General features: G+C 37.5%; 4 protein-coding genes and 1 pseudogene across 4 annotated transcripts in view; all 5 read right to left on the reverse strand.

Annotated features, from left to right (window-relative positions):
• Positions 1-222: 222 nt before the first annotated feature.
• Positions 223-5,837, reverse strand: LOC116118908 (kinesin-like protein KIN-7B; the record flags this gene model as incomplete). Its single annotated transcript, XM_031404858.1, has 12 exons — positions 5,498-5,837; positions 5,190-5,279; positions 4,963-5,063; positions 4,578-4,691; positions 4,395-4,476; positions 3,991-4,058; positions 3,292-3,351; positions 3,090-3,214; positions 2,236-2,434; positions 1,811-1,948; positions 1,230-1,319; positions 223-1,155 (listed from the first exon to the last, which is right to left on the reverse strand). Coding segments are annotated over exons 1-12 (2,229 nt in total), but the record flags the coding sequence as incomplete, so codon positions are not given.
• Positions 5,838-30,104: 24,267 nt separating this feature from the next.
• Positions 30,105-31,601, reverse strand: LOC116118905 (annotated as a pseudogene).
• A 7,865-nt stretch (positions 31,602-39,466) lies between these two features.
• Positions 39,467-49,190, reverse strand: LOC116118906 (stearoyl-[acyl-carrier-protein] 9-desaturase, chloroplastic-like). The gene is made up of 4 exons (XM_031404856.1): positions 49,118-49,190; positions 47,204-47,325; positions 41,620-41,946; positions 39,467-40,018 (listed from the first exon to the last, which is right to left on the reverse strand). The coding sequence occupies exons 1-4, from the start codon at positions 49,188-49,190 to the stop codon at positions 39,467-39,469; spliced, it is 1,074 nt and encodes a 357-aa protein (XP_031260716.1).
• A 3,662-nt stretch (positions 49,191-52,852) lies between these two features.
• Positions 52,853-54,861, reverse strand: LOC116118903 (stearoyl-[acyl-carrier-protein] 9-desaturase, chloroplastic-like). The gene is made up of 3 exons (XM_031404855.1): positions 54,754-54,861; positions 53,822-54,299; positions 52,853-53,407 (listed from the first exon to the last, which is right to left on the reverse strand). The coding sequence occupies exons 1-3, from the start codon at positions 54,819-54,821 to the stop codon at positions 52,853-52,855; spliced, it is 1,101 nt and encodes a 366-aa protein (XP_031260715.1). The 5' UTR covers positions 54,822-54,861.
• A 14,552-nt stretch (positions 54,862-69,413) lies between these two features.
• LOC116118899 (stearoyl-[acyl-carrier-protein] 9-desaturase, chloroplastic-like) overlaps positions 69,414-72,089 on the reverse strand; it is a 5,324-nt gene continuing 2,648 nt past the window's right edge. The window contains exons 2-3 of the mRNA XM_031404851.1: positions 71,216-71,720; positions 69,414-70,541 (exon numbers count right to left, since the gene is read on the reverse strand). Coding sequence (XP_031260711.1) covers positions 69,981-70,541; positions 71,216-71,720 — 1,066 coding nt within the window. The 3' untranslated portion in view covers positions 69,414-69,980. The remainder of the gene's footprint in view (positions 70,542-71,215; positions 71,721-72,089) is intronic.

Raw genomic sequence — 72,089 nt, forward strand, 5'->3', positions numbered from 1 at the left:
ATATCTTGACAAGCGATCATCAATATTCAGGCCAGGGAAAAATAAATCCTTTTTGGAACAACAATATATCTGAAGAAGTAGAAACTATTTGCCAGATTGTTTTCACTTATAATGCACAGTGATTCTACTCCCTGACTTAACAAAACTTAGGCATATCTTCTTGAGATCGAATAGTGAATTATGATATCAGAAAACCACACATGATATACATATGGTTCTAACCTGGCAAACAAGAAGCTGCTTCTGGTATTGTAGCTTTGCCACCCGTTCTTTTAACTCTGTAACATAAGCTCTAATGCTGCGTATGTTTTCCTCAGCTGCATTCTTGAACATCCTCTGCACTTTCTTCACATCAACAGAATTTGCTTGCCGCACTGGAGTTCCCTCCCTTGATGAGATAGAGTTATTATTCCCATGACCCTTGATAGGGGTATCTACAAATGACTGAGGCAATGTATTGCTACAAGGCACCATATTGTTATTGTCAGGTGCCTTATTCTCAGTCTCATGTTCCATTATCTTCCGAGAAGAGGATAGCGGCGAGCACGGAGACCGTATTATATTTTGCATGTTTGCACTGTTATTCAAGGAGAAAGGACGCATTTTCTTCTTCTTGCATTGAGTCTTGAACTCTGGGGTCTTAGACTCTAGAATCTCCTCACTGTTCTGAAAAGATGAAACGAGAATGTCCATAGATTTCTGAACATTCTCAAGCTTCCTTTCTAAAGAAGCAATCACACTCCCTTGAGAGTTCAATCGAGTGAGTTCTTCCTTCAGGTTAGCTTTATCTCCAATGACTATATCTTCAGGAATAGAGCCAACTGCTTGTATGTCCTTAATATCAGACAACAGCCTCATTATGCTTTCAGCCGTTTCTTTGCTCCCCAGTCGATGGGAAGCGACCTCATTATGAAGTACTTCAAGTGCTCGATTTGCTTCCTCACCAAGCTGCCTTTGCCGTTGCTCAAGCTTCCGGATTTCATGCACAAGCATGGATGGATCTGTTGAATTAACTGACTGTCTCACCATTGCCTGTCTTCCAACAGCATTTCTAGGTCGAGTTTCTGAAATAGGTTTATTTAAAACTGTTTCATTTTCCACTGGAAAGGAAAGACACCTGGCTGTTTGAGAGGAAGGCCCACACTGGTTCGAACCCTGAAATTGTGATAGCCATAAGTTGACTGCGAACAGTGGAATTGAATTTATATACTTCAGTCACACTAAAGTACCTTATGCTCTTTATGTGCCTTTCTTTCTAGTTCCAGTTGGGATTGTGCGAGGTCTCTTTGACGCTTAAGCTCTTTCATTTCTCTCTCCATCTGCAATTTTATTTATTTCACAGAGAGCAAACAACAAGAAAAAGTTAAACAGAGAAAGAGGATGGTTCTTCTCATCACATATCTAGCTTTCTCTTTTTAAGCTAAAAAACAGAAACATTTCCGTATCAAGCAAAATAAGGAAAAATATATACATTGATGGCAGAGAGTGAAAGATATAATTATAGTAAGTGGTTTGTTCTTGTGTATATTCCAAGAAAATAAAAAAATGATGCCAGACCTACATGGCCGTAGAAGCAACCTTGCTATTTAACATCTAAAATGAGCAAACAAATTTAAGAAAACGTGTGCAATAGCAAACATAGATTTGTTGAAATTCCTAGATACGTAAAATAAACTGAAAAATGTCGCACAAAGGGGTGTCTAGACCCAAGTTGTCAATTGTTCCAAAGCCACAATTGTCTCTTGAGGTAAAGAAGTGACTTTTTTTTTTTTTTTTTTTTTTGGTATGATTAATAACAAAACAAACTTACCTGTTGAATTTTCTGCTCCTTTTTCATTAACAGAGACCTGAAGCATGAGGAGGAAGAAGGGTCTGGACTTCGTAACTCAGCTTCAAGTCTGGCCACTTCCTTCTGCAAATGCTTTACCAGTCTCTTGTCTGAAACAACCTGAAAGAAAAATATCGTCCCAACTTAGAGAGGCATCAACAGTGTAAGGTTTGTATATTTAGTGACAACCATGGAGAACCAGCCATGCAAAAACTAGTGTTTTGTTACATGACATTACCAGAATTGCTGTTAAAAGTTAAAAGGTTAATGGGAAACACCAAGTATATTTTAAATGAGAATACAGAGGGCTCACCATTAGTCCCATACATAAAAGTGCAAAATAGTAAAATATTTCCAAATCATTAAAATAAAATAAAACTAACTTGTGATGGATTGAAGTACTATACCATGTTCACTTTGGCATTGTTGGTAACTTCCTTTGCACTACTTGCAAATGAGAGTGTATTCCTTGTTTGCTCCACATGACTCAAAGAGGGACTGATAGTACATATAATTGCTGTTCGAGCATTTCCACCAAGTGAATGCTGCAATATTCGAGTAAGTTTTGAATCTCTATAAGGTATGTGACTGCTCCTTTTTCCACCACTGCAAACAGAAAAAACAAACAAGACAATGAATCCTAGACAGTAAAATTTGGACCAAAATACCGTCAACCTAAGGCATTGGCTATATGCTGGTTGTCAACTTGTCATGGCTAAGGTAAAGTACAATATACAGAATCTATATCAGAATGAAACAACAGTACAGAAAATTACAAACATCATTTTCCAACCCCTATGCACACGTGAAATTTGCTCCATATCTCATAATCAAAATTTGACTAAATTTCTTTATAGCATAATCCAGATTGATAATATTTCAACATTCCATTTGATCATCACAAACACACTAGTAGGCAGATCCTATATCATTCAATATTTTTGTTCATTTAGATAATCCAATATCAAGTTCACAGAAGATCTTTGCAACAAACCAGCCATTAAAGAACTCACCAGACCACTGCAAGAAAACTTAAATAAATATTATGTGACAATTCAAGTTTTTACTAGATCTTCTGCTCTTTGGCAAACTGAACTTTCAAATTTTATGGCTCTTGCAAAATAAAAAAAGTAGACAACACAATACTAGGACACAAGCCATGCAGACAGTATATATGACTGAATGGCATCCTAGGGGAGCTTCAAGCCCCTAATGCAACCAAAACAAGGAGTTTCACTATCATCCTTTTGCTCTAGCTCACCTCAGCTTTCTGATAACTGTTGTAAGTGTCAACAAACTACGGTTAATGTGACTGCCTTCCTTAAGTCTTATTCCATCCGCATTTGTTTGAGAGGCACGTTCACTTCCCGCAAGGTCCACAAGATTCTGTAAATTTTATAGCGCTTCAACCAACATAACTAAACTCTTGCTGACACAAGAATCTTATATAAGATGAGACATACCAAACTTGCTAGGAATGACTTTACACGGCCTGAATTTTCCCGAAGACTGCTCTCGATGGTCTGAAATAGGCGTGATCCATCAATAGAACGTGTTAGCACTATGCTTGCATATAAACCAAAAATGTAATACATGGCCAAACCAGAAAAGTAACATGTGATTACAATTAAAAAGAACTCCACCTCCACGATGATTGCCAGTAAACTGTAAAATGAAGGAAACGAAAGAACTAGTTCATGCTTGCATTGACATAAAGAGTTAGCGAAAGAAAATTACTAACTCAACAGAAATCTTATTAGCTGTGATTTCAGCAATAATTTGATTAATCAAATTGATTTAGTGAAAATTTCAAAGAAAGAGGAGGTCTAAATGAACCAAGAAGTATGTAAACATGGTTGGTCCCCGCCAATTGACCATTAAAAGATGGTTCCAAAGAGGCATTAAGGTCTACAGATTACCAACAAATTGAAAATTCCTCGTTCTTACCCCTGATTAAATGTTTAATAAGACCAAATGATAGAAACTAGCTCAGACCTAAAGCAGCCATAATTAAAAAGCTGAATGAAAATTATGTCTTGCAAATGATAGATGCTGTTACAGCTTATTGCAAACACTAAAGCAGCCATACTAAAATGCTGAATGAAGTTTATGCACCATGTGAGAAAAATTAAGAAAATTTTATCTAAACATATTAAGCTTACCAGTCTGATTATCTGATGTGATCTTGAGCTATTATCATTTAAAGCAGTTTCTCCCACTTGCCTTTGAGCTGCAAAGGAAAACATTTTCGATTTGCAGGTTACACTAGTCAAAACAGTGAAGTTGATTGTAGAGTTATGTAATTAAACCAAAATGAGTTTAATTTTATCAACAATTGGAGTAGACATAAAACATAGCATCACCATAAATACTTGAAAGAAAAAATTACAGCTCACATGACAGCATTGGACATTCAATAGCTAACCAAGCTCACTCAACTGAATGCTATACTTCTTTAGAATTTCTTTCTATTAGGAAAAAGAAAAGCATAAAAATCAACAGCCTACATTCTATAATCCTCTTTATTAGCAAGAAAGCTATTATGAAGACATGATTCTTTCAATACCTTCACAAATGCCAATTAAGTGCCTTAAATGTTGGCTGTCTTGAACAACTTCTTCAACTAGCTTTTCCACAATGGTCCCTTTCTGCATATGGAAACAATATTAAGAACAAGAGTTAATATTGAAATGTAAAAGAACCACTAGGAAATTACTGGTCAGTTGAGAAAAAAAATACCCTTATGTACCTCAGGATCATCCAAAAGCCGCAAGGAACTAGACTCATGATTCAAAAGGTCTACTACAGTCTCATTGTAGATCTCCAAAGCAGAAATTTTCAAAACAAAATCCCTCTCCTGATTCTGTAAGAGTAATACACAACAAGAGCAAGTATAGACTCAGCTAAAATTTTACTTAATCCAAACTATTTGATCTCAAGCCATTGTTCTATGCTAAGATTTGAATTATGAAGAAGTTCACCTAATATATATCAGGTAATATGGTGAAAATTTAGCTGTCCATGCATGGAAATTTCTCCAGTATCTTAACTTAACATGATATCATGTAATTCAACTTGTACAGCATCTTGCAAATCTGACTACAATAACCTAAAATGATGTGAAATATACTTACATTTTTTATGTGTTCATAGATGTCCTTAATTGCATTTTCGGATATTCCTCTCATGGTGAATGTCTTACCACTACCAGTCTGGCCATATGCAAAGATTGTTGCTGCAAATTGTATTCATAACAGAAAAAAAACTTTTAATTTTTTCCCAAAATAATATAAAAAATCTTAAAAAGAAATCATTACAAGGTGCATAATTATCAGAACAGTAAATAATTATGCATAGTTACCATTAATTCCCGTTAGAGCAGATAAGGCAACATCCTTAGCTCCTTCTTCATAAACCTTTTGAGTTGAACAGGCAGGCTCAAAAACTTTATCTGTCACGTATACATAACAGTAAACTAAAAATTCAACTAACTAATTAAATTGCACAAGAAACTAGAAATCAAAACCAGTATTCTCTAAAAGCACACTCCAGATTCCACTCTCCTAAATCTATTCAGTTACATCAAACCAAATGTTATTCTTTAAACCTCCTCTAGTTAATAGTCATTGACACTGAAGGTGGGACTAGTTAAACACAGGGGAAACATACCAAAGGTGTAGGGGATCGTGGGCCGTTCATGGTTTGGATTCTTGAAAACAATCTTCTGGTCGTCTATGCAATCCCAAGCGATGAGATCATACATGGCTTGTTCTTTCCGGTTCAATGGCCTCATACGAACAGTAACTAATATCTTCTCCTCGCTAACTTTTGGACCACCTGGAGTACATGAAGGGGTCCTTTGTATCTTACATAAAGGTGTGGCTGGTGTCCCAACCATGTTTATCCCTAAGTATCCCCTGAAGTCCAAAATCAAAATGGTATATGTTATTGGTAATTAGAACTCAGATTGAAAACCATGACTAACAATTTTGTCATTACCAAGGAAACCATCCCTTATTATGGCTAAAAGAATTTGGTTTTTTCATTCAAATTTTAGCAGTTCGCTTGCATTGTAGTATAAAAAAGGATTTGATTAGAGCAAATCTAATAAAAAGTTTATAATTACAGGAGATAAATTATGGCCGTGCTTTATGCTTAATAAGCATCATTAAATCCTTCATAAAAAATATACTCTAAGATTATCAATATAAAATCAAAATGAATTTAATATATTCTATTTTTGTCTTTCCTTTCTTATAAATAACAAATTAAGCTAGAGTAGACACAAAACATCATAAATTATACTATGTCAGCATTATTAAGTCCTTTAAAAAAAAAGAAAAAAAAAGAAAAAAAAATGCATCAAGAAACTTATAAACGGAGAACTAGATCAATTCTTGCACATTCAACAAATTTCGCCTAAAGAAACAGAAAAATTAAAAATGAAAGAGATAAATATTTAACTAAACTAAAATCACAGAAACTTCTTCAACTTGCAAGAAGTACATTTCTCTCTCTCTCTCTCTCTCTCTCTCTTTTCCTTTGTATTTTTGAACAATCCAGCAAAAATCACCTGAAAAAAGACAGTAAATAAACAACGAAAATGCATCACTTACAGTCAAATCGAAGTGTTAAAAGATTCAAAAAGAGAGACGAGGCGCGTGAGTTCTTGAAAACCGGCCGCCCTGAAATCAAGAAGTCAGTGAAAGGAAGGTGTAAGGACACCAATTCCGTCTTTCACATGAGAAGTTGAGTGAAGGTGAAGATGAAAATTACTGCACTGTTCTCTGAGGTTTTTGAGTTGAAAGTGATTGACAGAGAGAGAGAGAGAGAGAGAGAGCGGGCATTGAAGAGAAGTAACGGATATGTTTTCGTTTTGTTTTTATTATTATTTTTCTGTTACTTTTCCCGTTCTGTGCGCGCACCAGAAGAGAGAGGCGTCTGACATTTTGAATTTAAAGGTTCGATCGCCAGGCACGTGTGCCAATCAAATGCTACAAGGTTTTATGGGCTTATTGGGCTCAAAAGATAATTTAATAGGCCCAACTGAGCTCCTGGACCTTGATTTTTGTTTTTCGTAAAAGATATTTAATGATTTATGAGTTTCATATCTTCTCTATTTTTCATACCAATAACTATTTGCAATGAGAGGTTTAGCTAGAATATTTACATTTAAAATATTTTTTTTAATTGTATAATGGTTTTGAAATAACTTGTTTCTTAATAATGAACCTAAATAATCTTCTACATGCAATGCATGAAGTATAAAAACTGTTACATGTAACTGGAAAAAAAAAAAAATATATATATATATATATATATATATATTCAAGAGTCATATTTTGATAGCATTTAACCTAAAAGGAAAAAAAAATCTTCAAGCAACATACGAATATAATTAAAGAAAAAGAGTTCTAATGTTAGAGGAAGTGGATGTGGAGCCCATTCCCAATAGGAAAAGGTCCAATTCAAATAAAAGCCCAAGGAAAATGTGAGAAATCCATGAAAAAAAGCAGGTGAGATAAGAAACAAAATGTCAAATGAAAATAACCCAATGGGTTGATCTGACAATCAAAGAGATTTATTCTATTTGTTGAGCTTTTGGATTCAAACTTTAGGGTTATTGTGGTTTACCTAATTCTTTAGATTTGTAAAGTATTCAAAGGACCTCGAAAATTAGTTGAGGTACGCACAAATTAAATCGAACAACCCGATTACCCAAAAAAAAAAAAAAAAAAAAAAAGATGTCTGATGAAAAAGTAACCAAAGTTCCCTCCCAAAATATCTTGTGTATGAAGTTTTAACTTTGTGGGAAGTCTCCATTTTTTCATAACACATTTACGACTCTTTGTATTTTCCTGCTCAACACACACAAATCACGAATCTATTCTGAAAAATCATTGACAGAGTTCAAAACTCTTTCAAATTACAACTACTTTTGCTTCTTTTGATTGTATGAAGAGTTTTCAGAAATAAAAAAATAACTAAAAATTGTTTTTAGAAAAAACATGTGATAGATGATTTTAACAAAGAAGTGTTTTGGCATTTCCAGAAGCATGTAACCAGAAACTAAAACCAAATTTCTTTCGACTTCTTGAAGCCTGCAATGGTGTTGGTATTGACGAATGTGAGAAGATGTATCCATCTTACACTCTGTTTAGTTGGTGGATGGTCATTGGTTTGGTAGGGACTTCGTCATTTACTATAAGCACTTTCTCAATATTAAAATAAACAGAAGACCTTTTCTTTCATTTTCAAATTTTTACCTTTATCATTTTTTATAATTAATAAAACTTGTTTTCTCGTAATTACAGTATCATTATTATAAAGAATTCTTAAAGTTATATAACTAAATAATTTACTGATTTTAAAAGTGTTCTTTTTACTAACAATTTAAAGGACAACAATATATATTTTGTTAGGGACTAAACTTTAATTATGATCTCATTTCTCAACTTTATTATAAATTCTATTTTTTTCAAATTTTTTTTAGATATTATTATGTACTTCAAAATTTCGGAAACTATTAAAAATCCCCTTATAATTATTGAAAACCCTATGACAAGGGAGAATTTTTAATAATTAAAGGGTGTTTAAAAATCAACGAGGATTAATGGTTTCGGAAAATTTTGGGTATGCTTCATATTAAACAATCTCACAAAAGGTATATAAAATAAACCTCTACATGAAATTTCAATTCTAAGTTTTATAGGTGTTGTGTGTGATTTTTCCGCCAAGCTCGGGCCAACTCGAAGATATAGCTCGATCCAGAATGAGCTCGACAACTATGATTGATCGACCAAGCATAAGCTTGTCGAGCTATAGCTCGACTCAGCATAAGCTAGTCGCGAACAATTCAATGAGTCATTCAATCAATCCCCAGATTACTTCAAATCCCAGATATTGCGGGAAAGACTGGATCAATGGTGATCACTGCATAATCACAGCGCCCGATCGTGAGGATATCGGAATTATGATTCAAATAAGTTGTAATCCCCTAAATTTCGTTTTTTCCTTTGTATCAATCTTGTATATAAACTCTCTCAGACAATGAGGAGGGGGTTTACGAATTTTAGATAAAAATCGCATTGTAAGCTCTCACAACAAATACAAATACACAGTGGATATAGGCTGTTAACCCGGCCGAACCACTTTAAAAATCTCTTTGTTCTTAGTTCATTTCATTCATATTCATTGTTGATTTTCACTAATCATGCAAACATCAGTTCCTATCTCGACAAGGTCGATCGGATCACACTGGTTGGTACATAATTTTGTATCAACATTTTGGCACTAGAAGGAGGACCTCCGCCAATATTTCAAATATTTTGGCAAACGTTCACCGCAATTTACATGTTCCAAGGCCACAGTGGTGTACACCAGATCGAAAACTACCACCGGAAATCATGAGAACGTGGAAACAACCCACCAAAAGGTGCAACAAGAGAACGTTGGACGTCGACCACCTGTGTCACCAACTTAGCACACCGCAAACAACCAAGGGGCAGGGACGTCAACCCCTTAGAACAACCAGCTAATGGAGATGATTAGGACAATGGTTGCACAGGCGGTGCAACAAAACGTGGCTGAGCTGAGGAACCAACAACCCCTTGCCCAAAACCACGACCAGCCGCATTTCGCCAACGCAATCCCAACAGGTATGAATTCTGCAGGTGGACAGTCTATTTCTTCACCGCCAAGGGCCGATCAACACCTCCAACCTCGCAAGCAGTACTCCACACACAAGCATGAGTCTCGCGGGAAAACAAACCCTGGGAGGCGGCCGAGGAAACAGCCGTTAAGGAAAGTGAAGGGGACGAATACCACGGAGAAGCTGGACGATATCCCCAACATCAGCGTGTCGGTTTTAACCCACGCCCAAGACAAGATCGATCTTCTCATGCTCGCAAAGTGGGTCTTGTGCGTCAATCTAGCAATGACCGACGTTCCAGTTATGACCGACGTAGCGAGCAACGCACTAACGAGCATGATAGCACATATCAACCCAGCCATCATGACTCGACCTCGCGCATCAATACACATGCCAGAGGAGCTTCGCAAGCAACAAACTTGCGGACTCATTTGCTTGAGGTGAGACTTAACAGAGCCAGCCAGGGCAACCAAAATGAAGACTTAGATCACATGCAGTAGATGCTTGATGATCTAAAAGCTCGCTAGAACAACCTGGCGGAGGAATTAATAAGTTTTTCCTTTACGGAGGAAGTTCGTCAGGCCCCGCTCCCACAAGGGTTCAGAGTGCCCGAAAGCAAGTTTAACAGGAGAAAGAATCCCAGAGACCACCTCGACAACTTCAATGACCTAATGGAGTTACACCAGGTTAGTGACTTAGCGAAATGTTGGTGCTTTGCAGTCACATTAATCAAAGATGCCAAGAGGTGATACAAAAGGCTCAAGGCGAACTCCATCAACTCCTAGCAACAATTCTCCTCGCTGTACTTACAATAATTTCAGGCGAAGAGGCAGTTCGCGATGCCGCTTAGCTACTTGAGCAACATTCGCCAAGAGCGAGATGAATCATTGACCTAGTATTTAATAAGGTTTCAGAACAAGCAAGCAAAAGTCGCTGACGCCCTCAAAGAATCCATTCGAACTTTGCTAATTGCAGAGATCAGACCTAACACAGAGCTGTGGAAAGAGCTCCAAAGTGAAGATCATGTGAGTCTAGCCAAATTCTACCAGATGGCCGCGAAATACCAGCGAGTGGAGAGCTCGCTGGCAGCGCTACCTAGAAGCTCAACGTGAGGGGTCTTGGACAGGAGACAAGATCACTCCTCAGATAAGTGTGAGGGTCAAGATCGCAACGACAGGGATCGAAACATGTCCCAGAAGAAACAAAGGATAGATAACCGCAATGACAGGCAACCTTTCCCACAGTATGCAGAATACACCTTTCTCACTCAAGACATCGCCCACATCTATGAAGTGTCCTGAGAGGGGAAGAGATTGCTCACTCTAGAAAGGATGAGGGGAGCTCTAGGCAGAAAAGACCAATGCCGGTACCACAGAGATGTCGAGCACAACACGAATGATTGTCGAGCTCTAGAAGACGTCATCGAAGACCTAATAAGAAGAGGTCACCTGAAAGAATTTGTTAAGGCAGAACCGGCTTGCGAAAACCTTGGTGAGCAAAGAAGTCAGGCCTTAGGACAAGTTCAGGTTCCAGCTCAACATGCTCAACCAAATCCCAATGAAGTCTTCATAAAAATGAGCTACAGCGGGCCTGACATAGTAGGGAGCTCGAGATAGGCTTGCTAGCAGTATGCTCGGGAAGCGAGGACGGACTCGGTCCCCCAAATAATGAGTTGCGAGAGAAAGTCACCCAAACGACCCAAACAGGAAAGTGAGGACGGACTCGGTTCACAGTTGATGAGTGCGAAACATCCCTACGTCATAATCATGACGCGATTGTAATCGCGGCCAGGATCGACAATGCAAGAGTGTTAAGGGTTATGGTTGATAATGGGAGCGCAACAAACATCATATTCTTGGGAGCATTCCGAGGAATGGGATTCATAGAAAGGAACCTGCGAGCGTGCCCCTCGCCGCTTTATGGGTTCACTAGGGACAACTTGGTTCCTAAAGGTACTATCGACCTTCTTGTAACTCTGAGGACAAAACCAAAGGTTAAAACAGTGATGGTCGAATTCTTAGTGGCGGACTGCTCAACCACGTACAACGTCATTCTTGGAAGGCCAATCCTAGATGATTTAAGCGTAGTCACATCGGTGTGCTGTCAAGCGATGAGATTTTCGACTTCCGGGAGAGTCGCGACGATCAAAAACTGCACCAAGGAATCTCAAGAATGCTATAATCAGGCTATAAACGCTACACAAAAATGGCCGCACCCAAAGACAATGATCATCTCTGAATCCAAGTCGAACCCAGGCCGCTAGAGGACACTATAGATCCTCACATTCACAAAGAAGAGCCCGCAGCAGGACCGACCGAAGAGCTGCTAGAAATAAGTGTTAGCAAGTAAGATCCAACTCGTATGCTGAAAATCGACAGCAGCTTGACTAAAGAAATGGTCGATAATCTGGTTGGGTTCCTAAAGAGGAACCTCACGTATTCACGTGGGTGCATGTAGATGTGGTTGGGATTAGTCCCGAGGTGATGTGCCACAAGTTGAACCTCGACCCATAGGCTCGGCCCATAAGGTAGAAAAAAATGGTCATGAATGCAAAGCACTCTCAAGCACTCAAGGATGAAGTCGACAAACTCTTGGAAATCAACTTCATCAGGGAAGTCAAGTACCCCGACTGGCTTGCTAATCTAGTCCTAGTCAAGAAGTCGAATGACAAGTGGCGGACTTGCATTGACTTCACGAATTTGAATAATGCCTATACAAAAGATAGTTTTTCGCTACCACGGATCGACCAACTAGTAGATGCGATAGCAAAAAAGAAACTACTTAGCTTTACGGATGCATACTCGAGATATAACCAGATGCCGATGTACCAGCCTGATGAAGAACATACTTCTTTTATTACTGACTATGGAATCTATTGTTACAGGGTTATGCTGTTTGGCATCAAGAATGCTGAAGTGACCTACCAATGCTTGGTGAACAAAATGTTCGCCAACCAAATTGGCTGATCCATGGAAGTATACATCGACGACATGCTCGTTAAGTCAAAGGTCGCCGAAATTCACATTGAGCACTTGGGGGAAATGTTCGAAATCCTCATAAAGTATCAAATGAAGCTCAATCCACTGAAATGTGCTTTGGGGTAAGCTCCAAAAAATTCATAGGCTTCCTCGTGAACCAACGAGGTATAGAAACTAACCCAAAGAAGATTCAAGCTCTGCTTTACATGAAAGGCCCGACTGGTATAAAGAAAGTACAAAGCTTGACTGGACGTGTGGTCGTGCTCAGTCGGTTCGTTTCCCAAGCCACTAATAGATGTTTACCATTTTTTGAGACCCTAAAGGGGAAGAAGGTTTCAAATGGACAGAGGAGTGTGAAAGAGCCTTCCAGGAGCTGAAGAAACACCTCGTATAGCCTCCTCTACTGTCAAAACCCATCTAGGACGAGCCTCTACTACTGTACTTGTTGGTATCAAAATCCATTGTTAGCTCGACGTTGATACGCGAAGAGGAAGAAGTACAATAGCCAGTGTATTATATGAGCAAGAGACTACTCCACACGGAGACAAGGTACCCGGAGATGGAGAAGCTCGCCTACGCCCTTGTTGTTGTCGCCAGAAAGTTGTGACCCTATTTTCAGGTACACTCTATCCATGTGCTGACAAACTTCCCCTTGAAGAAGATAATGTAGAAACCCGAGGCATTGGGTAGACTAATCCAGTGGATGATGAAGATAAGTTAGCACGATATCAAGTATATCCCAAGGACATTGATCAAAGGCCAAGCCGTGGCGGATTTTATATCTGAGCTTTCCTATCAATTAGAGCAAGCTTGCCAAAGGTAGATACCTCAGGAGAGATCGCGCAATAGAAACAAAAGATTGATGACTTGTGGCTGTGGACTCTGTACGTAGATGAATCCTAGATAGAAAATGGTGCAGGAACGGGCCTCTTGCTCGAAAGTCCAGAGGGAGACCTAATCAAAGCTGCAGTAAGGTTCGGGTTCAACGCCTCCAATAATGAAGCTGAGTATGAGACATTGCTCGTAGGTATCCGACTTGCTAGGGAAATGGGGCAGAGTCCATCAAGATCTATAGTGACTCACAGCTCGTGGTCCATCAAGTTACCGGAGAATACCAAGCAAAAGAAGATAGGATGACATTCTACCTCCAGCAAGTAGAGACCGAGTTCGAACAGTTTAAATCCTTTACCATTCACCAAATCCCAAGGGAGAAAAACTCATAGGCAGATGCATTGGCTTGCCTGGCTAACAATGAATAATGAGAAGGCCGATTCAATCCTAGTTAAATTCCTCCCAAAACCAAGCATCTCCACTCCACAAGTCAAATATACAACTGGATAAATGCAATCACCACCTACTTGAAGGATGAGACGCTACCAGAGGACAGAACCGAAGCTAGAGCACTTAGCACGAAGGCAACTTGGTACATGCTCATCAACGATAGACTGTATAAACGTGAATTCAATGTATTATGGCTAAGATATATTGAACACGAGGATGTAAATTATGTTCTGAAAGAAATATACGAAGGAATTTGCGAGAACCACGCAAAAGGCAAATCTCTAGCTTCCAAGGTGCTCCGCCAGAGATATTATCATATTACTGGCCAACAATTTATGATGATGTAGCAGATTATGTCTGCAGATTTGACAAATGCTAGAGATTTGTAGATATTCCATGGGTTCTACCGTAAAAATTGACCACTCTAACAAGCCCATGGCCATTCGTAATCTGGGGCATCGACCTTATCAACTCATTGCCTTATGGAAAATAGGGCGTCTAAGAGCCCTCACAGCCCAGGCACAACGACGCAATTATTAGGGGTGCGCTTTACCACTGAGCTAATAGCCTGTCGTGCGGGCCTCCAGCTGGGGGCTCACTATGCCAAAAGCAAGAGCAACCCCATCTTTCTCTTTCCTTTTTACGCCCCCAGGCTGGGATGAGCTAGGTTTACTCCCTCTTGAAGCACTTGCCTCGCCAACAGGAGCGGATTTCTTCTTGGCTAAGCCTTTAACCGCTTCTTTTCGAAGGCCGCTGGCTTGTGTCGTGACCTTTTTGCCCGAGCCAATTTGCTACTCAGGTGCTTTATTTTTTCCCGAGCCTCCAAATGGCTTAGATGCGTTCTTCGCTGGCCCCTTTCGAGGCTCTGTAACGCTTTTCCCGCCAACTGTCTTAGTGGCAGTCGCAGGCTTCTTCGTGCTTGGGCCTCCTCCAAGCTCGCCACCAGCACGCTTCGAGTCGGTAATGTCTGTAGGCTGCTTCGTCCCTAAAGTAGCCAGAGCCTTCGTGATGGCTGTAGAGGTAGCCGTTTTCTTCTTTTTTGGCTTTTCAACCCACATTTCTTCAAGAAAAAAGGCAAACGAGTTAGCAATCTATTTACGCGGGAAAGCAAGGCGAGTAAGTAGCAATTTAACCTTTCTCTAAAAGCGCTAGAAAATTGGCCTCGTCCCAACAAAAGCCGTACGCTTTCAGGTGAGGAAGCGTAAGAAGCTCATTAACGTTGCGCAGATTGTCTGAAAAATCGCTAAAACGCTGCAGCCTCTGTAAGCTCGTAGCTGGAAGATAACTCTGCTCGACGTTAACTGCAAAAAAAAAGATAGTGCGATCAATTAGAATGTCCAGCTCGAGAAAAATCCTTGCGTACACGGGAAGCCCGAGCTTTACTCACTTCTGCAATGAAGACATCGGTCTCCCGTGCTTCGTAGAAAAAGAAGTGAGAATCCCAGTGTGAAACTTTCTTCGGGATGTCGACCAGTCCATTGAAACGTACTCTCTTCTCACTTTGGAAAGATAGTACGTATGGTCTTGCCCTTTTTTGAGCGTGTACAAGTGGACGAGCTCTTCAATGGATGACTCGCCCAAGTCAGCGATCATGTACGCGATGTACATCGCGATAATGATAATGTAAGAATTGGCCGTCAGTTGAAGAGGAATAATGTCAAATTGCCTCAACACGTTATCAATGAAGTAGTGTGGGGGAATGGATATCCCACACCTAAGGAGAGTCTCAGAGGTTCCTACCCATCCATGTGGGGGGTCATTCTAAGAATATCTCCCCAGAACCATTAAGTTAAGTTGCGGGCCGTAGACTACTCTTATGCATTCAAGATCCCCAAGAGTGATCGAGGATTGTAGTTCTCTTCGTAGCCTATGGGATAGAGACAGTGGGGATTGGGTTAGCTGAATCAAAGCATGATTGGATAAGCCCGTAGCGTCGGGCTACGAGCTTTGAGCGACGAATTCTTCAAAAACCTCGGGGGACACATCCCTAAGGGTTGCCAAGCCTATCGGCGAATCAAACATTCAGTCTATAGTGTGACTACTGGAGGAAGACATGGTTGTAGCTTGTTTCTGTGTACCTGAAAAAATAAGCGAACATGTGTCAGAGCTCGAACAAATCAACGACCATTCCACACTCGCTTCTATTTCAGGCACCCGAGATAGCCCGTGCAATACAACGAAGAGACGCGACCTACCCGAGATACCTGCGACCACCACGTTAAACCCTTTTAAAACCTAAGACCTTCGAAGACGCAATCAAAAACCCTACTAAAACCTTAAAACATCCAATGTGGCCACTACAGTAGCCACCCTTTGACGCAAAAAAATAAAAAAATAATAATAAATAAAAAAATAAAGAAGAAGAAGAAGAAAATAAGGAAAAAAGCCTTACCAGAATAAGAAAAGTGTTGGGACTCGGAGAAAAACTACAGGGATGACGTAAGAACAACGGAAAAGGAGAACCAGAGTCAGAATAACTTTCAGAGTGACTATTCTGAGGTTTTTCGCTACCTTTTATAGTGGTTTGCATGGGAGACAAAGGGGCGGGGTTTAATCATGGTCGTTGACTTACAATCGATCCTGACCCTTCATTAATCGAGCAATCTCAGCCTATAGTCGTGGCCACATGTCGACCATCTACAAAGAGCAACGAACCGTCAGATTGCTATAATGATGATCGTCACTGCATGTCGCCTCAACTTCGCGCATGAATAGCTGACTTCACCCATACGCAACGAAACGTAACTAATAGAGACTGCCGCATTTAATGCGGCATGACCACGCAGAAATTACTTGTATACCCTGATTGTTCATATCTTGAGTTTTGACAAGTACCATGGGGAATAAAGATCCAAGTGTGAGGTATGTCGGCCAAGCAAAAGGTCAATCACGGGGGCCCAGTCAGACACGCACTCGGAGACTCATTGTTGAAGCCAAGCTTAGCATTAGATCGAGCAGTAGTCTTCGAAGCCTGAAACAAGCATCGAACACTAGGGGGTAAATGTTGTGTGTGATTTTTCTGCCAAGCTCAGGCTAACTCGAGGATATAGTTCAATCCAAAATGAGTTCGACAACTATGATTGATCAACCCAGCATAAGCTTGTCACGAACAATTCAAGGAGTCATTCAACCAATCCCTAGATTACTTCAGATCCCAGATATTGCAAGAAAAAATGGATCAATGGTGATCACTGCGCAATCACATCGCCCAATCACGAGGATATTGAAATTATGATTCGAATCGGTTGTAATCTCCTAAATTTCGTTTTTTCCTTTGTATCAATCTTGTATATAAACCCTCTCAGACAATAAAGAGAGGGTTACGAATTTCAGATAAGAATCGCATTGTAAGCTCTCACAACAAATACAAAAACACAGTGGATGTAGGCTGTTAACCTAGCCGAACCACTTTAAAAATCTTTTTGTTCTTAGTTCATTTCATTCATATTCATCACTAATTTTCACTAATCACGTACATATCGGTTGCGATCCTAACAAGGTCGATCAGATCACGCTGGTTGGTATAGAATTCTGTAACAACAATAGGTTGGTGACATTATGTGGTTCATGATATAACATTTAAAATAAATTACAATAGGGTTAAGTAATTGACAAAAAGGGGTTATGGAAGTTAGTGATGGCAATGGGCCGGGCTGGGACCGGGTACCCCTTGGCCCAGACCCAAGCCCGGCCTCATGACACAGGCCCGAGCCCGCTACGGGTATGATAGGCAAAGCCCAAGCCCGGCCCGACGGGTTTTTTATAACCGCAGGCCCGGCCCAAGCCCGCCTTTTTTAATAATGTTTATTTTTAAATATTAATAAATTTCAAATTTTTTTATATTTTTAATTTTAGAAATGGTTTTTAAATATTAATTGAAGCTATTTCCACAAATAATTTAAGCAATAAGTGAGCAATTAAAACTCCATAATAATTGATTATACTAACTTTTCAGCTGTGCATAATATGTTATGGTGAAATCCACTTTAATAAGTTGAACTAAACCCATCTAACTCATTTAAAGGCAATTTTAACATGTTAAACCTTTAATATGGGATGAAAATTGAGGTTAGGGTTTGGGAAAAATGGATATATATATAAGATAATATTGTAATTAAATATATAGTATAAGGGTAAATTAGTAAAATTAATACTAAAATTTTCGGGCCGGGCCTAAAGATATACCCATGCCCGGCCCGTACCTGAGGTCGGGCCTTAAAATCAAGCCCAGGCCCAAGCCCAAGCCCGCCAACCTCGGGTAAAGCCCGCCCCTTTCGGGCCGGGCCAGGCCGGGTACCCGAAAATGTCGGGCCCATTGCCATCTCTAATGGAAGTAGGCAAATGCTTCCGATTATGGTATAAGGTTGATCTCTACATAAATGCAATCTTTCCATAAGTTATACATATCAGGTACTAGAACGTAAATTCAAAGGGTTTCGGTAAATTTTGATAGGCTAAAATAGTAAATTAGAAAAATATAGGGAATTTTATGGTATAAGAGTTAAAACGAAGAGTAAAATTAATTCTTAAGACCATTTGGTAATGGATATCGAGCAATTAAAATCGATCCATTAATGCTTATTCCTCGTTTATGAGCACAACTAATTGTGATTGCTTAGAAGTCACAATAATATCAAATTGGTCGTAATAACATCAATTGATTACAATTATTCAAGAAGTTACAGCAATATCAAACTGATTGTAGTAATATCAACCTAATTTTTAACCTTGACCAATCTTGTATATCGATTTTCTTGCTTTTAATTTTAAATTAATTTCTTAAAAAACACATAAACATATAAATTTTACTTAATCAAGCATATATAATTTTTTATAATCACACGCATATATTTATTTTATTTACCCTCCTTGGGATTATTAAAAAATCTGCAAATCAAAGATTTGAGTAATTGGCATTGTGATACACGCATTTTAAATTCTAATTTGAATATATAATAAAAGAATTGGGGAAACGACTTACACCTACCCAAGGTTTGGAGAAACGACATATTGCTACCCAAAAGGTTTCAAAAAGATAAACAGGTACCTTTCAGTAGGGAAAAGACTAGAATGCCCTTTGAGAAATATTAGTCTATTTTTTTAATTACTTTTAGTCCCCTTAAGTTTATTAATTCCATCAAATACCCCTAGAAAAAAGTTTAAAAATTAACAAAAACACCCCCACTCACCCATACTTGCCAGATTCCAGTGGCCACCACCATAAATGGCAAGTAATTCACCGATCTGGCCTTTTCCGACCAGATCTACAGTGGATCTGGACGGAAAAGGCCAGATCTGGCCTTCTCACTTCAAATCTGGCCTTTTTCAGCCGGTGAACTATCGGCCATTTTCGGTGGTGGGGCAGACTGTTGTGACAGATTCCAGCTACCACCGGTGGTGGCCGCGAGAATCTGACAAGTATGGGTGGGTGGGGGTGTTTTTATTAATTTTTAAACTTTTTTCTAGGGGTATTTGTGGAATTAATAAACTTAAGGGGTCTAAAAATAATTAAAAAAATAAACTAATATTTCTCAAAGGGCATTCTAGTCTTTTTCCCATCAAAATGTACCTATTTATCTTTTTGAAACCTTTTAAGTACCAATCTGTTATTTTTTTAAATCTTGGATAGGTGTAAGTCGTTCCGCCTAAAAGAATTTTAACATTTTCACGAAACACGTTTGTGTAAAGGGGTTTATTTCACTCACTCTATGAGGTTGTGTGGGACTACGGGTGATAGTCCAATCCCATGTTTGGATGCATTTTTAGGAGATTGGGATTGGATATTTAAACACTCTTTAAGATTTAATTATTATTAAATGCATCCATAATTATCAGAAAATATTATTACATACCTCCCTTAAAATTATTAAAATCCTGTAAAAACATAAAAAAAAAAAAAAAAATACTTTATAAGATTTTTTTATACTTGCTAACCCATGTGTTTAATATTAATTCGACTCCAACAAAAAGATCAAAAACCCTCTTTTTAAAATATCAAAAGATAGCTGTACACTACTGGTACAGCTATCTATTGTGATTTTCTTTGTATTTTCAAATAGCATATCAAACTTGCTTATTCCCAATATAGATCATTCTATTCCTTGATATCCATTTTCTTGCTTTAATTTAATTTAATGATAAATTAATTTCTTAAAGAACTTATGAATCGCTTCTGAATTAATAAATATTTCTTGATTATTAAGATAATGATCTTACTTTAATTATTTATTTTAAACTTATCTATTGCTTGCTTAATACTTCACATATTTTAGAAGTCTGATGGATATCATGCCCAATAGTAAACAATTTTCTAAATTTATTTTAAACGTGTCTATTGCTTGCTTAACAGTATATAAATTCATTCGTAAATCTCACTTGCATGGATGCTAAGTTTCATTAAAAAAAGAAAAAAGAAAAAAAAAAGAAATATTATCAATTTAGCGACAACTTTTTGATGAAATACTCGAAAACTGATACAAGTATTAATTTGTTTAATTTAAAGACACTAAATAATATCTTTGTTCAATTTAAGGACACAATCAATAGAGGCCAGGGTCGATGGCCATGATTTGGCCCAACCTATCCAAATTAAGGTCGCACCAGGTCCCTGCTTTGGTGTGGCCTCGATTTGGCCATGGCAAGATCGAGGCCACGCCAAAACGGTAGCTTGGCCCCTGTCAGCTACATGCTGGCCTCTAAGAAAGCCAACGACTTTTCCTTTTTCTTTTTAAATATTTATTTTCTTTTTAAAACTTTTAGACACGTGTCAGTATTTTATTAGATAAAATTATATGACTATGTTTTTTTTTATTTGCTTTTAATTTTCTTATAATTTATACAATTATTAATTTGCCCTCGTTTCCTAGTAAATGTAACTTCAATTAATAGCAATATAATCTACACGTTTAAAAAACTTCAAACCTTTCTTTCTAAATATTGATTTTTATATATAGATGGTAAAATCTATGGTTAATTTGGAAGGGACAGATCTTATGAGAAGCGAGTCATTGACAATCTGATGGACCTGCACATAAAAAGAGAATGAACGTGAAGGTTTGGGTGACACTAGTGTAGTGTCTGTCATAGGCATTCTGACGCTCAAGTCAACACTCTGATGCTCGTCTTCACTTCATTCTCTGTTTCTTTCAAAAAAATTCTTCGGTTGCCATCAAGGCTTTTTCAGGAGTTTCTAGTGATTTTTTCATGGTAATTTTCTTTTCCTTCACAAAAATCGATTTCTTTTCATTACTTCTACTTTCTTTCAATTTTCCAAGCAGTTTAGACGCGTTTTAGGATTGTTTTTCTTCAGGTGGTTTGAAGTACCCATTTTTCCTTTTGGTTTCTTTGGGATTTTGTGGAATTCCCGGAGGTTTAGGGTGATATCTTTAGATCTGGCTAGATTTCGAGGCTAGGCTCAGTTTTTCAGGACAATTTTGTTAAGTTTTTAGAAATTTTGGAGGAAAAGCTTTGAAGGATTTGGATTTAGGGGCGTAGGTGTTGCTAGGAAATTTTCTAGAAATCTTGAGAGTTTGGTTTATGGGAGAAGGAAGAGTCGATTTATTCATTTTCACCATTCGGTACGCTTGGGGTGCCTGACCGAGCCGAGTGGAAACTTTTGGGGTAAGGTACAGTTTCATCTTTTAAGCTGAAAGTTTATTTGATCATTCAATCGGTCTGTCGGATCGAGTCAATCGCGGTGAGGGAGGTTTGACCCCTAAGTGCACGATGTTGAGTTCCAAGTGCGAGTGGGAACAGTCAAGGAGAGACGGAGGGGAGAGGAGAGTATGAGAGTGCTCCTACTATGGTGGTCTTGCCAGAAGAGGGTAACGTGCCCGTGGGAATCCTCAAAGGTTTAAGCATAGCCATGATCGATCCAACTACCACCAAGTCGAGTGGTGACGACTCTGAAGGGCAAGGGGAGAGTGGGGAAGATAGTGATGAAGAGCCAAACAGTAGTCCCAAGGGCGAACCTTCTACAAGTGGGACTGCAAGGGATGCAACCAGCCAACTGGATGGAGGGATCTTGGCATTGGACTATTGGACTATCCCCTAGAGCTTACTTCGGATGATGAATGGAGGATAAAGACTATGTACCATATCCCTAACTCGGTCGAGATACGTCTGCCAAGAGATCGTGAGCAGGTCAAATGGGACGTTCCAAGATGGATCGCTATGTACGACATCTACTTCTACAACGGGCTAAGGTTGCCAATTCATTGCTTGGTTTGGGAAGTGCTGAACCACTTCATGATAACGCCGATTCAGATTATGCCAAATGACTGGAGGCTGTTGATAGCATTTGAACTTCTCTACACTATGTATCTAGTGGGATTCAGCCTGCATGAGTTCCTTTACTCTTACTATTTGAAAGAGCACGACATCGATAAAGGTAGATACTCAGGCACCCTAAGGCATGACTGAATCCACTTGCTGACGTTCCTGTGATCGAGTGATAAGAGCTGGAAAGGAAAGTTCTTCTTCGTGAAGAGTGATGCAGTCTTTAGAGAGAAAGGGTAGGGCAACATACCCTTTACAAAGGGGGCTATTGGTTAGTAACTTTTACTTGTTTTTGGTTTTGAGTACTGAGCCTTATCTTTCATTATTCTGTAGATCCGAGCTTCAACAAGGCCGAGCAGAGTGGTGACGGATTGGACATGCCCACCCAAGAATTATTTGCCATACCATAGAAGTAGAGAGACTAGAGGGTCCATCTATAAGAGGCAAACCTTAAGGCGAGTCTTCTTTGGAGCGGGGTTGCTATAATATAGAAAGATACTCATTTCCCTTCTCTAAAGCAGACATGGAGCGTTTTGTTGATACTCTACTATAATCATATCTATTTCGGACTTTCGTTTTTACATCTTCTAACTCCTGGAGAGTTTCCCTTACAAAGAGACTAATGAAGAATATCAACATCGACATCCCAAATATGAATGAGGTAATCGCCCAGCGCCGAGCCAAGAGAAAGAGGGAGTTAGGGGCTAGGTTGAGTGAAAATGTGCAGATGGAACGTACTGAGTCAGTCCTACCAACTGCACCACGTATGATTGGAACCGGGTCGTCGAAGAGTGTTTAGATCGACGAGGATACTGAGAAGATGACTGTCACGCTCCCGACAACTGTTTCGTCTACTCTAATGCAGCTGAGATAGGGAACCTAGCTGAGTCTTTCTTGCTGTCCGCAAATGAGAGCTGGATGCATTAGATGGGGATGAGTGTGGCTACTGAATGAGTAGCGACTCAACAATTTTAGGTAACTTTTATCTTCAAACACTCTGTTTCGTAAGAAAAACTTTTTCTAAATATTCGATTTTTTGCAGACTTTGACTGGAAGTCTGTATCTGAAGAAGGCCATGGTCGCCTAGGACACAAAGATTCAAGTCTTAACCAAGTCCAACATAGGCCTCTACACTCAAGAGGCTTCGGCCTTGAAATCTTCAAAGGAGAGTGCTGCCAAACTACGACAGGCCAAGTTAGAGTTGGGAGAGTTGAAGAAAATGTTGGCAAAGAAGGAAAAGGCGTAGGCCAAGAGGGACGCGACGCTTACGGAGAAAGTGGAAGAGTCCATCTCCCTTAGGGAGCGCTGCCAATCGATAGTCGCTGATGCCATGATCAAGGGCCGTACTGAACTGATGAAGGAATACGAAGCGGGCAACACTTCCCATTGCAATCCTGATAAGGATATTGAATTGTGAGAAGAGATCGAGGCAAAGTCGGCTGGAGGGGACAGTAGGTCAGAAAAAGATTAGGTTAAGACCGATTGCAAGGATGGGGTGGGCGACTTTGCTGGAGACTTGGAAGGATTGCTTATTGAGTCAATTAAGACTCTTCCTCGGCATGACTCAGCGAGGAGGCTTCGACGAGCAAGGGAAAGGAGGTCAAGCCAACCATAGGGCATTCGACTCAGGAAGATGACCCGAAACATGTTGCTTCTTGAATGTATTTGTTTTTTGTTTGAACAGATTTATGTTTTTGACACTGTATGCCCATAGTTTTGTACTTGAACCAACCCTATGAGGCCTTAGTAAAGTATGATATTTTGTTGAAGCTATAAGTTTCTTGAACTGGCTGAGTGATTATTCATTTGTTGTCCCCCGGGTGCTTTTGGCGTGATCGACTGACTATGGTTTGATGCTGCTACATACTTCGTTGTAGTGACAAACTGAATAATTTAGTTGCTCAAATTGAATGACTATGAGTTATTTAATTGACAAATTTTCTAAGTGTTGGAGCGTATTTTGAACATGTTGAACCTATATCACACATGAATCAAGTTGGCATGACCGACTTTGTAGTTGAAACATTCGAGGGCTATGTGTCCCAATCAGCATGATCAACTTTGTAGTTGAAAATATTCAAGGGCTATGTGGCCCAGTCGATATGACTAACTTTGTAGTTGAAAACATGTCTCAGTGAGGCGTGGGACTAGTCGGCGTGACTGATTGTGTAGTTGAAACTTTGTACCAAAATAATTGAACATAATTTTCTCTGAATAGTTCTTCTTATTGATTCAAGGCTTTGGGGCCGACTGTCGTTGAAGGAGGTGGACACACCCACTCATCCCATTGAAAAAACAAAAAACAAAAAGAAGCTATAGAAAGGAAGCCAAGTTATGGTTTGTCATAAGTGATACCGTTTGAGGTGAATGACATTCCAATTGTGGCTAATATCCTTGCCCTCAAGTGATTGAAGCTTGTAGGCACCCTTGCCGACTGATAGGGTGATCTTATACGAGCCTTCCCAAGTAGGACCGAGCTTTCCAATGTTTATCTTCTTTGTGTTTTGAAAGACTTTTTGGAGGACCCCAATTAGCTTCTTTGAATGACCTCACTCGAACGTTGCGCTTGTAGTGTCGAGCGACATACTACTGGTAGATAGTGTTTCTAATCTGTGTGCGTAACTTATCAATGGTGTCCAAGTTGTGGCATAAGTTCTGGTTGTTTGATTCATCGTTCATCCATTGAAGCTTGGGAGACGAGGCTGACACTTCTGTTAGGATGACTGCCTCCAAGCCATATATTAGTGAGAAATGAGTTTCATCTGTGGATAAGTGGGCAGTTGTTCTGTAAGACCATAATACTCCTGATAGTTCATCTGCCTATGCTCATTTTGCTTTCTGAAGGTGGTTATTCACAGTTTGCATGGCCGTCTTGTTAGATGACTCGGCTTGACAATCTGACTGGGGATTTCAGGGAGTTGAGAAGCTGAGCTTGATTCCCCATGTTTCATAGAATCTATAAAGCCAGAGCTAATGAATTGGGACCCGTTGTTTGTGACTATCTCCGTTGAAATCCCAAATCTACAGATTACATTCTTCCAAATGAATCCTTTTACCTCATAGCCTCGCACTTGGGCTAATGTTTCTACCTTTATCCACTTTGTAAAGTAGTATATCATAGCCAACATGTATATTCCTTGCCCGGGTGCGGTTGGAAGTTTGCACACTATGTCCATTTCCCATTTCATAAATGGCCAAAGGGTCAAGACAGAGTTGAGTTGTTTGGGGGGAAAGTGCGAGACGTTAGCGAATCTTTGGCAATTGTTGCACTTCTTGACATATGCAGCTGAGTCCAAGTGCATGGTGGTCCAATAAAAACTAGAGGTAATCACCCGGTGTGTCAGGCTATGTCCCACAACGTGGTTTCCACATTCACCTTCATGAAACTCTGCTAGTACATACGGGGCTTCTTCTGGAGTTATGCATTTGAGGTATGGGTCAAAGAATGACTTCTTTAGGAGTTATCTTTCATAGATTGTGAATCGAACGACCTTAGCCCTCAGACGGCATGCTTCATTCTTGTCTGCAGGGAGCTCATCTTTCTCTAAATACTTTAGGATCGAAGTCATCCATGATTCAATTGGCTTGATGTTCATGACCTCTGAAGGTTCTTTGGGGACCAATACTACCTTAGATGGAGGCTTTTTCCAATTGGTTGGCCATTGTTGGAAAAGAATGGGATAAAAGAGTCAGACATACCTTGAAGGGCTAAGCCAAGACTAGTGAGTGCATCAGCATGTGTATTTTCTGTTCTTGGTACTTGAGTGATCATAAATTCTTCGAAGGCAAACTGCAGCTCCTTTACCAGGTTCAAGTAGGTTGTCAACTTCGAGTCTCTAGCTTGGTAAGTCCCTTAAAGTTGATTGACTGAGAATCATACTTGACTTCTAACCTTATTACCCCTATCTCCTTTGCGAGTAAGAGATCGACTATCAAAGCCTCATACTCAGCCTCATTATTTTGCATTTGAAGCTGCATCAGATGGCCTGCTGGATAATGTCCCCATCTAAAGTAATTATCACGATTCCCAAGCTGTTGCCATTTACATTGCTTGATTTGTCAACTGAGAGTGTCTACTTCAAAGGCATCTCACTTGATAGGCATAATACCTCTTTCTCTACCTAAGTGAATGTGCTAGGGGTGAAGTCTGTTATGAAATTTGCTAACACATGGGACTTTACAGCTGTGTGCGGTTGGAATAAGATGTGAATTCACTTAGCTCAACCATCCATTGAGTGAGTCACCCAGAGAGCTCAGGCTTATGTAAAATCTTTTTGAGCATATATGTAATGAGCACAGTTACGGAATGACACTGAAAAAATGGCCAAAGCTTCCTAGAGGTGTGAATGAGTGCTAAGGCTAGCTTTTCCAACTGACTATACTGGGTCTTTGCGTCAAGGAGCAACTTGCTCACATAATAGACTGGTAGTTGCTTCCCATTGTCTTCTCTAATCCAAATGGCTGAAACCACCGACTCCGAGACTACTAGGTATGTATACAATTTTTCTCCAGTTAGTGGTTTAGAAATTAAAGGTAGAGACGTCAAGTACCTTTTGAGTTGTTGTAGAGTTTCTTCGCAGGCTAGGGTCCATTCAAACTGTTTTAACTTTTGAAGTACTGCAAAAAAGGGTTGACACTTGTCTGCCAAATGAGAGATGAATCTGTTTAGTGTAGCCTCTCTTCTAGAGAGATGCTGAACATTTTTTATGCATGTCGGTGATGGGGTATTTAGAACAGCTCGGATCTGATCAGGGTTAACTTCTATCCCGCGTTGAGTCATTATATCCCAGAAACTTACTAGAAGAGACCTCGAATGAGCACTTGATTGGGTTGAGCTTCATGTTGTACTTCCTTAGAACTGCAAAGGCCTAATTGAGGTGGTCTAAGCGCTGCTCAGCTGGAAGTGACTTGACGAGCATGTCGTCGATATATATTTCCATGGTAGTCTCTAAGTGCTTTGCGAACATCTTGTTGACAAGTCATTGATAAGTAGCCTCAGCATTCTTAAGTCCAAACGGCATCACTTTATAACAATAAATGCCCCTCTTTGTGATAAATGAAGTTTTCTTTTGGTCATCCAGTTGCATGAGTATCTGATTATACCCTAAGAAAGCATCCATGAAACTAAGCAATCCGTGACTGGTTGTAGCGTCAACCAGCATATCGATGTACGGTAGAGGGAGGAGTCCTTGAGGCAGGCTGTCATGACCCAATCTAACCGTGGGCCCGGCTGGGGATCACAAAGCACCCACTGTCGTGACCATTCTACTTAGTACTGTCCCCCCCCCCCCCCCCCCCTTTAAGGGATTTATTCGCCTCCCTCATCACTCGAACTGGTCTGATGGTACTCACCATGCTTCCCAATTGACTATACCCCCTTGGTCTTGGGTTCGAGTGATGGGGGAGGCGAATAAATCCCTTAAAGGGGGGGGGGGGAGGAGGGACAGTACTGAGTAGAATGGTCACGAGAGTGGGTGCTTTGTGATCCCCAGCCGGGCCCACGATTAGATTAGGTCGTGACACAAGCTCTATTTAGGTCCACGAAGTCTACAGATTCGCCACTTCTCATTCTTGTTTCGGACGACCACCACGTTAGCTAGCCAATCGGGGTAGTAGACCTCTCGCATGAGCCCATTATTTAGGAGTATTTTTAACTTCTTCATTGATCACCTGGTTTCACTCTGTAGCGAACTTTCCTTTTTCTATCTTACTAGGGGACAGTCTGGGTCAACTGGAGATTGTGCATGATTGCGTCAAGGTTGATCCTTGTCATATCTGCATGGAACAAGCGATACAATCGCTATTCTCTTGTAGGAAATTGATCAGCCACTCTCTGATTTCAAGACTCAACCTCAATCCTATCTAAGTCCTTCGGTTGGGATGATCGGGGTCAATTTATACTTCATCCAGTTCTTCCATTAAGGTTGATCTGGCTTGGTTGGGTGAGTCAGACTCGTCTATAGTTGCTATAAGGTATTGGGCTTTCCTTTAAAGACATTTTTGTAACATTCTCTAGAGGACTTCGGGTCACCCTTGATCTCTCTTACTCCCCATTTAGTAAAGAATCTGATTGTCTAGTGGAAAGTTGAAGGGACAACTCTCATTAGGACTATAAACGAGTCGAGCTTTTGGTTTATCGAGCTTGGCTCATTTACTACAGTGTCGAGCTTGAGCTCAAGTTCGAGCTCAAGCCTGGCGAGCCTCAGAATTAAGACTCAAACTAGAGCTCGGTCGAGTTTGAGGCAAGCTCAAGCTGGCTTGAACTCCAGCTTGTGAGCCCGATATCGAGCTCGTGCTCGTTAAGGCTCGCGAGCTCATTAAGGAATGAGAGCAATGATGTGAGGGAGAGTTTTGAGTTGTTGAGCTTCAGAAGAAGTGAGTCTAGCGGAGAAGTCATGAAAGACAGTGTCGTAAGTGTGGATGAGAGAGGTGGAGGAGGAAAGGGAGGACTCGTATCAGTGTTTATGAGTTGGGAAAATTGAGGGTTTGGCATCATAGTGGACTTTGACGATGTAAGTTTTGAGGGTGTGATCATTATCAACATTAGCTGAAAGTGAAAAAGAAGAAGAAAAGAGAAGTACAATGAAGAAGATAAGAAGAAGAAGAAGAAAGGTTGAAGAAGAAGACGTGGTTGAGTTGAGAGAGAAGAGGAGTGAATGAAAGCATTAAAAGGAGAGAAGAGAGTATGCGGAATTGTGGATACAGTGAGAGTTGGTGATTGTGTATGTCAGTATGCGGTGCCCAACGCTTACTCCTATTTTATTTTTCAAAGTTTTTTCACTGAAAAATATCAGTTTAATACCTCATAGTTTAAAAAATCACCAAAGCACCCTGCATAAGTGCACAGTGTTTATACGAGTCGGACCAGGCTTGCGAGCCCACGAGCCAAGCTTCACTGTGTTCGAACTCGACTTGGTAAACAAATCGAGTTTGAGCCAAGTCGACTCGATAATTACAGAGCCAAGCTCCAAACGAGCTCTAACAGAGTCGAGCAAAGCCGGCTCACGAGCCGCTTGGCTCGATTGACAGTCCTAGCTCTCATGTCATGGATCCAGAGTCTGTCTAGAGTGACTTTGTAAGGTGAGGGGCAATCCATCACAAGGAAGATGGTATGTCGGTTTACTCCACTTGTGTAGACAGGCAAGGTTATCTCTCTGATAGTATACTTCTGCTCAGAGTTAAATCCAACCAGGATGGTGGGACACCTATTGATATTTGATTCGTCCAGGCCCATTGTCTTAAGTGCCTCTAAGAAGAGAATGTTGGGCGAAAGATCCTCTATCTACAAACACTCTTCGTACAAGAATATTTGTTATTTGTAGCGAGATAACAAGGGCATCATGGTGCGGGGCTGCCAGTGTATCCTGATAAGACTCTAAATCCTTAAGGGAAGAGGTCTTGTGAATAGGAAAGATCCTAATTCACTTGACTTAATAGTAACCGGAGTCCTAATCTGCCTAAGATACGGAATCTTGGCGAATTAGGATAAAGTAAAATAGGAAAAATGCTACTTACCTTGGTCTAGAAGACCTAGCCTTAGGTGGGCCGCTAGAGTCATCCATTTTGGAAGAAAGTTGGATCTAAAGGTCGTGGTTCGGCCCAAGTCACGAGCTCTGATGCTGATCCAACTGAAATTGGATCACAGGCTTGAGCCGATTTAGTAGAACATTTCTGTTTGACCTTAATAAGGCCTCATATGATTTTAGACCCCCACAAGTCCATAAAAAAAAAAAAATGAATTTTAATTGAAACATATCTTATGGGGGGGGGGGGGGGGGGGGGGGGGCGGGGGAGGGGGGGGGGGGGGGGGGGGGGGGGGGGGGGGGGGGGGGGGGGGGGGGGGGGGGGGGGGGACTTTTGAAATAAGTGATCTTATGGGCTTGATAATTAATTACGAAATTATTAGAATTTAATAATTAGGGTTTCAAGGTAGTATCATTATACATAATATCATAATATATAACATTAATCAGGACAAAGTTTATGTTGATAACGATTTGATAAAATAATCATATAGATATTATTAGACCAACATTTATTATTATATTATAGATCATAAAAAATAACATTAATAAAGACAAAGTTTACATTTAATAACAATATAATGTTTTCAGTAAAACTTATATCACATTCTTCGGATTGTAAAACTCTCTATAGGGAGTACACACACGAGCATTATTATAGTGATTTCATTGACCTTCATCCCACTCTTAAGTAACTAGCTACACTTCTCTATTAAAAACCCAGCTGAATGGAATTGCAGGTGCTTTGATAGCCCTCGCTCGAGCTCTCTCTCTATTTTCTAACCTTTCAGGCAACTCACAAACATAATTTTGAGCAATTTTTCCTTCGCTCGAAAGCCCCTCAAGTTTGACATTCCAAATACCACCAAATGTTCCAAAACACTAATGTAATCGAGGTTGGGTATACCCCAATTCGCATGGTGACATTAGAGAAGTGATCGAATAGATGCACATCCTGACCGTCGTACATCAATTGGCTGGCATCGTGATTTTAATTTTCAACATGTCGGCAAATGCAACATATGCTTCGCTAGGATCGAGCTCAAATAGCTTCCCAACTATAAGCGGTTTCTTGGCGCTTCTCATCGGAAGCAATTGTGCCACAAATTTGAGCTAGCTTGAGTCTCCATGTTTCATGGCAAGCTTGGCTGTGTTGCCATGAGAAATGAATGTTGCTCTCTCTTGAAATGATGTGTAAATTGTCCAATGGTAAGGGTTGTCTCCAGTGCCAAAATCCTGTTAGAAAGAAACATTAAAAATGAGAATTCTTGTAAGACAATAACATATTGAAACTCTTATTTATTAATTAAAATTCTGAAATTATTTATGCACTACTTAAAAGACGATTTTCAACTATATTTCTAGTAAAAATAAAAGTTAATAAAGAGCTTTTAATTAAGATGCTTTATTTCAAACGTATTCTTTATGTGATTTTGTGATAGTGATTGAATGCACTAAGCGTTTTCAAGTACGAAAAAAAACTGAATCAAGTTCCTTACATGAGAAACTATTTTTACAAAAAAAAAAATTTATGACATCTGTACGAGAGTACAATATCTTACATTGAAACTCTTATAGTCTTATGTATTTAATTAAAATTCTGAAAGTTCGTATAAACTTTTCTATAGTTATATACAATACTACTCGAATTACAATTAAGAATGTTAAACAATATTTTTAGAAAAATGAAAGTTAATGAAGACATTTTTTTAAAGTATTTTTACACAAAAATTCTCTTAAGTAAAGAATACCTAGATCAAGTTTCTTACACGAGAAAACTATTTAAAAATAATAACAATAATAATAATCATGATGTCTGCACTAGAGAATGACTAATGTCTTTGCATGACTGATGGTTTGCATGGATCTCTTACCATTCCTGAAGCAATCAAATGCTGAATAGTTTTCTCAACTTGTTTGATGTCAATTATTCCTGAAACATAAAGATATTTATTGAGAAGATCTCCATGGCGATTCTCTTCAGCACTCCAACCTCTACTCCAAATCGCCCATGGAGTGTTGTCGGTTCCTGTTTCATCATGATAAATTTCAATGGCATTGATTCACTTCTCTTACTCACCTTTGTTAAAATGACATATGGTACCCGTACTATGCTTATGATACCCTTACTATGCTTTATATTTACAAATGTGAGTAAGAGAAGTAAGTAGGGGGAGTGAGTAAGACTAGTATTACTCTTAGTTTAAATGTCATGTTAGAAAATATCACATCGATACAAGATTTGAGTTGATTTAAACGTAAAATTAACATTTAATTCTAACTGTATTATGTTAATTAAGACTGATTCATTGTATGTACTTTTGTTTAGGTGTGGGTTAACCCTCAGATACACTTAATTCCATCGATACTTAACATCTCAACATTGAAAACATAAGTATTAATTAACCACCACAGGATAACCTGATGGTAAAAGAGCAAAATGAGGTTCCATGAGTTTCTATGTTCATAACTCTCTAGACGCTAATAAGGGTAGCTATTAGGGTTTTTACTTGACCGACAACTCCAGGTCCATAGAGGATTAGTTGAGATACATACAAGCTGGTCCAGGCACTCTCGTTGATTAAAAAAAATATTAGTTTATGACACAACTGTTACTCATCCATGATACAATTTTTCAATAATTCATAAGTTGTAATTTGATTTTATGTGAATAGATTGAATGCATTGTATCAAGAAATTAAACAGATTACGTGTGTTCATAAACATGTTAAAACGTGCAGTATTTTTTCCACGGCAGGTGTAATACAGCACGCCAATCCAAATACATATTCACGCTCACTTTGACTTGCAAAAAATAAAAAAGAAAAAAGAAGAAGAAAAAATCGGTATTGATCCAAATTTTCTTGGTGATCGTTAATTAGAGTAGATATATTTGTAGGACAATTTAATTCATGAAAATCGTTTTTTTTTTTTTTTTCTCTAATTTAATTTATCAAGTTGCTGTCACGACTCATTTCCTTATATTTTGGTTCCATGCACGAAGCATGAAGCTTTACAGGAAAGAACTTATTTGGTTGATTAAACTTCTTCACAAAATGTATTTACTTTCAATGGGTTTAATTTCATACTTTTAGGTCCTCAATTTTTCTAAAGCAAAAGCAGTTTTGAATTGTTTATTAGATGGTTAATAATGCTACATAGTATTTGGTTGAAATGTTTTTGAAATCAATTATCAGAAAAAAAAAAAAATATATTGTGGTTGTATTACGAAAGATGCGAGCGACAAGACAAAAACTAATTATTTTTCCAGAAGTTTTGTTATATACTCTAATTAAGGATTCGAATCATGTTTGATTCACTTCATGTATCATTATTTTTAATTCTGTAGGATATTTATATTATGTGGATAGTTACTGCTAAAGACAAAAGAAAATTTTTACAGTAGCATCATTACTACATAAAAATATATAACTTCATGCAAATTAATTAGCAAAAACCCTAATCTAACCATACAATTTAAGATCACATTGCTAGCTTTAAATGATATCTTTGATAAAAATTGCCAAAGTTATTCTTCACATGATATAAACACAAACCTTAAGGATATAGTTTTCATGTAACCTTCAAGCACTTTTAAAATAATATAATTTTAGGTGTTAAAATATTAAACACTTGCAAGGAATAAGTTTCACAAATATATATAAACCAAAGATGAACTCACTTAGAACCAGAATAGAGCTGGGTGGAAGCCATGAAAAACTTGGAAAAGCTTGGAGTATTTGTGGTCATTTTTGGGAAAGTTGCAAGTGAAGGAATAAATTGAAAGCTACACATGATGAATTGCTTTGTGGTTTGTTGGCAAAAGTAAGATTGTGATCGATGTGCAGGTTCTTCTTTTCTCTCTTCTCTGTTTATAAATTAGGTTAAGTTACTCAATAATGTTACTGGTGGTTGAGCGATTCTTGGATCATGATCCCACGGTAACGAAAATATTATCCATATCTAGAAAAGAAAAAATAATATTCGGTATTTAGAATTAGAGGTTTTAGTTTAAATATCATGTTAGAAAACATCACACCGATACAAGATTTGAGTTGATTTAAACATAACATTAATATTTAATTCTAACGGTGTTATGTTAATTAAGACTAATTCATTGTAAGTATTTTTGCTTAGGTGTGAATTAACCCTCATATACGGTTAATTCCATCAATACTTAACATCTCACCATTGAAAATATAAGAATTAATTAACTACCACAGGATAACTTGATGATAAAAGAGCAAAAAGAGATTCCATCAGTTTATGTGTTTATGTCTCCCTAAGCACTAATAGGAGTAGTTATTAGGGTTTTTATTTGATCGACAGTTCTAAAACCATAAAAGATTAGTTGAGATGCACACAAGCTGGCCTAGACACTTTCGATAATTTAAAAATATATATATATTAGTTTATGACACAACTGTTGATACAATTTTTCAATAATTCATAAGTTGTAATTTGAATTTATGTGAATAGATTGAACGCATATTATCAAGAAATTAAATAGATCACATGTGTTCATAAACATGTTAAAACTGTTCATCTCGTTATATGTGTGTACTCACAAATCACAATCCTTCTCAAGAGAGATTAATTATCAGTATCTCATTTCTTTTCAACATCTTAAAACGTGCAGTATATTTTACACGGCAGGAGTGCACGCCGCCAATCCAAATATATATTAACGCTCACTTTGACTTACAAAAATAAAAAAGAAAAAATCGGTATTGATCAAAATTTTCTTGGTGATCGTTAATTAGAGTAGATATATTTGTAGGACAATTTAATTCATGAAAATAGTTTTTATTTTTATTTTTCTCTAATTTAATTTGTTAAGTTACTGTCACCACTCATTTCCTTATATTTTGGTTCCATGCATGAATCTTTTACAAAAAGGAAAATGATAGAGTTATCAAAAATTACACACCGAGTTCATACACCGAATGACGTGGTAAAATTCTGACCGTTGATTAATATTAACTTATAATGAATCAATGTTCAGGATTTCATTAAGTTATTTGATGTATGAATTCGGTATACATCCTTCGATAACTGTAACATTACTCTTACAAAAAAGAACTTATTTGGTTGATTAAACTTCTTCACAAAATGTATGTACTTTCAATGGGTTTAATTTCATACTTTTAGGTCTTTAATTTTTCTTAAGCAAAAGCAGTATTGAACTGTTAATTGGATGGTTAATTATGCTACATAGAGTTTGATTGAAACGTTTATGAAATCCTTTTCAAAAAAAAAATTGTAGTTGTGTTACAAAACATGCAACCGACAAAATTACCCTTGAATTCAAAACAAATTGTAGCCCACCCAAGCCGCCACCCCACCCACCTGCCACTAGTAACCGCCGCCGTTGTCGGAATAGCGCACGAAAGGCCGAAAATGGCCACCGTGCTCCGATATGGTCATTTTCGGCCAAATCTAACCTGGCCAACAATGGCCAGATCGATGACCATTAATGACTATGTCTATGACCGTTAATAGCCAGATCTGTCACATTTAGCCATTTCCAACCAGAGATCAATTTCCTGCCTTTCGTGCGTAGTTAGGTTGTCAACTGGCGCATAATAAAAGTTTAAAAAATCAAAAAAGCACCCCCATCAACCCAGCTATTGCTGGTTGGCACCGCCTACGGTGGTTGCTGGCAGCCAGCAATGGCTGGGTTGATGGGGGTGCTTTGTTGATTTTTCAAACTTTTATTATAGGGTTGTTTTTACTAAAATTTTAAATGCAAGGGTTATAATAATCCAACTACTAATCAATATTAAAAAATAATAGAATAATAATATTTAATTAGAGGGCAATTCAGTAATTTAAATAACATATCCAATAATTTATTCCTCCCAACCAAACATATTAATATAACATACCCACCAATTAACTAAACACATTTTCCTAAAGATTCTTAGTAATCTTCAAGGTAATCTAACTTTCCAATAATCCAATATTTCCTAAACCAAACGCCCCCTAAGGGATATCTTTGATAAAAATTGCCAAAGTTATTCTTCACATGATAGAAACACAAACCTTAAGGCAGCTTATGATAATATCCCTATCTTTATATCACAAGATAATTAATGTTAGACAACAATCAAATCATTTATGAAAAAACAAATAAATATTTCTCTAGAATTCAGGGGTGGCCCATAGAGTGGGCTAGACCGGGCTTTAGGTTTTTGAAAACCTTTTGCAAATAAAAAATGCCCCTTGAAATTGTATATTGTCAATATACCCAAATATTTTTAAAGTCACAATGAAATCCTTAACTTTTCTTCCTCTTTTCTTTTATTGTTATTTTAAAGAAATAATTAATTTCACTCCCTGCTTTTGTTATGTGGGTATTACTTATTTTCTAACTCTAAAACAAAAATATTTCACATAAAAGTCAATTTTGATATGTGGGTATTACTTATTTTCTTTGGAAAAGACCAAACTAGCTTGGATGCTGAGGACAATTGGATTATCAGTAGGCGAACTTTACCTACAATTAAACCTAGCAAAACACTACTTGTACCCGCGGATAAACGGGCACCCACATCCAACGGCGGATACGGGTAGACCATCATTCAACCCATATAAATGGACCCGTACCCGGTCTGCCCGTGAAAATAACGGGCGGACCGGGTGATATCCGCGGCCACCCGCATTTTACTTTTAAAAAAATTCAAAAACCGAAAAACATTTCTCTCTCATGCTGCTCAGCCATCACCCATCGTTACTCATTAAACCCCACGCCACCCTTCTTTTTCTCTCTCTTTCTTCATCAATGCCTCTGTGAGTTCTGTCATCTTCCATTAAACTCCACCAGTCCACACCTCTTTTTGTCTCTCTTTCTTCATCAATCTTCCTTCTTTCTTACAGCTCCTAGCCCACGCACAATTTTTCAGCCATCTCTGATCTTTGTCACGCAGACATGCAGCCATCTCTCCAGTCGGCAGTCGCCCATTTCGCCATTTCTCCTTCACGCAGCCATCCTGCACGCCGACGCCCAGCCATTTCTCTCAATCACAAAATTTCGAGTTCTCTTGCTGCAGTCTCTGATCTCTCTCACGCAGCCACCTCACCCAAAACCAGAACCCTCACGCCCAATCTAAAACCTGCAAAACCCAATATTTGTCACCAAACCAAAATTTATGGCAGTGAGTTCTAGGGTTTTGTTTGTTTTTGTTTCGGTTAGTTCAATTTTGTTTATTGAAATGTGAGAGACCATTCAGAATTGGATGAGTTTTACTATTATGAGATTATCGCTTGTGGGATGCTTTTATTATTTGTTGATTTGAAGTTTTTTCTTATCGCTTATGTATATATCTATTGCTCATTTAGGAACAATTTATTAAATTATTGTATATTTTAGTTGGTCTTGTCTTGTTGAATTAATGTTTATGCTGCTAAAATTTGATAATTGGGAAAAAACAAAAATCATTTTATGCGGGTGACCCGCGGGTTGACCCATGCTCATATGGGCGGGGTGCGGGTCATGCATATGGCTACCCGTACAAAAAAAAAAAATTATCCATGGACCCGTGCCCGTTTCACCCGTGACCCGTTGCTATCCGACCTGTACCCGTCTGTTTGCCAGGTTTACCTATAGTGTTAGGAGTTCAAATTTCACTGGTAGCAACTTGTGGCCAGGGCATTTACCCAAGCCCCAATCACAAATTAGTCTCATACCTTCGAGTGTAGAGACATCTCGAGGCTTTCACCAGCAAAAAAAATTATTTTGAGTAATGATTTAAGTTTCATATATAATTGGTTTAGGTTTTTTTTTCTGGGAGAACGACTTACACATACCCAAGGTTTGCCGAAACGATAAGTTGGTATCTAGAAGGTTTGTCAGAAAAGGCCAGATCGACGCGTTACGACACAGATCTAACGAGTCTATGTCGTAACACAATTTTCTGGCCAGATTCCGGTCGTGGTGGCCGGAATCTGGCATTGCGGGTGGCGGTGGTGTTTTTGTTATTTTATAAAATTTTTATATATTAGGGTATTTAGTCAAATTAGCAAACCTAGGGGGTTTTTTAGAAATTTTTAAATTTACAAAAAACTAAAATATTAAACTTTCAAAGACATTTTAGTCTTTTCACTATTATCAAACAAAAATCACTAACAGAACATGACAAAAGGTACATATTTATCGTTTTAAAACCTTCTGGGTACCAACTTGTCATTTTGACAAACCTTGGGTATGCGTAAGTCGTTTGGCCTTTCTTTTCTTCTCCCTTTTTTTTTTAGATATGAAGTACTGTTTGATTTTCTTATATTCTAGAGATATGAAGTTATTAGATTATATTTCATTGACGATGAATTATAATGAGATCTGTTTAAATAACTTGGGGTAATTATGTANTGTTTGTGTTTGTGTGTTTACTGTTATCTTGATGTCGTATTAGTCTCTATTCCGTTCATAATTTAGCTACACTTCTCTTTTAAGAACCCAGCTGAATGGAATTGTAGGTGCTTGGTTAGCCCTAGGGCTCTTTCCTCCATTGCTTCTATAGGTTCGAGCTCGAAGAGCTTCCCAACAATCCTGCTATAAGTGGTTTTGCGGCGGTTTTCATCAGACGCGATTGTGCCATAGATTTGAGCAATTGAGCTAGCTGTGGCTCTCTATGTTGCGGGGCAAGTTTGCTGTTTTGCCATCGAGTTATGAATGTTGCTCTTTCTTGCACTAATGTATAAAATGTAAAATGATAATGGTTGCCTCCAAAGCCAAAATCCTGCAGAAAAAATATAATTTTTTTTTTTTTTTTTTTGGGGAAAGTTGCATCGTACCAAATGTAATTTTTCATTAATACATTTTTTTTTTTTTTAATCATCAAGATTGATAATTGTTTTATATATACTTGAAATAATTTTCAGCCCTCTTGAAAAAAAAAAAATCTGAATTTGTTCAAATGAAGACGTCTTATTTTTTATTTTTTATTTTAAATCCAATCGAGTGTTTATAAGAAAAAGAAAATTAAGGATTTCATCAATTCGAAATTAACAAGTTTGATAAAACCCAATTAAATTTATTGTTGGTATGGCAGATTAAAAATTCAATCAAAATCATGGCTTCATCCCTCCTTTTATCTTGATGATTGAATTTATACTAGTTAAAGTCAATAAGATTTAACACATATTAAATATGTAATTAAATATTTAATATAACGTTTTTCATGTAAATTACTATCATAAAATTGTCTTGATTTTATGTTTACTTTATTTCAGTGCTTTATTAAAAACTTCATGTAATTTGTCACAAGTTTATGAAACTTTCAGTGAGAGGTTTTCAATTTCAAAATATAAGAAGTTTAAAAAATATATATACCTATTTGTAACAAAATTTGATTTCATTGGTATAGATAAAAAGAATTATCAAATAATATAATCTTTTAAACTATGAAATACGTTAAAGGAAATTGTGACTGCATCAACCGCACTGACTCTGGAGGCACTGACTCCAGATAAAGCAAAAAGGATGAACAAGATGGCGATGAAAGTTCCCTTCATGGTTAAATACAAAAACTGAAATTTTATTAGCTTGAGTAGAGTGATGTTTGATGGTGGTGTTTGTGAGATTATATAGAGCAAATTAAATATGATTAGATAAGGTTTAATTTAAAATTTTAAATTAATTATATCATTGTTTTTATCCGACTCATGGTTCATCTTTTGGGAGATAAGATTATGGTTTCCGGATATATAATATATCTAAGCCTCACTTCTTTTAAATTTGGAAGCACTGTTCTTTTAATTTCAAAGTTTTTGGNGTGAAATTTATTAGACAGTACATGTAAACCTTATTATAGCGATCTAAGTTACATTCATCTGAAGCCGGATATAGTTGAAGTGTCGTAAAATGCTTATTTTCTTTTACCTTACCTAATGTAGTAATTATAATCAACAACCTCAACTATTAATTTAGCTACACTTCTTTATTGAAAACCCAACTGAATGGAATTGCAGGTGTTTGTTTAGCCCGAGCTAGGGCTCTTTCCTCCATTTTTCTCAACCTTTCAGGCAATCCACAAACATAATCCTGAGCAATTTTTCCTTCACTTGCAAGCCCCTCAAGTTTGTCGACATTCCAAACACCCACAAAATGTTCCAAAACATTGATATAATCCGTGATTGTGTACACTCCAATTCGCATTAAAACGTTCAAAACATGATCGAACAGGTGCTCATCCCGACCGTTGTACATTGAATCTCCTGGCATGATCATTCTAATTTTCAACATGTCAGCAAATGCCACCATTGCTTCGGTAGGATCGAGCTCGAAGAGCTTCCCGACAATCCTGCTATAAGCAGTTTCGTGGTGCTTCTCATTGGAAGCAATCGTGCCACAAATCTGAGCTAGCTTTGAGTCTCCATGTTGCAGGGCAAGTTTGGCTGTGTTGCCATGAGCAATACATGCTCTCTCTTGCACTGATGTATAAACTGTAAAATGGTAAGGGTTGTGTCCAAAGCCAAAATCCTAATACCAGAAATAAATAAATAAATAAATAATTGCAAAATAATATCACCAGGGGCAAAAACACCTAGAATTTAATTATTTTGGGAAGACTGAATTATTATTATTTCTTAAATAATATCAACTTATATATAATTTCTTTAGATGAATATTGTTAGTACAAAAATATTGCTGGGGGTGATTGCTAGAAAAAGAGAATAATTAGCTTTGATTTAAGTATTAATATTATGATCAATTATATATTGTTATATCCTGGCGTTTGGTTCATTCTAGGAATGTTAGATTACTGGGAATGTTGGATTACTGGAAAGATAGATTACCTTGAAAGATTATTGGGAATCTTTAAGAAAATGTGTTTGGTTAGTTGGTGGGTATGTTATATTAATATGGTTGGTTGTGGGGAATAAATTGGTGGGTATGTTATTTAAATTACCAAATTGTCCCCTTTACAAATATTAATATAATATTATTTTTATTATTAATTTTTGAATAATTTCTTTTAACCCCCAATATTTTAGATTTAGTTAAAACACCCTTACTTATATAAAACTTTAATTTATTACGAAATCACCCCCACCTCCTGCTGCCACCGTAGACCACCGTCGGAAGTCTCTGAAAGTCCCAATCAGCAACTCACTGTGACTAAGAGGCTTCGATATGGCCGTTTCCGGCCATACTGATGGCAGAAAACGGCCATATCAGGCCAGATCTGGCCGGAAATGGCCAGATCTATTCTAGCCATTTTCGACCAGATCGGTGGATCTGGGCGAGATCTGGCCGTTAACGGACAAATCTATTTCAGCCGGAATAGATCTGGCCGTTAACGGCCAGATCTCACCCATATCTGGTCAGAAATGGCCAGAATAGATCTAGCTATTTCCGGCTAGATCTGGCGGTTTTCGGCCATCAATATGGCCAAAAACGGCCATATCGATGACTCTCGGAGCCTCCCACCGAAACTCGTTCTTTTTTAGGGATTCCGGCAAGTTTTCCATGGCGGTCCGTGGTGTTTGGCCGCTGTAGGCAGTGGTGGCTAGGTGGCAGTGGTGGTGGCAACTGAGTGGTAGTGGTCTGTAAATTGTTTTAAATACAAGGACATTATTGTCCAAAATTTTAGTTAAACAAGGGTAAAATTGAAATAGGATATTAATGTAAATTTATTTTAAAATGAGGGCATTATTGTCCAAAATTTTCCTTAATAAAGGATAAAATTGTAACAAAAAAGGATAACCCTGGTAATATCAGAATACCTAAGAAAATGGAGGTAATCAGATTACCTCCAATATTACCAATAGTAACTACTATTGGTATTTTAAGATTACCGGAATCTTATATTACTTGACAACCAAACGTGGTAATCAAATAATATCAGATGACATTACCCCAATAATCTCACATTACTGCCAACCAAACGCCCCCTATGTGTTATATGAACATTATAACAACATATAATTGATCTAATTTTTAATGTTAAATTTATCTATCAATAAAATTCTTAATAAATAAATTAGATATATCTTTAAACGTTTTCACATGTTGACGTCCTGAAATCCAGATCAAGTTTGTACGAGAAAATAATTTATATTTTTGCATGGATATCTTACCGTTCCTGAAGCAATCATATACTGAATAGTCTTCTCCACTTGTTTGATGTCAATTCTTCCTGAAAGATAGAGATACTTATTGAGAAGATCTCCATGGCGATTCTCTTCAGCACTCCAACCTCTACTCCAAATCGCCCATGGAGTGTCGTCTCTGCCGGTTTCATCACGATAAATTTCTGTGCTACTGACTCTTGACTGATACATTGGAAGGGCTTCTTCTGTGATCATATTGCCAACTATAGCAACCAAATAATCGTCAGGAATTTCCTTTGCTCTCTCCCTCAATTCTTTAACTTGTTCTACGAATCCGTCCGACGCCGAATCCGGCTTTGGGGGGGGGGGGGGGGGGGGGGGGGGGGGGGGGCGGCGCGGTGGGGGGGGGTGGGGTTTATCATCAAGATTGATAATTGTTTATATATACTTGAAATAATTTTCAGCCCTCTTGAAAAAAAAAAATCTGAATTTGTTCAAATGAAGACGTCTTATTTTTTTTTTATTTTAAATCCAATCGAGTGTTTATAAGAAAAAGAAAATTAGGATTTCCTCAATTCGAAATTAACAAGTTTGATAAAACCCAATTAAATTTATTGTTGGGTGGCAGATTAAAAATCAATCAAAATCATGGCTTCATCCTCCTTTTATCTGATGATGAATTTATACTGTTAAAGTCAATAAGATTTAACACATATTAAATATGTAATTAAATATTTAATAAAGTTTTTCATGTAAATTACTATCATAAAATTGTCTTGATTTTATGTTTACTTTATTTCAGTGCTTTATTAAAAACTTCATGTAATTTGTCACAAGTTTATGAAACTTCAGTGAGAGGTTTTCAATTTCAAAATATAGAAGTTTAAAAAAATATATATACTTTGTAACAAAATTTGATTTCATTGGTATAGATAAAAGAATTATCAAATAATATAATCTTTAAAATATGAAATACTTTAAAGGAAATTGTGACTGCATCAACCGCACTGACTCTGGAGGCACTGACTCCAGATAAAGCAAAAAGGAGAACAAGATGGCGATGAAAGTTCCTTCATGGTTAAATACAAAAACTGAAAATTTATTAGCTGAGTAGAGTGATGTTTGATGGTGGTGTTTGTGAGATTATATAGAGCAAATTAAATAGATTAGATAAGGTTTAATTTAAAATTTTAAATTAATTATATCATTGTTTTTATCCGACTCATGGTTCATCTTTGGGAGAAAGATTATGGTTTCGGATATAATATATCTAAGCTCACTTCTTTTAAATTTGAAGCACTGTTCTTTTAATTTCAAAGTTTTTGGATAAGTTATAGTAACCTAATTAGTAGAGGCAAAATGCTATCTCTTTCCTAGTTTTCTATTGATTTGAATAATTCAACCTTTTCCGAAGCTATGGATTTGGAATGTGACAGCTTCTTCAGATTTGCCTTCTATTGAATTTGATATCGAATAAGTATAAAATAATTTACCAACTTGTATAAACTTTGAAGGATTAATTAATTTCTTTGTTTAAATAAAAAAACTCTGTTAGGAGAGAATTCTGATCTTTTTCTTTTTTTCTTTTTTGTAATATAATGACTTTTTATCATAAGTCATCTTCATTGATAGCTATTTTATTTTTACATAAGAACAAAAATCAAATAACTTAGTTTCACTTCGTGAAACATTGTTAAATTAATTAAATTATTATGCAACACTCCATTAATATGGGTTTTAGGTATGTCTACTTATTATTATTATATAAATGATATTATGTTCTTTGTTAAACTATAAAGCTGTATTTAGTACAACACCCATAAGCATTTTGTTAAAATAATTTTAATATAGTCCAAACCAACATAAAATCTTGATTACGCCCTGAATAATACGTAAAAACTTTTTTTTAAATGAAAATAATAATAAAATAATAATAATAATAATAGAGATGAACTCACATTAAACCAGAATTGGGGTGGTGGAAGCCATGAAAAACTTGGAGAAGCTGTGACTAGTTGTTTCATTTTAGAGAAAGTTCAACTGATGAAGGAATTGATTGAAAGCTACACAAGATCATGATGATAATTAAGCCTTCAGTTTATAAATAACATTGTCCGATTCCAGCATTGTATTTTTTCTTTTTTAAGACAGCAATATTTATTACATGACCAAACTTTATGAACAATAATACCCTTTGAAAATCGAAGGGAGAGCAGATCTGATTATTTATTTTATCAACTGCGTTATCATGACAGCTGTTAGGGGTGGTTTTTTGGTGGCCAATTCAGGTCAAATAAGTATAAAGTAATAGGTGGTTACTTGATAAGAATCGACCACAATAGGTGATCATTTGATGAGAATCAAACACAAGACTATGGATAGGGGTGAATTCAGCCTAGTTTTTGCCCACCCTCAATTTTTTTTTTAAATATAATATATATAATTTGGATTTTAGCCAACCAACAAAAATATAAATAGATAAAAATAAATGTTCAATTAGTTTTTATTTTGGCTCACTCTAAGAGAAAATTTTAGATCTAATACTTATGGGAATCTAAAATCTTGTCATCCGACCACAACCAAGTGGTTAGCTTGGGGTGCGTTAACCCAAGCTAAACCCAAAAACCCAAACTAAACCAAGTGGTTTAATTCGAGTTTTAAGATACTAAAATGCAAAATTGAACTAAATTGGAGTGAATTAAAATTTAAGCGAATTGGTTTTTGATTTACTTTTCAACTCCAAAAACCTGAGCCAAATTGTATTAAGTATATTAAATAATATGATTATAACATGCACGAAGGAGCATCAAAGGGAGATAATAATTAATTAATAAGAATTAATTAACAAATAGGATATCAAGGATATAAATATCTATATAATATTAGCAAGGGGCTAAGCTTTAATTTAATTTGGAGGATGATAACATATATTGAGACTTGACAAGTTAATTTATGGATAAAAAATAATGATATTATGGAAGAGTAATTAATATTCAACAATAAGATATAAATAATCACTCAATTAAAAAAATGATAATAAGGATTTATTAATTATTTCATTAAATGTTCGCTAAAACAATATTTCAAACCTACCCAATCACTAAAACAATAAAAAGATCCTTAAAATGTTCATAAAATATTTTTTTTTTATCCAACAAAATTAAATAATATGTGTTTAAATCAGAGAAAATTATTCTATATTATAATACTTTTTAATGATATAATATTAAAAAATAATAATACAAAAGATGCAAATAATAAAATTAAGAAAATAAAATAAAATATGTTAAACAAAATAAACATAAATATAAAAGATGCAATTTCCTACTTTACCCGATTAGGCTAACAACAATTACCTTTGGATGAAGATGTCATGACTATACTCTAACATTTTATTTTAATTTGGGATTGTAATATTATTTAAACCTCTGGGTCTAAACTACTTATACTAAAGCTAAGATTATTGTGTATAGCAATTCTCTGACTGGAAACTAAACCAGTTAACTAGTTAATAAAAACTGGTTAACTGTTTTTAAAACGATTTTTCTTTAAATTATTTTTTATTTTGATATTTTCCTAATTTAACTTATTTTTTTTATTTGAGAGAGAAGAGAAAAGTGAAAATCGGTGAAGACTGAGAAGAAATGTGTGTTTGTGTGAAAAAAAAAAAGAGAAAAATGTGCAAAGGGTGAGAGTAAAGAGAAAATGATTTGCAGATTTAGGGTTTTTTTAATTTAAAGTGAAAACCGATTTTATAAATCAGTTCCGATTAAATGGCTTTTAAATTTTTTTAAACCGGTAATTGAACCGAATTTCTGGTTTATGTATTAGTTTCCTTGAACTGAACCAAACTAATTTGGTTTGGTTTTTGTTTTTTTGGACACCCTTAATCATAGCAATATAAATCATAATTCATATGAAGTCAAATACAGCAGAAGTGCTGATCTAAATACAATTCATCTAAAGCCAAAAATAGCTGAAGTGCCGTCAAATGCTTATTTTCTTGTACTTCCCTAATTTAGTAATTTTAATCAACTTCATCAACTCTTAATTTAGTTAAACTTCTCTGTCAAAAACCCAGCTGAATGAAATTGCAGGTGTTGTGTAGCCTAGCTAGAGCTCTCTCTTCATTTTCTCAGCCTTTTGGTAATCCACAGACATAATCCTGAACAATTTTTCCGTCACTTTTAAGCCCCTCAAGTTTCTCGATATTCCAAATACCCACAAAATGTTCAAAAAAATTATATAATCTGTGGTTGTGTACACTCCAATTCGCATTAAAACATTCGAAACATGATCGAACAAGCTCATCTTTACCCTCGTACATTGAATGGCCAGGCATGATCATTCTAATTCTAACATGTCGGCAAACGCCACCATTGCTTCGGTAGGATCAAGCTCGAACAGCTTCTTGACAATCTGTATAAGCAGTTTCATGGCGCTTCTCATCGGAAGCGATTGTGCCACAGATTTGAGCTAGCTTTGAGTCCCATGTTGCAGGGCAAGTTTGGCTGTGTGCCATGAGTATAAATGTTGCTCTTTCTTGTACTGATGTATAAACAGAGAAATGATAAGGGTTGTCTCCAAAGCCAAAATCCTGTCACAAAAAATAGGAAAAATAAAATTGCAAATTTACATAGTAACGAAGATAATTTTGATCTAATTTTGTAAAGGTGATAGGATCCCAGTGAAAATTTCCAAATAATGATGTCTTAAAATTTTTAAATCTAGACAGAGATTTTACAAGAGAAAATGACATATTTATCAAACAGTACTATATCTTCATTCCTTTTCCCTTTTATTAATACAATTTTTCTATATTAGAAATTATGATTGTTTAAATATACTCAAATAATTACAGCCCCCTGAAAAAAAAATTCTAGTTTCACCCTTGAACGGTGACAGGATCCCATCGAAAATTTTATAATGCTGGACGTCCTGCAATTTTTAAAAACCACATGAAGTTATACCAAAGAAAAAGACGCATTAGAAAACCTCACCATTAAGGGGGTTGGTTCATTCATTACCAAAAAACAACTCTCTCACTTGTAAAAAAGAGAAGAGTAGCTCACTTTTCATAACTTTTTGTACGTCAGTACGCTTTAGCGACCTGACCAACACTAAAATCAATACAACTCAGTGGATGTAGGACTTGCTACCTTAGCATCCGAACCACTTTAAAAGTTTTCCTAGCATTTATTTCATTTCATATACCCATTATCACGTGCGTTAATTCATCAAAGAGCAAAACCCACGTGACAATTGGTTGGTGCCGAAAAACAGCATCAACAAAAGTAAACTTCAATTTATCCTAGATTAACATAAAATCCTGGCTACGTCCCTGGATAATACGTAAAAGCAATTTAAAAAATCGGAAAAAAAAATGATGGATGAACTCACTTAGAACCAGAATTGACGTGGGTGGAAGCCATGAAAAACTTGGAAAAGCTTGGAGGAGTTGTTGCCATTTTGGGGAAAGTTGCAAGTATTGAAGGAATTGATTGAAAGCTACACATGGTGATGATAATTAAGCCTTCAAGTTTATATTGAAACCAATGTAATTGACAAGTTCTTTGCTCTCTTCTCTGTTTATAAATAATATACACACTACAACAAAATTAGCTTTATCCAAAGGCATCAGATGCCGAAGGAAATTGTCATTTGCAAAGGCACTTTTTCCTTGGAATGGATATGCGCTTGGAAATGATATTCTTTTCCCAAAGTCAAGATGCCCTCGGTAATATACAAAATGCCGCCAAAGGTATACTGAAAATTACTAGAGTTTGGACTAAGCAAGACTTACCGAGAATTAATGCAGCCTTTCACTCACTAAATTTCATTTTTACTCCCTAGGTTTTAGCAAAACAAAATAATTATTTCAAGAACATGAATGCAACAAACTACAAGCACACACAAATACAAATTTTTAAATAAGGTATATGGATAAAGGAAGAAGCTCAACTATAGTAATTCACAAGAATAGAGACAAACTTTAATGATGAGTCAACCTTTCCACGAAAAAAGACAAAACCTCAATCGGCTTTTAGACTCTTTAAAACCAACACGAAAATGTGTACCTCTTTACCTATTGTAGTAATTTTAATTTACTTCATCAACTCGTAATTTGTTAGAATTGTGGACTACTTTAGTATTAATGAGTCATGCAATGCCCCCTGTCTGTAGGTAGTTTAGGTTTTTTTCATATATAATAGTTGACGAATTTCTTTAAGTTATTAGTTTCTTATTAGGTTTGGGCTTAGGAATAGAGATCCTTATAATATTAGGTTTTAGTCTTTTAAATCTAGTATATGAACATTATTTTCTCTTGTAATGAGTGATAGTAAACAATATGATAAATTCATTTATTATAAACGAGAGAGATGAGGTAATATTGAAATAATATTAACTCTGCTAGCTAGACGTAGCCTGTTAATTGGGTGAACCAAAGTAAATCACGCATATTACTTTTTCTCATTACTGTTTGTGTTTGTGTGTTTACTGTTATCTTGATGTCGTATTAGTCTCTATTCCGTTCATAATTTAGCTACACTTCTCTTTTAAGAACCCAGCTGAATGGAATTGTAGGTGCTTGGTTAGCCCTAGGGCTCTTTCCTCCATTGCTTCTATAGGTTCGAGCTCGAAGAGCTTCCCAACAATCCTGCTATAAGTGGTTTTGCGGCGGTTTTCATCAGACGCGATTGTGCCATAGATTTGAGCAATTGAGCTAGCTGTGGCTCTCTATGTTGCGGGGCAAGTTTGCTGTTTTGCCATCGAGTTATGAATGTTGCTCTTTCTTGCACTAATGTATAAAATGTAAAATGATAATGGTTGCCTCCAAAGCCAAAATCCTGCAGAAAAAATATAATTTTTTTTTTTTTTTGGGAAAAGTTGCATCGTACCAAATGTAATTTTCATTAATACATTTTTTTTTTTTTTAATCATCAAGATTGATAATTGTTTTAATTACTTGAAATAATTTTCAGCCCTCTTGAAAAAAAAAAATCTGAATTTGTTCAAATGAGACGTCTTATTTTATTTTTTATTTTAAATCCATATCGAGTGTTTATAAGAAAAAGAAAATTAAGGATTTCATCAATTCGAAATTAACAAGTTTGATAAAACCCAATTAAATTTATTGTTGGTATGGCAGATTAAAATTCAATCAAAATCATGGCTTATCCCTCCTTTTATCTTGATGATTGAATTTATACTAGTTAAGTCAATAAGATTTAACCATATTAATATGTAATTAAATATTTAATATACGTTTTTCATTAAATTACTATCATAAAATTGTCTTGATTTTATGTTTACTTTATTCAGTGCTTTATTAAAAACTTCATGTAATTTGTCACAAGTTTTGAAACTTCAGTGAGAGGTTTCAATTTCAAATATAAGAAGTTTAAAAAATATATATACCTATTTGTAACAAAATTTGATTTCATTGGTATAGATAAAAAGAATTATCAAATAATATAATCTTTTAAACATGAAATACGTTAAAGGAAATTGTGACTGCATCAACCGCATTGACTCTGAGGCACTGACTCCAGATAAGCAAAAAGGATGAACAAGATGGCGATGAAAGTTCCCTTCATGGTTAAATACAAAAACTGAAATTTTATTAGCTTGAGTAGAGTGATTTTTGATGGTGGTGTTGTGAGATTATATAGAGCAAATTAAATATGATTAGATAAGGTTTAATTTATGTGTAAATCATACCAATCCTTCAACCTGTAAGATTAGTCACAATACAAAACAGAAACTGCAAGAACAACGCACAATCACACAACACAAGATATACCGTGGTTCGCTTGTTCAATATAGAAACAATTACATCCACGTTGAACTCCAGAATATGGAGCTCGCTGCACTAGTATTGATTTCCTCAAAGATTACACTTTACAGAAGAATCTTCTTCACTGTCACTCACAGAATCAAACACTCATTCACTTCCCTGTATCCCGCAAATCCTAATAAACCCTAGAGTGTTCTATACCCTTCAAGGAACCCCTGCCCTCAAACACAACTCTAGAAAGATTCACACAAAGAAGAAACCCAGAATGAGCATGAAACCCTAATCCAGACCAAACGAATTTTTCAGAGAAACGAAACGAATACCCTAAAACTCGATTGCCCTCAAATGCGTGAATAGTCCCCTTTTATACTGTTGATTGCTGATTGCATTTGAGCCGTTGGATTCTCTTTATCTTTGACGGCTGTGATTCATTTGGAATGATGGACAAAACGACAGCGTTTTGTTTCCTGGTTTAAACGACGTCGTATGCTTCACTTATTTAACAATTTTAAATTTTAAATTAATTATATCATTGTTTTTATCCGACTCATGGTTCATCTTTTGGGAGATAAGATTATGGTTTTCGGATATATAATATATCTAAGCCTCACTTCTTTTAAATTTGGAAGCACTGTTCTTTTAATTTCAAAGTTTTTGGATAAGATTATAGTAACCTAATTTAGTAGAGGCAAAATGCTATCTCTTTCCTAATTTTCTATTGATTTGAATAATTCAACCTTTTCCGAGGCTATGGATTTGGAATGTGACAGCTTCTTCAGATTTGCCTTTCTATTGAATTTGATATCGAATAAGTATAAAATAATATACCAACTTGTATAAACTTTGAAGGATTAATTAATTTCTTTGTTTAAATAAAAAACTCTGCTAGGAGAGAATTCTGATCTTTTTTCTTTTTTTCTTTTTTTGTAATATAAATGACTTTTTATCATAAGTCATCTTTCATTTGATAGCTATTATTATTATTTTTACATAACAACAAAAATCAATAAACTTAGTTTCACTTCGTGAAACATTGTTAAATTAATTAAATTTATTATGCAACACTCCATTAATATTGGTTTTTAGGTATGTCCTACTTATTATTATTTATATAAATGATATTATGTTCTTTGTTAAACTATAAAGCTGTATTTAGTACAACACCCATAAGCATTTTGTTAAAAATAAATTTTAATTTAGTCCAAACTAACATAAAATCTTGATTACGCCCCTGAATAATACGTAAAAACATTTTTTTTTTTTAAAATGAAAATAATAATAATAATAATAGAGATGAACTCACATTAAACCAGAATTGGGGTGGGTGGAAGCCATGAAAAACTTGGAGAAGCTATGACTAGTTGTTTCCATTTTAAAGAAAGTTCAAGTGATGAAAGAATTGATTGAAAGCTACACATGATCATGATGATAATTAAGCCTTCAAGTTTATAAATAACATTGTCCAATTCCAACATTGTATTATTTTGTCTTTTTTTAAGACAGCAATATTTATTACATGACCAAACTTTATGAACAATTAATACCCTTTGAAAATCGAAGGAAGAGCAGAATCTGGTTATTTATTATTATCAACTGCATTATCATGACAGGTATTAGGGGTGTGTTTTTTGGTGGCCAATTCAGGTCAAATAAGTTATAAATGTAATAGGTGGTTATTTGATAAGAATCGTACACAATAGGTGATCACTTGATGAGAATTAAACACAAGACTTATGGGTAGGGACGAATCCAGCCTAGTTTTTACCCACCCTTATTTTTTTAAAAAAAAATATAATATATATAATTTTTAGATTTTGGCCCATCCTAATAAAAATATTAATGTTCAATTAGTTTTTATTTTAGCTCACTCTAAGAGAAATTTTTAGATCCGCTACTACTTATGGGAATCTAAAATCTTGTCATCCGACCATAGTCAAGTGGTTAGCTTGGCGTGCGTTAACCCAAGCCAAACCCAAAAACCGAAACTAAACCAAGTGGTTTAATTCGAGTTTTAAGATACTAAAATGCAAAATTGAACTAAATTGGAGTGAATTAAAATTTAAGCGAATTGGTTTTTTATTTACTTTTCAACTCCAAAAACCTGAGCCAAATTGTATTAAGTATTTATTAAATAATATGATTATAACATGCACGAAGGAGCATCAAAGGGAGATAATAATTAATTAATAAGAATTAATTAACAATATGGATATCAATGGATATAAAACTCTATATAATATTTTAGCAAGGTGGCTAAGCTTTTAATTTTAATTTGGATATGATAAACATATATTGAGACTTGACAAGTTTGTTTATGGATAAAAATATTAATGATATTATTGGAAAGAGTAATTTAATATTCAACCAATAAGATATAAATAATCACTCAATTAAAAAAATGATAATAAGGATTTTATTAATTATTTCATTAAATTTGTTCACTAAAACAATATTTCAAACCTACCCAATCACTAAAACAATAAAAAGATCCTTAAAATGTTCATAAAAATATATATTTTTTATCCAACAAAATTAAAATAATATGTGTTTAAATCAGAGAAAATTAATTCTATATTATAATACTTTTTAATGATATAATATTTAAAAAATAATAATACAAAAGTTGCAAATAATAAAATTAAGAAAATAAAATAAAATATGTTAAACAAAATAAACATAAATTATAAAAGATGCAATTTCCTACTTTACCCGATTAGGCTAACAACAATTACCTTATGGATGAAGATGTCATGACTATACTCTAACATTTTATTTTAATTTGGGATTGTAATATTATTTATTTAAACCTCTGGGTCTAAACTTACTTATACTAAAGCTAAGATCATTGTGTATAGCAATTCTCTGACTGGAAACTAAACCAGTTAACTAGTTAACAAAAACTGGTTAACTGTTAACTAGTTAACTGTTTTTGAGCCGATTTTCTCTTTTAACTTATTTTTTATTTTGATATTTTCCTAATTTAACTTATTTTTTTATTTTGAGAGGGAAGAGAAAAGTGAAAATCGGTGAGGATTGAGAAGAAATGTGTGTTTGTGTGAAAAAACAAAAAGAGAATAAATGTGCAAAGGGTGATGAGTAAAGAGAAAATGATTTGCAGATTTAGGGTTTTTTTAATTTTAAAGTGAAAACCGATTTTATAAATCAGTTCTGATTAACTGGCTTTTAAATTTCTTTAAACCGGTAATTGAACCGAATTTCCGGTTTATGTATTAGTTTCCTTGAACTGAAGCCAAACTAATTTGGTTTGGTTTCTGCATTTTTTTGAACACCCTTAATCATAGCAATATAAATCATAATTCATATAAAGTCAAATACAGCAGAAGTGCTGATCTAAATTACATTCATCTAAAGCCAAAAATAGCTGAAGTGCCGTCAAATGCTTATTTTCTTGCACTTCCCAAATTTAGTAATTTTAATCAACTTCATCAACTCTTAATTTAGTTAAACTTCTCTGTCAAAAACCCAGCTGAATGAAATTGCAGGTGCTTGTTTAGCCCTAGCTAGAGCTCTCTCTTCCATTTTTCTCAGCCTTTCCGGTAATCCACAGACATAATCCTGAGCAATTTTTCCCTCACTTCTAAGCCCCTCAAGTTTCTCGATATTCCAAATACCCACAAAATGTTCCAAAACATTAATATAATCTGTGGTTGTGTACACTCCAATTCGCATTAAAACATTCGAAACATGATCGAACAACTGCTCATCTTTACCATCGTACATTGAATGGCCAGGCATGATCATTCTAATTCTCAACATGTCGGCAAACGCCACCATTGCTTCGGTAGGATCAAGCTCGAACAGCTTCTTGACAATCCTGCTATAAGCAGTTTCATGGCGCTTCTCATCGGAAGCGATTGTGCCACAGATTTGAGCTAGCTTTGAGTCTCCATGTTGCAGGGCAAGTTTGGCTGTGTTGCCATGAGCTATAAATGTTGCTCTTTCTTGTACTGATGTATAAACAGAGAAATGATAAGGGTTGTCTCCAAAGCCAAAATCCTGTCACAAAAAATAGGAAAAATAAAATTGCAAATTTACATAGTAACGAAGATAATTTTGATCTAATTTTGTAAAGGTGATAGGATCCCAGTGAAAATTTCCAAATACTGATGTCTTAAAATTTTTAAAATCTAGACAGAGATTTTACAAGAGAAAATGACATATTTATCAAACAGTACTATATCTTCATTACTTTTCCCTTTTTATTAATACAATTTTTCTATTATTAGAAATTATAATTGTTTAATATATACTCAAATAATTTACAGCCCCCTGAAAAAAAAATTCTAGTTTCACCCTTGAACGGTGACAGGATCCCATCGAAAATTTTATAATGCTGACGTCCTGCAATTTTTAAAACCCACATGAAGTTTATACCAAAGAAAAAGACGCATTTTTTTGCATGGATCTTACCGTTCCTGAAGCAATCATATACTGAATAGTCTTCTCCACTTGTTTGATGTCAATTCTTCCTGAAAGATAGAGATACTTATTGAGAAGATCTCCATGGCGATTCTCTTCAGCACTCCAACCTCTACTCCAAATAGCCCATGGAGTGTCATCTCTGCCGGTTTCATCACGATAAATTTCTGTGCTACTAACTCTTGACTGATACATTGGAAGGGCTTCTTCTGTGACCATATTGCCAACTATAGCAACCAAATAATCGTCAGGAATTTCCTTTACTCTCTCCCTCAATTCTTTCACTTGTTCTACGAATCCGTCCGACGCCGAATCCGGTAGAAGATCTGCAGGCTGCCAGGATTTTTCAACTGGTTTTAGTAGAGGCAAAATGCTATCTCTTGCCCAACCCTCTGTGGATTTGAATAATTCAACCTTTTCTGGGGCCATGGATTTGGCACAGTACGGCTTCTTCATATCTTTTGTCTCTCTGAATTATTTGAAATGAAGAAACGAGAAAATTAGTGACCAACTTGTATATATAAACTTTGAAGGATTGATTAATTTCTTTATTCAATTAAAAACTCATGCTAGCAGAGAATCCTGCTCCTTTCTAGTCACGTTATCTTAATAAATGATAATATCAAGGGCCGAAGGGCGGAACTATAAGAGGGTTTGCCCGGGCTGTAGCCTGAGTAGCCCTTCAAAAGAATTGAAAACCTCTTTTTTCTTGTTCTTTTTTTCAAAAACAGGCATTATATTCACCATGTGAAATTAATATGTTCTTTATTAAGCAAGAAAATTGTAGTTAGTATTATTCATAAGTATACTGTTAAAAATAAAATTTAACTAAGCATAGGCTAACAAAAAATCATGGCCACGCCCCTGAATAATACGTGAAAATGATTAAAAAAAAAGTTGGAAAAAAATACAGATGAACTCACTTAGAACCAGAATTGAGGTGGGTGGAAGGCATGAAAAACTTGGAGAAGCTGCAAGGAGTATTTGCCATTTTTGGGAATGTTGCAAGTACTGAAGGAATTGATTGGAAGCTACACATGATCATGATGGTGAGACTTCAAGTTTACATGGAAAATAATGTGATTGACACAAGTTTTTCTTTGCTCTCTTCTCTATTTATAACTAGATTATATTACTGTAAATGTTTTAAGTTACATACCCAGTAATGCTACTGGGGCTTCTATAAGGGATAACCCTAATGTAACCTTACATAAATTGTCCCACCGACCCGACAACTGAGTTATTTTCGGTTGTTATTTTGATCAGCACCTCTGGATTAAATTTATTTTCCAAGTTGATCTATTTTAGTAATCATTGATTTCATTTTATTTTTAAGTAGAACTCAGATCAAAAGAAATTCTTGCTCTTTTTGTATATAATGACGTCTTTATTTATAAATAAAAAATCTTGCTCAACTTTTATTTTGTTTTAATTGATTATATGTATTGCAGTTTCTTAGAGAGAAGAAATTCAAACAGACGATTCCTCAAGTGAAGGTTGAAGATGGAGAAGAGATCAGTTATGAAATTGCGACAGCCGCATTGAAGAGGGCAGTCAGATTGTTTACAGCTCATAGTGCAAAGTATTTAATCGGATGCTTGTTCTTAATGTTAAAATTTTCTTCTTCTAGAAAAATAATTTAATAGATAACATGGTCTGGTCCCATCATTTGGTTATTTTGTTCAAGATTTTGAAGACAGTAATATTTATTATATAAACCAAACTCTTGTCAGCTATTAAGACCTTTCACATAACAATATCAAGTACTATTTATAAGAAGAAAATATCTTTGTTATTAATTTCGTTCAACTATATTATGGTAACAAGAGTTTCATCTCTGGCCTTAAAAAAAAAATCGAAATTAACTAGGTAGAACATAATTGTTTATAAATAACAAATGTTATATTTATACTTTTGAGGTTTATAAACAAGAACGAACTTGTATAAGAACCTTTTCTTTTTTTTCATGTTTCTGATACTTCAACATTGAACTAGAAGAATGAAATATATTTTGTATTATCTCATTATAATTTAGTTATTAGAATAAATGATACGATGAAACAAGTAATCTGTGAGATGAGTGGAATGGTTTACAAACTTTGGTTTTAAATGATTGCCGATGTGCTTACTGAAACGTTATAGAAAGTATTTAGAATCAAAAGAAACTTAAAACACACACAAATAACAATAAGTGTAAGGAGAAAGAACACCCGTGATTTATCCTAGTTTACCCAAATTTGGGCTATGTCTAATAGAGTTAATATTATTACAATATTTCATCACCTCTCTCATTGCAATTAATATATTTGTTATGAATTGTTATATCCCTCATACAAGAGAATAATATATTTATATACTATATTAATAAAGAGAAACCTGACACTAATATGAATCTTATTTCTAAAACAAACCCTATTAGAAGTTCTAATTCATATCATTGAATATGCAAAGACTTATGCTCAATAAGGAGACACATATATAGCTTATCATGTTAAAGCTTCAATTGAATTTGTTTTCATCTTGCATCTTATGAAAGACATTATGACAGTCATTAATTTGCATTTGTCAAGGTTTGCAATATAAATCTCAAAATATTCTAAATGTCATCTAAAAATTGAGAGATGATGAATGTAATAGCTTGTTTAATAAGGTAAAGTCATTTTGTGAGGCACTCAACATAGATATCCTAAACATGAATGCTCCTTATGTTGCAAGAGGAGGTCAAGCCATCGTCAAGAAGAAAAAATATACAAAATTAAATAGTACTATGAACCGACCACCTATGAATTAAAATCCTAGTTCCATCATGTTACGCCTAAAAAGGTAGGGCTGACGTGGAGCCTCGTTAACAAGGGCCGGTCAGAGCTCAGAAAGGTTTTGTGCCGCCCAGGTGCAGCCACGTCACGCAATGGCGCAAGTGGCATGGTTCCTGTCAGCGCAGTAGGTAAGCGCCAGGCTTACAAGCGGTTGGGAATTGCCCATGTGTCCAAACCCTGCACAAGTCGAGGAAATCCCTCGGGCAGGTAACCAATTTGACACAAAAAAGGATTTGCACAGCACCTATCCACTTGCAGATTTTGTAATCACTACCTTGAACTCTCCCACTATAAATAGAAGTCTTCCCTCTCCTTTGAGGGATTGGCTAATTTTACTCTGAAATAGCTTATTGGCTAATTTTACTCTGAAATAGCTTACTCTCTCTCTCTCTCTCTCTCTCTCTCTCTCTCTCTCTTTGAATTCTCTGTAAACTATAACTCAGCTCACTAAACGCGACCTAACTTTACTCTCTTGTTAATACAATAGCAGTGACGTAGGATTCACTCTTTTAACATTCGAACCACTTTAAATATTGCTTCTCATCCATTATTTAATTTGATATTCACATATCACGTGTGACTTCTAAGTCCGCTTAGTATTTTACACATGCGAGTAGTTGGTGTCAAAATCAAGCATCAACAGCTTGGCGCTAGAAGAGGGCTTGATTTAGTATCTTCTCTTCATCAGAAAATCTCTGACTAATCGATCCCACCACAGCAAATGGCTCGCGGTTTCGAATATGAGCGAACCAATTATGGCAAGGAAGAGATCCCCTAGGTACAGGAGGACACTTCTCCCGAAGTGCCGCCAGTTCAGTAGAATATCATGGGGGGTAATCCTTCAAGCTCGTGGCTCGATCCAGCCGTCATGAGTTACCTGGAGAGGTTCAATAATACTCTCCAAACGCTCAGCCAAAGGCTAGATCGATTGGATAGGGTCGTGCCACCTGAATCCAATGAGGCGGTGCCACCACCAAAAACGTTTGCAGGTCGCATGAAAGCACAGAAAATGGTGAAAAAATATCTCGCGCACACTGCAGCGTGTCAGAGAAAGGGAAAGCAAATGGCGCAAAATGGACCAAAGGGCTTCAAGGGACCAGCGAACACCGATCGCGACCCGGGTAGAATACCCTTGGCATTGCGACTAGGCGATATGTTGCAGTCCCACGCACGTTGCATGGGCAATCCCATAAACGTCCAAGGCAGGGAGAATCTTAATATCGTCGAAATGATGACTTTGATCATCGTCATGCAGGGATTCCCGTCGTCTGCGGGTTGGTTCATACCACTATAGAGATCGGGAAGACTCCCTGAATCACTCAATGTCATCACACGGCTCCAGCTAGCGTGTCTCAAGGTTTGTCGAAGCTTCCAACCAAGGTGAGGAAAAATTCAATTTGCGATCTTTCCTCAATCGCAACCGTGAGGGTCGAACCCACGTTGCTAAAAGTGATCCCCAAGTAGCTCCACTGCCTCGGATTGAGGAATTACTGCGAGCTCTTGATCAGCTCAAGGCTCAACAGAATGAGTAGGGGAAGGTCATAGAGGCGTCTCTCTTTTCTCCGATAGTGTTAGCAGCCCCTCTCCCATCAAGATTCAGAATGCCTGATATGAGAGCATTCGATAGGAACTCTGATCCGCAGGATCATTTGTACAAGTTCAACGACCTCATGGAACTCCACCAAGTCTCTGACTTGGCAAAATGTCGTTGCTTGATAGTAACTCTAATTGCCCATGCCAAGCGCTGGTTTAGGTCGCTTCCAGCAGGATTAGTCAGCTCTTGGTCCCAAATGAGCTCAACATTTCAGAGGCACTTCCAGGGAACGGGAAGTTCTCAATATCGCTAAGCTATCTAAGCAATATACGGCAGGAGAGAGATGAATCTCTCCAATCTTATATAGACAGGTTCCACAGGGAACTCCACAAAGTGGCTTATATTCCCAAAGAGTCCGTTCAAACTCTCATAATTGCGGGAGTTCGCCCGCAGACAGATTTTTGAAAGTAGCTGCAATCCGAGGATAATGTTTGCCCCACTCGCTTCTATAACCTTATTGAAAAATATCTCCACATTGAAAATTTTGTGGCCACTCTTAATCGCCACGACCTTAGTCCTTTAAGCAATGCTCCCGACCGAGGAGAGAATACGAGGGTTGATCGCAGATGGGCTAATGACGATCAGCAGAAATGAAAGAAGCAGCGGTACAAGCTCAAGAAATCTTATGCCCCAGTTCCTCATCGCCATCGCGACAAAAGTCAATACACTCCTCTGAATGCCTCGATATCGGCTATTCTGGATAAATTAGAAGAGGTCGGTTTGCTCGGAGAGCCCGAGCCTATGAAGAATCCCTCCTCAGCCAGAAATAATAAAAAGTACTGTCGCTATCATCGGGATAATGGGCATCACACCGATGAGTGTTGAGCTTTCAAGTAGGCAATTGAGGACCTCATTAAGCAGGGGCACTTCAAAGAGTATATCGATAGAAAAATCAAGAGGAACCAAGGAAGAAGCGTCATGGTCACAAAGGCCACTACTGTGTGGAGATCATCTTTGGAGGACCATACCTCGCGGGGAATTTTTTAGGTCCCAGGAAAGGTATGCTCGGGAAGCCTGTCATGACCCTATAAGTGTAATAAGCACAATGCTACAACCCGCTAAGGTTCGCAAAGAGGAGGAAATCACCTTCTCCAAGAAAGATGCGGTGCAATTGCATCATCCCTATAAGTATGCTCCTGTCATCGTGCCTGAAATAGGTCGGTGTGAGGTCTACAGGATGTTAGTGGACAATGGAAGCGCCATGAATATCTTATTTCAGCGAGCCTTCCAGAAGATGAAACTGGACGAGGCAGATTTTAAGCCTGCCTCTATCCCTTTTTATGGTTTCATCGGTTATCATTTGATTCCCAAAGGGACGATCTCACTCCCGGTCACGTTGGGAGAAACCGACGAGATGACCAAAATGACTGAGTTTTTAGTAGTAGACTGTCTGTCTATCTTCAATGGCATTTTGGGACGACCTCTACTACGAACCTTCAAGGCAGTCACCTCAATCTATCATCTAAAGATGAAGTTCCCCACCTCTATGGGGATAGGGGAAGTAAGCAAATCTCAATGCGCATCTCGCAACTGCTATGTAAGAGCAGTGCAAATAACATTAAAGGGAAAAGGAATACCAGTTGGCATCCCCGAGCAGGCAATGGCGATCAGCAGGATCGAGCCACAACCTAGCCTGGTTGAGGATAACATGGATCCTCGCATCTAGGAATGCCCTCACAGTGGACCGGTCGAGGACCTATCCGAGATGCCGATCGATCAAAATGAGCCGACCCTAGTGTTGAGAATCAAGAGTAATCTCAACCCTCAGCTCGCCAATGACTTAACAAGCTTCCTGAAAGAAAATGTTGACGTATTTGCATGGACTCATGCTAACATGATCGGGATCAGCCCGAATGTTATATGTCATGCCCTAAATATTGATAGTGCGGTCAAGACAGTTCGCCAAAAGAAAAGAGCAATGGACCCCAAGTGATATGCTACCTTGAAAATTGAGGTAGATAATCTCCTCTTGAACGGGTCCATCTGAGAGACTCTTTACGGGAGCTAGGTTGTCAATCCGGTCTTAGTAAAGAAGTATAATGGCAAATGGCGGACCTGTGTTGACTTCACCGACCTTAACAAAGGTTGTCCGAATGACAGCTTTCCCTTGCCGAGAATCGACCAGCTCGTTGATGCCACCTCCGGGCATGAGCAGTTGGGTTTTATGGACACTTACTTAGGATATAATCAGATTCTGATGTACACGTCAAACGAAGAGCATGCCTCCTTTGTTACAGATCGGGGGCTGTATTGCTATAAGGTTATGCCCTTCGGCCTAAAAAATGTTGGGACGACTTACCAGCAGCTGGTTAACCGAATGTTTTCTGAGCAGATCGAAAAATTGATGGAAGTCTATGTCGATGACATGCTGGTCAAATTGCATGTTGTTTCAGATCACATAGCACTTCTTACTGAGATGTTCAGTATACTCTAAAGGTACATAATGAAGCTTAATCCTCTCAAGCGTTCATTCAGAGTATCCTCGGGAAAATTTCTAGGGTATATGGTTAACCAAAGGGGAATAGAAATCAACCTCGAGAAGACCCAAGCCCTCCTTGATATGAGAAGTCTGACCAACCAAAAATAGGTTCAAAGTCTCAATGGGAGAATAGCGGCTCTCAGTCGCTTCATATCAAAGGCAACAGATCGCTACTTGCCATTTTTCAATATACTTAGGGCCAACAAAAAGTTCGAATAAACTCCGGACTGCGAACAAGTTTTTTAGAGCATAAAAGAGCACCTCGAAAAGCCATCTCTCTTGTCCAAGCCTCTCCCTCAGGAAATTCTTCTCCTATATTTGTCCGTCTCTCAGCATGTGGTCAGCGCAACTCTAATTCGAAAAAAAGCAGAGTCCAATGGTCGATATATTACACGAGTAGGCGACTGTTGGATGCTAAAATACGGTATCCAAAAATGGAGCGATTAGCTTATGGCCTACTGATCGCCTCTAAAAAGTTGCGACCTTATTTCCATACCCATACAATCCATGTATTGCCCAACTATCTACTCAGGCAAGTCCTTCAAAAACTAAAGGCTTCGGCTAAGTTGTTCAAGTGGACGATGGAACTGAGTCAATTTGATCTGTAGTACAGACCAAAAGCAACCATTAAAGGGCAAGCTATTGCCGATTTCATTTTGGAGTTTTAGCACCAACTGATTCAGGAATCCGAGAAGCAGGCCAGCGAAGTCACCTAGGAAACTGTTCAAAATTTATCGACCTGGAGCCTTTATGTCGATGGTTCCTCCAACAAGAAAAGGGTCAGGGCAGGCCTTCTCCTTCTTAGTCCCGAAAGGACTCGCATCCATGGTATTCTTCAGTTTGGATTCAAAGCTACCAACAACAAGGCCGAGTACGAAGCGTTGCTCGCTGGTCTGCAATTGGAAAAAGAGATGGGGTCAATCGCGATCAGTATTCACAGCAACTCCATGCTGATTGTCAATCAGATTTTGGGAGAATATCAAGCCAAGGAAGAAAACATGATCAGTTATCTGAAGAAAGCTAAGGTCGCACTCGAGTCTTTCAAGAACTTCACGATCACGCAGATTCCTAGAGACAGTAATTCTGTTGTAGATGCCTTGGCAAGAATAGCCTCGTCGCTGGACTCAGATGCACTAGAAAATAATCCTATTTGGTACATAGAGATCCCTAGTATCAGCTCACCCGAACCGGTCGTGGCTACAACAGAGTCAGTTTCCTACAACAGAGTCAGTCTCTGAGATAGGACCTTGCCTAATGACAAGACTGAGGCAAGAACCCTGCGCACCAGAGCTGTTTGTTACACACTCATAGGAGATCAGTTGTACAAGCGAGGGTTTAGCACCTCTCTCCTCCGATGTGTAACCAATGAGGAAGCATACTATATCATGAGGGAGATACATGAAGGGATCTGAGGTAATCACACTGTCGCGTGATCCCTCGCTAACAAAGTTGTTCGTCAAGCATACTACTAGCCCCTACTTCAAGAAGACATCTTCAATTTTGTAAAAAATTGTGACAAGTGCCAACGGTTCGCGAATATACCACAAACTCATTTCCACCAACTGATAACCATGACCAGCCCCTGGCCATTCTCCATGTGGGGAATTGATCTTATTGGACCCATGCCAACCAAAAAGGGAGGGGGTCAAGTATGCTGTCGTCACGGTGGATTATTTCACCAAGTGAGCCGAAGCTGAACCATTAGTCGTGGTCACTACCAAGAAGCTCAAGGACTTCATCTTAAAAAATATAGTGTGTCGTTATGCAATTCCTCATGCACTCATCTCTAATAATGGGAAGCAGTTTGACAACGAGGAATTCAAACAATTTTGCGATGAGTTGGGGATCCATAAAAATTTTACCTTAGTCGTAAGACCCCAAGCCAATGGTCAGGTTAAAGCTATCAACAAGACCATCAAGCATACTCTGAAAGCTAAGCTTTGAGCTCCCAAGGGTAATTGGGTCGACGACCTCCCAGAAGTCTTATGGGTATATATGACAACTCCGAGAACCTCTACTTCAGAAACACCTTTCTTGCTAGCATATGGCTGCAAGGCTATGATCCCAATGGAAGTAGGGGCTAGTTCATTTCGGAGAGACCTGTTCAATGAAACAGACAATGAAGCATTTCTAAGTGCAAGTCTGGACTTAGTTGAAGAACACCATGCCAAAGCTCAGTTAAGGATAGCAGCGTACTAGTAGCGCACAAAAAGATTCTTTGACTCTAAAGTCGGGAGAAGAGACTTTCAGGTCCGCAACCTGGTTCTGAAAGAAGTCCTTCTCGGTACAAGAGAACCAAACACGGGAGTATTAGGATCGAACTGGGAAAGCCCATACTGCATCGCTAAGGTGATACGACCAGGGACGTATCACCTTAAAAGGCTTAACGGTTCCGAAGTACTGTGAGTTTGGAATGCTGAGCATCTTCTCCCATATTATCAGTAATTCCGAACTCGCTCTTTTAATTTCCTTGTAAAATATCCCTTGTAAACTTTGTAAATAAGATCGCTTTTAAGCAAAATTTATCTTGTATGATCTTGTTCCTCACATTTTTTTTATCTTTCTGTTCGCATATGTAATATTTTTGAAGTACAAGAATTTATAAGTGCTATCGCAAATAGCTAGAGAACGTCTTTCTGTTCACATATGTAATGGTTGTCGAGTACGAAAAATTATAATTACTGTCACAAATAATTTGAAAATATTTCTTTCATTCATGAACGCTAAGTCCAGAAAACAGAAAGTACAAGGACAGTCAAAAGCAAGGTTGTGAAAAAGAAAAGCAGAAGCGATCACTGGTTTTTGTCCCCAGGCCCTGAAGGTGCGACCTCTATATCTCTAGGTTGGTCGCTGACCGTCTAGTCAGCTGTTGGGTCCTCTAGAACATACTCCCCCGACTGATCGTCTTTCGAATAAGGCTCTTGACCTTCCTCATCATCATTAGCTTTCGCCATGGAAGCAAGGATCCTCTCGTAATCGTCCGGGAGGTCGGTGAGGTCTATGTTCAGGTTCTTTGGCCGTAGGGCATAAATGGCCTGAATCGACCAGTCAGCAGCTTTCCTCTCAATTTCCAGCTCTTGTCACTTCATCTCTTCGATTAATGAAACGACCCGCCCCTAGGATAATTCAAGGTCCGCTTCAAGTGCCATCTTCTGCTTCTCGGTAGTTTTCCACACCCGAGCTCTTTCTTCCTCTGCCTGCGAGGCCCGTTCGGAATTTGCTCGCAGCTCCAACTCTTTCTCGCCGCTCCAACTCTTTCTAGCCACACTCTTTGGTGAGCATGGCTACTGTCCTCTAGAGCTCTTTGATCTCTTTTCCTCTCTTCTCCAGTTTGGCCTTCTGGAAGTCTATCGTGCAAAGTGTATCATTCTTCTTCGACATGTACTGGTTCGCCTGAACAGTGAACAGGCTCGCCTCTTTTTTCACAGCTGCTAAGTCACGCTTCAGCTATGCATTCTCTTCCTTTAGCTCAAAGAGTCCCCCGGCAGCTTCCAGTTGGGTCTTCTATTAGGCCAAGTGTATGGCGAGCAAAGACTGCATAATAAAGAAAGCAAGGGTTAAACTCCATTTCTTTGAAAAAACAAAGGAAATATTGGAAAGTCCTCAATAAGGACAAACTGTCTTACCTGTCTTTGCAGCTGAAACGCACTAGCCATCAAATCTGCAGGGTGGGAGGCCATGAACTTTTCAAAGACCTTGGCAAGTTGGCACTCCAAGAGGGTGCACACCACCGGCTGCAAGTGCTCCAGAAGTTGTCCCATATAATCCAACACAAGTGTGCCAGCTCCTGAAGCAGATGGCATTTTGCTAATCGGCTCTTTGCCTACTCTCATTCCAAGAGTCGCGGCCTTCCCTATCCCCTGTGCGGACACTCAGGGACCAGTGTAACACCGATCGTGTGCCTCAAGGTCCCCCCTAGCGAAAAGCCTAATAAGGCTACGATCTCCCAAGCTGCACCCCCAAGCCCTCCAGCTCGACTTTGATACCTTGGGCCGTAACTGCTTCCTCTTCTTAGATTTTTGGCCCATGGTCTTCTGCTTAGGGCGAGCAACCACAGGCCGAGAAGCTTCTGCTAGTTGTTCGATGGGTATTTGCGTCCCCACCTACACTCCTCCGATAGGGGTGATGCTAGGGTTTGCCTCAGCTAGTTCAATGGCGCTGACCCAGGGAAAATGAACCCTCTAGCTCTTAACGATCTTGGCACTTTGGGTGGCATGGTTGCTGCATGTAAGTATCGTTAGTAAAAGAGTTCGCTGCATGCAAAAGAAAAAAATTTCTAAAACTGCGGACACTTACAAAGTAAGGGTTCCAGGGTCACTTCAAAATTGAAGAAGTCTTACTTCCTCAAGTTGGCAGTTGACAAGAGTAGTCTCGCGTCGCAACTCTGCTCGGGCAGGTTATCGAATGATAGTATTCGGTTGAAGTCAATGAGAGCCATCAACTTGGTCGTCTTGTTTCCTGCGAAGAAACGGGAAAGATCGTTAGAAAGCAAAGACTAAAGGAAAAGAAAAAGTTCACTAAGTAAAAAAAGGGAAGACTTACTCGGCTCCCTAAATTGGCAGATGCCATCGTAATGGAAAAAGAAAAATTTAGTCTCGTATGCCCCGACATTATTGGGGTAACCAAATATGCCTCCCTCGATCATAGATCGCTTCGAGAGGTAGTAAGAATCTTTGTCCTTGCTCTTCTTCAAATAATAAGAGCAAGCGAGCTCCAACGCAGTCAACTGGTTAAGGCCGTTTTTGTCACACGCGATATACATAGCCATGGCTATCATATACGCATTCGGCATCAATTGCAGAGGTGCAACCTCGAAGTGATTGAGGATCGGCCTAATAAAGGGGTGGAAGGGTATTAGCACCTCGCATTTAAATATCACCTTGGAGATCGCGGCCATCCCCTTTAAGGGATTCCGAGCTGTATATGACCTATACTGATAGACGTCTACGCTAAGTGCGTATTGGTCTACAACCCTTTGTATTTCCTCCCAGGTGGCCACTGACAGAATATCTTGCACGAGACCCGTTGGGGCATCCTGCGCCTGCGAGCTTGTCCCCTCGTTTGTTCTGGTCGCTGAGGCATCTATCTCTCCTACGGTCTGAAAAAGGGCAACACGTAGAGATTACTCATTCTTCGTACAGAATTTTGTACGATGACGTAAAAGAACAAAAACCCTAATGTATCTTCCTTAAACCCACCAAAAACCATAAAAAATCCTTGGGGACCACCCCAAAAGATTCGTGCCCTAAAAAACCTATTCCTTATGAAATAAAAAGCATTCTCCATTCGACTGCCCATAAACACGCACCATGAAAGTTCATTAAATAGATTCACACCCACCATTATCGCCTGGATAAGCTATCTACAAAGTAGACAAAGAAAAGTAATGGAAGGATCTTCCTTACCTCTTGGTTGTGGGGATCAAACTTCCTACTATGAACATAAAGTGCGCACCAACTTGAGAATGGAAAATTTGGTCTCGCGAGAGCCTTTTACTTTCTCTAAAAATATGAGTGTTCTGACATTGCTTAAAGCGAGCCTGGGGTTTTATAGTGGAGAAAGTGGTGATTAGTCTTCCCTAAGCCAAGTGACGCTTGGGCGGAATGCATTTCTCGCCATTGATCGCGACCACGTGTCATCAATCGGCGAGAATGAGTAACTGTCACACTTCGAGAAATTCAATCGTCGCTTCCCTCCATTGAAATAACCGAGCAACGGCTCGATTCTCTCCTCCACATTAAATGCGCTCTCATCTGCATTAATGCCCTGATAAAGAATGTCGTTTCAGCATGGCTCGCATTTAATGCGCATGGCTGGCACTTATTGCGCACAGGTCATGTCTGTCAAAATAACGGTTACTTTATTAATGGATTAGCTGTCAAGCGCAATGGATAACATGTGAAGAGGTCGTTGGGATAGAACACTCTTCTTCGCATATCGGTTACGGGACAATGTGATTCCTTGTCTTTGGTAAAAATATGTTAAGTGCTATTAGGTCGCGGATGTCGGTTGAGATAAGAGGCACATCGATATGGCACTGAGTAAGGTCTAATCCAGGTCGTCGACTTTGCAGAAGAAGACCATCTCAGGCCGCTAGTAGAGATGTGTGCTGCAACCTCCTTGTAGCCCGGTCAGCTCGATCAGGCATCATTTAGGACATGTCAAATCGTGGCATAATTATGAAGTTCTCAAGGTTCGATCCTTAAACCTTAAAAACTGGGAGACTTTTATTATGCCTAAAAAGGTAAGGCTGACATGGAGCCTCGTCAACAAGGGCCGGTCAGAGCTCAGGAAGGTTCTCTGCCTCTTAGGTGCAGCCACGTCGCGCAATGACACAAGTGGCATGGTTCCTGTCAGCGCAGTAGGTGAGCGCCAGGCTTGCAAGCGGTTGGGAATCGCCCACATGTCCAAACCCTGCACAAGTCGAGGAAATCCCTCAGGTAGGTAACCAATGGGACACAAAGAAGGATTTGCACGGCACCTACCCACTTGCAAATTTTGTAATCACTACTTGAACTCTCCCACTATAAATAGAAGTTTTCTCTCTCCTTTACGGGATTAGCTAATTTTATTCTGAAATAGCTTACTCTCTCTCTCTCTCTCTCTCTCTCTCTCTCTCTGTATTATCTTTAAACTGTAACTCAGCTCGCTGATCGCAACCTGACTTTACTCTCTTATTAATACAATAGCAGTGGATATAAGATTCGCTTTTTTAGCATCCGAACCACTTTAAATATTGCTTTTCATCCATTATTTAATTCGATATTCCCATATTACGTGTGACTTCTAAGTTTGCTTAGTATTTTACATATGTAAATAGTTGGTGTTAAAATCAAGCATCAAACACATCACTAGTTACGAATAATGTTCAATAGTACTATAATCTTGTAGCAAAAGTGCATGTTGATCTGTCACACTATAATAGCAAAACAAAAGTAAAGAAAAAAGTATGGGCAATTTGATAAAACGTGGGGCCTAAATAAATTCGGTTCTCAATTTAGTCGGTTGGTGGGTTAAAAATCTTGACAATTTGAACAACTACTTTTTGTCAATTTGATTAGCTGTCTTCGGCCTAAAATTTGTGGCCAAAACCATGGCTTGGATTTATAAAATTCATTCTAACTAAGTCAACTATTTTTTTTTTTTATAATTGAAATTAAAAAAGAGACAGTGTATTTAGCCCCAATAAAACATATCAGTACTCCTCGTTATTTAATACACTTCATTTATTTTTTAAAATACCCCATTTAATACCCAAAATATCCTTAGCAATTATATCGGTATTCCTCGTTATTTAATACACTTCATTTATTTTTTTATATACCTCATTTAATACCCAAAATACCCTTAACATATTTGAAATCTTTTCGTTACGCTCTGATTCGAAAATATTTGTTCGGACTTAGTTTTGATTGTGTTTGACTTTGCTGTAAGGATTTTTGGAAATCTTTAGTTGTTTTATTATTTTGCATAAGATTTTTTTAAAAGTAAGAGTTTGGTGGTTATTGCGAGATAAATTTTAAAAATTAACAAAAAAAAACTCTCTATGTTTGTTAATTTATTAAATATTCATGTAATAAAATATTAAAAATTAATAAAAACACCCCTACTTACCTATTAAATACCGATAACCGGCCAACAGCGTTGGAGGGTGGCTGGAGTCATCGTATCGGCACATAACCGGCTGGATCTAGCTGTTCGTGAGCTGATATGACCTTTTCCAGCCAGATCCATCGTGGATCTAACCGAAAAAGGCCAAATCTATAACTAGATCTAGCCGTTGACGGTCAGATCTGACCGCGTTTAGTCGTCAACGATGGCCAAAGATATAGTTGTCGTTGACGACTAGCTACGACCAAATATCTGGCCTTTTTCAACTAGATCCATAATGGATCTCGCCGAAAAAAACTAGATCAACGCACTACCAGCCAGATCCAATCGGTAATGTGCCATTATACCAGATTCCAGCGACCTTCCAGCAGTAGTGGCTGGAATCTGACAAATGTGGAGGTGTTTTTGTCAATTTCTAAAATTTTTTGAGGTGTTTAGTTAAATTAACAAACCTAAGAGGTTTAAAAATAATTAAATATAATATAATTTTCAGAATACATAAACAAATATGTATTTCAAGTATGATAGGGATAGGATAGTACAAAAATACTAAAACAAGTGCACCGTAAACTCTTTGTTTAATTTATTGAAGGGAGGTATCCAATTTCATATTGGATTTAAATTTTGTTCTAGTTTTAATTTGTAAAAACTTTTTTTTTTTTTCAGTAATTAGCCACCCTTGAAGCCTTGATACAACTCAAAGTCTGATGTGTTTTAGAAAACTTACTTTATTAGTTTATTATCAGGTTCTCTTTGAAAATATAATCAAACAAAGATTAGGTATAGATTAAAAGTTTTCAATGGCTAAATAAAATTAAGGTTAGATTTTTGTGAAAAACAAAGATTTATGATATAAAAAAAAAATTATGACAACCAATCCATGATTAAAAAAAAAATATTAAATAGAATAAACATATCACATTATTCGTGTATCTACATTTTATTTTGTATATAAAAGTTTTTATTTCACATATAAATAACGTAATACATCAGATGCGGAAGTTTTACTTCACATATAAATAACGTAACACATCTGTATCACATTATTATTGTAACGATAGTTGAAAATGAATTCACAACACGTTGAATGGTATTCACACATAATCATAACAGTGAACATAAAACTTGTTACATAGAGTGGACCTTCATGACATTTTTATTGTCCCCATGGCAGTAGTATTAGACATCCCCTAAAAGAACAGCTAGAAGCAAAATATAAAATCGACTTTGGAATCTGATCATGACAATTATTATTATCACAGCGAGTTGATCCATATTGAACTAGCAGAGATTATGATTATCATTGTCACCACCACCATCAAAATTGCCATGAAGATTATTTGCTTTGCTTACACTCAGACAAACTATTGAAAGAAAACAAGCTCATACAAAGAGAAAAACAGTCAAAAAAAAAAAAAAAACATAAACAACGAAACCGCAGCTGCCCCTATCCGCATATCTAATGGCACAACATGAGAAACAACTGTATCTACAACCTCAGGCATAGTCGCTCGCCCACCACCGATTCTCTTCACACATAACAATAAACCAATACACGAGAAAACTTGATTGGAAATTTTATACCTCTAGTTTATCGTTGTGTGAGGATACGACAAGCAGCGAAACTGGAGATGTTATTTGAGTTTGCACTTAGAGCTGTACTTGTCTGTCGAAAATCCAACTAAATGGAAAGATGGGTCCTTGCTTGGCACGTCCTTGAGCCCTCTCTTCCAGCCTTCTGATTCTTGGAGGTAACCCGCAAACATAGTCTTGAGCTTTCCGCCCATCCCCTGAAAGTCCGGTTAGCTGATCAACCTTCCATCTGCCCACCAAGAATTCCAATATGTCTGCATAGTCCTTTGCGGTGTAGACACCAAGCCGCTGAGCAACAGCTGAGAAGTGCTCAAAAAGGTCATCATCACGGCCATCATACATTAAGTGAGCTGGCATAGAGATTTTCTTCCTCATCATGTCGGCAAAAGCCATGATAGTTCCATCGGGATCAATCTCAAAGAGCTTTTCCACTATCTTGGTGTAGGCAGTCTCATGGCGCTTCTCATCAGCAGCAATTATACCACATATTTGAGCCAATTTCATGTCTCCATGCTCCTTGGCATGACGAGCAGTGTTTCCATGCGAAATAAAGGTTGCCCTTTCTTGGAATGAAGTATAGATGAAACCAAGGTAGGGACTGTTCTCTGTCCGGGGGTCCTATAAAATGATACCCGAAAAAAAAAAAAGAGAAAAGATTAATTTAAGAGCATCTTATCTTGGGCCATTTTTATGAATTTGAATAGAAGGGGAATAAATAGATGACACCTTAGGTAACCGACCCCATAATCTCGCATATTTTTAGTATTGCTATATACTACTTTTTATAACATTACTTTTGTTTAGTTGCAGCCCTTCATCTTGGGAGTAAAGATAATCAAAATAACTCATACTCTTTGTTTTGAAATGATATTACTATATCAAAGACTAAAACAAGCAGAGGAAGAACGACACACGACCTCTTACATTTAGAGAATGGATATCAAGGGAAACAAAAGGCAATTTTAGGTGCGGCATGGATATGTACAAGATGAAATACCAAACAGACAAAAAGAAAAAAGAATATATGTCAGTCGTGCATGCACAATTACAGAATCTTGTGTGTTTGTGTGTGGTTTTTATGTGCCTAAGTGTGTGCACACATGCAAGTATCAGTGGTTGTAGACTTTCATCATTCTAAATCCCAAATTTTGTATGAATTGAATTATCCCTTTGCTTAAGCTGCAAAGGGTTCAATTTGAGAGTAAGTGTCTGCATGCGCATCTATTTTATAAAATTACTTCTTGTATTATATCCAGATACAAGGCTGCTAATTTAAGAGGCAAGGGTCTTACCATTCCGGATCCAATCAAATACTGAATTGTCTTCTCAATTTGTCTCATGTCTACTCGTCCGCTCAAGTAGAGATACTTATTGAGAAGGTCTCCATGCCTATTCTCTTCAGCAGTCCATGCCCTGGTCCAAACAGCCCAAGAAGTCGGGCTTGCACCTGTTTCATCACGAACTCCATCCAAGGTATTAAGCATTGTTTGATAAGTAGGAAGGGCTTCTTCTGTGATCATGTCTCCGACCAAAACAACAAAGTAATCATCTGGAATCTCTTTTGCCCTCTCCCTCAGTTCCTTGACTTGATCATGAAATCCATCAGAAGCAGGATCTGGCAGAAAATCTTGTGGTTGCCAACATTTCTCAACTGGCTTCAGGTGAACCAAAATGTTCTCCTCAGCCCAACCCTCCAAAGACTTAAAGATCTCAATCTTTTGGGGAGGCATTGAGTGGGTGACTTGAACATGCACCTCGCGAGGAGGTGTAAAAGGCTTCTTAAGACTCTCAACCTCCCTGCATCAAGCAGAAGAATTCGGGATCAGGTACACAGTTCAGATTAGATCCATCACAACAGTTACGTATAATTAAAGCTTAGAAAGATCCAAAGCTACATAAGCTCATAATATATATGAATAGTTGCAAGTTTTGAACGCCCAAGCATATCCAAAACACGAACATACAGGGCAGGAACTAAAGAAATGTCCCACATTCCAATTACAATTACAATTCTGTGGTTTTGTAGTTCATACATATACAAACAAAATTAAACCTGGACAAATATAATGTTCATGCAGTTATTTACATTTTCTCAACGTGGTTTAAGACTGGATTCATCACAAACACATGAATTGATAAACTACTTGGCCATGCTTTTGTCATCTA

Source organism: Pistacia vera, unplaced genomic scaffold (assembly GCF_008641045.1).
Source record: "Pistacia vera cultivar Batoury unplaced genomic scaffold, PisVer_v2 Contig863, whole genome shotgun sequence".
NCBI lineage: Eukaryota > Viridiplantae > Streptophyta > Magnoliopsida > Sapindales > Anacardiaceae > Pistacia > Pistacia vera.

Coding starts and splice junctions, on each gene's coding strand:
- LOC116118906 (XM_031404856.1), bottom strand. CDS start 49,190: ATGAAGGGAACTTTCATCGCCATCTTGTTCATCCTTTTTGCTTATCTG. Junction 47,326..49,117: donor AGTGCCTCAGAGTCAATGCG/GTTGATGCAGTC, acceptor TATATTACCGAG/GGCATCTTGACTTTGGGAAA. Junction 40,019..41,619: donor ATATGATTGCTTCAGGAACG/GTAAGATATCCA, acceptor TTCTGGTATTAG/GATTTTGGCTTTGGACACAA.
- LOC116118903 (XM_031404855.1), bottom strand. CDS start 54,821: ATGGCAAATACTCCTTGCAGCTTCTCCAAGTTTTTCATGCCTTCCACC. Junction 54,300..54,753: donor CACCTCAATTCTGGTTCTAA/GTGAGTTCATCT, acceptor CAAATAATTCAG/AGAGACAAAAGATATGAAGA. Junction 53,408..53,821: donor ATATGATTGCTTCAGGAACG/GTAAGATCCATG, acceptor TTTTTGTGACAG/GATTTTGGCTTTGGAGACAA.